Here is a 72,089-nt window from a genome sequence, read left to right on the forward strand (position 1 = left end):
CTGCTCGCTATGCCCCTACTTATACATCCCAAAATGCCATTGGCCTTCTTGGCAACAAGGGCACACTGCTGACTCATATCCAGCTTCTCGTCCACTGTCACCCCTAGGTCCTTTTCCGCAGAACTGCTGCCTAGCCATTCGGTCCCTAGTCTGTAGCTGTGCCTTGGGTTCTTCCGTCCTAAGTGCAGGACCCTGCACTTATCCTTATTGAACCTCATCAGATTTCTTTTGGCCCAATCCTCCAATTTGTCTAGGTCCTTCTGTATCCTATCCCTCCCCTCCAGCGTATCTACCACTCCTCCCAGTTTAGTATCATCCGCAAATTTGCTGAGAGTGCAAACCACACCATCCTCCAGATCATTTATGAAGATATTGAACAAAACCGGCCCCAGGACCGACCCTTGGGGCACTCCACTTGATACCGGCTGCCAACTAGACATGGAGCCATTGATCACTACCCGTTGAGCCCGACAATCTAGCCAGCTTTCTACCCACCTTGTAGTGCATTCATCCAGCCCATACTTCCTTAACTTCCTGACAAGAATACTGTGGGAGACCGTGTCAAAAGCTTTGCTAAAGTCAAGAAACAATACATCCACTGCTTTCCCTTCATCCACAGAACCAGTAATCTCATCATAGAAGGCGATTAGATTAGTCAGACATGACCTTCCCTTGGTGAATCCATGCTGACTGTTCCTGATCACTTTCCTCTCATGCAAGTGCTTCAGGATTGATTCTTTGAGGACCTGCTCCATGATTTTTCCAGGGACTGAAGTGAGGCTGACTGGCCTGTAGTTCCCTGGATCCTCCTTCTTCCCTTTTTTAAAGATTGGCACTACATTAGCCTTTTTCCAGTCATCCGGGACTTCCCCGGTTCGCCACGAGTTTTCAAAGATAATGGCCAATGGCTCTGCAATCACAGCCGCCAGTTCCTTCAGCACTCTCGGATGCAACTCGTCCGGCCCCATGGACTTGTGCACGTCCAGCTTTTCTAAATAGTCCCTAACCACCTCTATCTCCACAGAGGGCTGTGTGATCCTGATCCTGCAACCCCTCATGCAGTTGCTTAACTTTTCTTCGGTGAGTAGCTCCATTGAAATTAATGAGACTACTTGTGGTAGTAAAATAAAACAAGTATGTAAAGTATTGTTCATGCTGATTGTACCCACAGGCCACATGTAACTCTTAGAATTACTGTTCTTCTGCACATTTCCACTTCTGGAAAACTAGAAATCAATTTTTCCAAGTATCTCCAATATTTATTTAAAATTCACTGAGTCGGTGAACATTCCTGCTTGTAACATTGTTTCTTAAAATGTGCATGGAAAAGGAACACACAAGGATTGCAAACAGAGTACAGGAAATTTTTGTTTAAACTTCCCTGGAAATTGTCTGCAGAATTGTCCCTCCTGGATTCATCTCTTGCAGCTATGTTGAATACTGCAGTTTCAAGGCACATCTTAAATGAGATACATAAAGGCTTAGAAAGGAATAAAAAAAGAAAACACTTACAAACGATGCCTATTGAAAGGTGAAAAGCTGATACAAAGATCTTCCCCTCTTGTCTGAGAAGTCAGAGAAGTGATGGGAAATATTATTAGTGGAGGTGGTTGAAAATTTCCCAGTGGAAAGCTTTTACCCTCAGAAATCACCATTTTGTTGAAGTTGAAACGTGCTGCTGGAATGTGCCTATTTTCACAAACTTTCATTTAGAAGAAAAATTAAATGAAGCATTTCAATCAGGGTGAAACGGAATGTTTCACTTTTTCTTTCAAATGTGGCTTTTCAGTTAGAAATGGGTGTTATTATACAGTATATTTAAACTGGTGAAGGCAAATTTATTCCTCAGGTTCCGACAGGAAAAAGAAGACACTCCTAACACGAGATACACTCGGGTGGTGTGAATTAAGGCTCCGACTTGAAGCCTTTTAAAGTCAATAGGAGATTTGCCATTTATTTCAATGTAGTTTTGGATTAGGCCTCTAGTGAGAAACTAAGATGGCTGCAGGAAAAGTGGACGGCAGCAACTTCCATGCCAGTCATGTTCAGCTCTAGAACTATGCAGCCTTTTTCCCCCTTTAACAGTGCAGCTGGATGAGACAACTTAATTTAGCATCACAGTGGTCTAGTTACTAGTTTAAATTTGACAGGAAATGAGTTATTACAGCATTTTCAAAGGGAGAACGTGTTTTTTGGAAAGATTGCACAGACCTGAGCAATTCAAATATAATGACATGGATAGAAGGTATTGTCCGGAGCATGGCTTTAAACTAGGTTCACCGGGGGAAGGAGACCAAAGCCCTGAGGTAAGTGGGAAAGCGGGATACCGGGAGGAAGCACAGGCAGGAACATCTGTGAGGGGAGGGCTCCTGCCTGACACTGAGAATGAGGGGCGATCAGCAGGTTATCTCAAGTGCTTATATACGAATGCACAAAGCCTTGGAAACAAGCAGGGAGAACTGGAGGTCCTGGTGATGTCAAGGAATTATGAGGTGATTGGAACAACAGAGACTTGATGGGATAACTCACATGACTGGAGTACTGTCATGGATGGATATAAACTGTTCAGGAAGGACAGGCAGGGCAGAAAAGGTGGGGGAGTAGCACTGTATGTAATGGAGCAGTATGACTGCTCAGAGCTCCGGTACAAAACTGCAGAAAAACCTGAGTGTCTCTGGATTAAGTTTAGAAGTGTGAGCAACAAGAGTGATGTAGTGGTGGGAGTCTGCTATAGACCACCGGACCAGGGGGATGAGGTGGGTGAGGCTTTCTTCCGGCAATTCGCAGAAGCTACTAGATCGCATGCCCTGATTCTCATGGGTGATTTTAATTTTCCTGATATCTGCTGGGAGAGCAATACAGCGGTGCATAGACAATCCAGGAAGTTTTTGGAAAGCGTAGGGGACAATTTCCTGGTGCAAGTGCTAGAGGAGCCAACTAGGGGGGGAGCTTTTCTGGAGCTGCTGCTCACAAACCGGGAAGAATTAGTAGGGGAAGCAAAAGTGGACGGGAATCTGGGAGGCAGTGACCATGAGTTGGTTGAGTTCAGGATCCTGACACAGGGAAGAAAGGTAAGCAGCAGGATACGGACCCTGGACTTCAGAAAAGCAGACTTTGACTCCCTCAGGGAACGGATGGATAGGATCCCCTGGGGGACTAACTTGAAGGGGAAAGGAGTCCAGGAGAGCTGGCTGTATTTTAAAGAATCCTTATTGAGGTTACAGGGACAAACCATCCCAATGAGTCGAAAGAATAGTAAATATGGCAGGCGACCAGCTTGGCTTAACGGTGAAATCCTAGCGAATCTTAAACATAAAAAAGAAGCTCACAAGAAGTGGAAGGTTGGACAAATGACCAGGGAAGAGTATAAAAATATTGCTCGGGCATGTAGGAATGATATCAGGAGGGCCAAATCGCACCTGGAGCTGCAGCTAGCGAGAGATGTCAAGAGTAAGAAGGTTTCTTCAGGTATGTTGGCAAAAAGAAGAAAGCCAAGGAAAGTGTGGGCCCCTTAATGAATGAGGGAGACAACCTAGTGACAGAGGATGTGGAAAAAGCTAATGTGCTCAATACTTTTTTTGCCTCTGTCTTCACTAACAAGGTCAGCTCCCAGACTGCTGCTCTGGGCAACACAGCATGGGGAAGAGATGGCCAGCCCTCTGTGGAGATAGAGGTGGTTAGGGACTATTTAGAAAAGCTGGACGTGCACAAGTCCATGGAGCCGGACACGTTACATCAGAGCAACGAGAGTGCTAAAGGAGCTGGCAGCTGTGATTGCAGAGCCATTGGCCATTATCTTTGAAAACTCGTGGCGAACGGGGGAAGTCCCAGATGACTGGAAAAAGGCTAATGTAGTGCCAATCTTTAAAAAAGGGAAGAAGGAGGATCCAGGGAACTACAGGCCAGTCAGCCTCACCTCAGTCCCTGGAAAAATCATGGAGCAGGTCCTCAAGGAATCAATCCTGAAGCACTTGCATGAGAGGAAAGTGATCAGGAACAGTCAACATGGATTCACCAAGGGAAGGTCATGCCTGACTAATCTAATCACCTTTTATGATGAGATTACTGGTTCTGTGGATGAAGGGAAAGCAGTGGATGTATTGTTTCTTGACTTTAGCAAAGCTTTTGACACGGTCTCCCACAGTATTCTTGTCAGCAAGTTAAGGAAGTATGGGCTGGATGAATGCACTATAAGGTGGGTAGAAAGTTGGCTAGATTGTCGGGCTCAATGGGTAGTGATCAATGGCTCCATGTCTAGTTCGCAGCCGGTATCAAGTGAAGTGCCCCAAGGGTCGGTCCTGGGGCCGGTTTTGTTCAATGTCTTCATAAATGATCTGGAGGATGGTGTGGATTGCACCCTCAGAAAGTTTGCAGATGACACTAAACTGGGAGGAGAGGTAGATACGCTGGAGGGCAGGGATAGGATACAGCGGGACCTAGACAAATTAGGGGATTGGGCCAAAAGAAATCTGATGAGGTTCAATAAGGATAAGTGCAGGGCCCTGCACTTAGGACAGAAGAACCCAATGCACAGCTACAGACTAGGGACCGAATGGCTAGGCAGCAGTTCGGCGGAAAAGGACCTAGGGGTGACAGTGGACGAGAAGCTGGATATGAGTCAGCAGTGTGCCCTTGTTGCCAAGAAGGCCAATGGCATTTTGGGATGCATAAGTAGATGCATAGCCAGCAGATCGAGGGACGTGATCGTTCCCCTCTATTCGACATTGGTGAGGTCTCATCTGGAGTACTTTGTCCAGTTTTGGGCCCCACACTTCAAGAAGGATGTGGATAAATTGGAGAGAGTCCAGCGAAGGGCAACAAAAATGATTAGGGGACTGGAACTCATGACTTATGAGGAGATGCTGAGGGAACTGGGATTGTTTAGTCTGCAGAAGAGAAGAAAGAGGAGGGATTTGATAGCTGCTTTCAACTACCTGAGAGGTGGTTCCAGAGAGGATGGTTCTAGACTATTCTCAGTGGTAGAAGAGGACAGGACAAGGAGTAATGGTCTCAATTTGCAGTGGGGGAGGTTTAGGTTGGATATTAGGAAAAACTTTTTCACTAGGAGGGTGGTGAAACACTGGAATGCGTTACCTAGGGAGGTGGTAGAATCTCCTTCCTTAGAAGTTTTTAAGATCAGGCTTGACAAAGCCCTGGCTGGGATGATTTAATTGGGTATTGGTCCTGCTTTGAGCAGGGGGTTGGACTAGATGACCTCCTGAGGTCCTTTCCAACCCTGATATTCTATGATTCTATGATTCTATATTACAGTCATCATCCTGAAGTTTGCAATGAACAAGACTGTTAGGAGACGGATGTGAGCAGACAGTTTCATAGAGTTGTCAGTTCAGGGACAGACTCATCTTTAACTAGACTGAATAACTGTCTGTTTTCTGAGATTTACTGAGAGCAGGCACCTGCGGTGGCAGATTTTTAGGTTTTCCAGCACATCCAGTTGCCATATCTATAGTGTCAGCTAAATGAGCTCCAAAGAACTTCTCTTCATCCTTCTCCAGGTTCTGCTTAATTGCACTCCAAAACAAAACCTTGTTTGGGTCCTGCATACATGACAAAATAGCCAGTTTGCATCCATTGGTCTCCATCCTGACACTTGAGCCACTGGCTGTAGCTCTAAGAAAGTCTAACCAATGCACAAGGGTTAATTGTAAGCTCTTTGGGGCACAGATTCTATTTTTGTGTAATCTGTAGTACTTAACACAGTGTCAGAGGTAACGCATCTGATAGCACATATCACAACACTCAGAATAAAAACTATGGGCTTGTTTCAGCATTGCACCAGTGCTGCTCCTTTGATATAAGTGAAAAGCAGTTAAAACTTAGGTGGTGGGTCAGACCCCTAATTTAGAGGACTATAGTTGGACTTGGGCTTCATTTAATCAACAAATATTGGTATTAGTATCACAGGCAGATGATGTGCTTTATATAATCAACATCTTGAGAAATTGCTTCGGGAAATTATCGGTATTATACATGAATTTCCTTCTTTGAGGCTATGAAATACATTGGATAAAACCATAGAATCATACAATCATAGAATATCAGGGTTGGAAGGGACCTCAGGAAGTCATCTAGTCCAACCCCCTGCTCAAAGGAGGACCGATCCCCAATTAAATCTCCTTCCCTTTTTTAAAGATGGGCACTACATTAGCCTTTTTCCAGTCATCCGGGACTTCCCCCAATCGCCATGAGTTTTCAAAAATAATGGCCAATGGCTCTGCAATCACAGCCGCCAACTCCTTTAGCACTCTCGGATGTAACACATCCGGCCCCATGGACTTGTGCACGTCCAGCTTTTCTAAATAGTCCCGAACCACTTCTTCCTTCACAGAGGGCTGGCCATCTCTTCCCCATTTTGTGATGCCCAGCGCAGCAGTCTGGGAGCTGACCTTGTTCGTGAACACAGAAGCAAAGAAAGCATTGAGTACATTAGCTTTTTCCACGTCCTCTGTCATGCGGTTGCCTCCCTCATTCAGTAAGGGGCCCACACTTTCCTTGACTTTCTTCTTGTTGCCAACATACCTGAAGAAACCTTTCTTGTTACTCTTAACATCTCTTGCTAGCTGCAACTCCAGGTGTGATTTGGCCTTCCTGATTTCACTCCTGCATGCCCGAGCAATATTTTTATACTCATCCCTGGTCATTTGTCCAATCTTCCACTTCTTGTAAGCCTCTTTTTTGTGCTTAAGATCAGCAAGGATTTCACTCTTAAGCCAAGCTGGCCACCTGCCATATTTACTATTCTTTCTACACATCAGGATGGTTTGTCCCTGTAACCTCAATAAGGATTCTTTAAAATGCAGCCAGCTCTCCTGGACTCCTTTCCCCTTCATGTTATTCTACCAGGGGATCTTGCCCATCCGTTCCCTGAGGGAATCAAAGTCTGCTTTTCTGAAGTCCAGGGTCTGTATTCTGCTGCTCTCCTTTCTTCCTTGTGTCAGGATCCTGAACTCGACCATCTCATGGTCACTGCCTCCCAGGTTCCCATCCACTTTTGCTTCCCCTACTAATTCTTCCCGGTTTGTGAGCAGCAGGTCAAGAAGAGCTCTGCCCCTAGTTGGTTCCTCCAGCACTTGCACCAGGAAATTGTCCCCTACATTTTCCAAAAACGTCCTGGATTGTCTGTGCACCGCTGTATTGCTCTCCCAGCAGATATCAGGGTGATTAAAGTCTCCCATGAGAACCAGGGCCTGCGATCTAGTAGCTTCTGCAAGTTGCCGGAAGAAAGCCTCATTTATTCCAGTGTGAACTGCCACAAAGATGAGAGAGCCTAACTTTATCCCACTCAATAGACCACAAGTCAAGTATATTGACATAAATGAACCTCAGAAATTAAGGACATGACGTTTCCTCATGTTAGGTCAAGTAAATAGCAGAATAGTAGCAATCTGGAGAGAAAAGTGGAATAGCATTTCTAAACCTCAAAACATGCCAATCACCATGCAGTGTGAAGTATGCCAAAAACCTGGGATATTCCCTGAAGAAGTGCCCTTTCAGCTAAGTTTAAGACACTGAGAGGCCCATCAACAGTTTAGACAACAGTAAAAAGGACCCAAATAGCTATGTAATGAGACACTTGGTAAGGTTCTGTCAGGAGATGCTCATGAAAAGAAAGATCCCAATGAAGCAGAGGTCAGCCTTGCTTTTATTTGATAACCTTCACATCACTAGAGGTGATCAAATTCTGAGATGTTCTGAGAATTCATGATTAAAGGGCATGGAACTGATGTGCTTTGCAAGCTGTGCTTGCCTGGAGAACTCAGACCTATAAACACACTTTCTAATAAACCTTTTTCTTAGGTATTTAGAAATCAGTTTGCAGCTCCTAACACCGCCTCAAGCCTGTCATTTAGGGCCCATTTGAGGAATCATTACCACACACTGGAGAGCATTTACTCAACTGAGAAGACCCAACAAGGTCTTTTAAATTCTTAAGAGAATCCTATACAAACAGGTATCCAGCCCTATGAATTTAAATTCAGGTTGAATCATAGAATCATAGAATCATAGAATATCAGGGTTGGAAGGGACCCCAGAAGGTCATCTAGTCCAACCCCCTGCTCGAAGCAGGACCAATTCCCAGTTAAATCATCCCAGCCAGGGCTTTGTCAAGCTGTGCCTTAAAAACCTCTAAGGAAGGAGATTCTACCACCTCCCTAGGTAACGCATTCCAGTGTTTCACCACCCTCTTAGTGAAAAAGTTTTTCCTAATATCCAATCTAAACCTCCCCCACTGCAACTTGAGACCATTACTCCTCGTTCTGTCATCTGCTACCATTGAGAACAGTCTAGATCCATCCTCTTTGGAACCCCCTTTCAGGTAGTTGAAAGCAGCTATCAAATCCCCCCTCATTCTTCTCTTCTGCAGGCTAAACAATCCCAGCTCCCTCAGCCTCTCCTCATAAGTCATGTGTTCTAGACCCCTAATCATTTTTGTTGCCCTTCGCTGGACTCTATCCAATTTATCCACATCCTTCTTGTAGTGTGGGGCCCAAAACTGGACGCAGTACTCCAGATGAGGCCTCACCAATGTCGAATAGAGGGGAATGATCACGTCCCTCTATCTGCTCGCTATGCCCCTACTTATACATCCCAAAATGCCATTGGCCTTCTTGGCAACAAGGGCACACTGCTGACTCATATCAATACATCCACTGCTTTCCCTTCATCCACAGAACCAGTAATCTCATCATAAAAGGCAATTATATTAGTCAGGCATGACCTTCCCTTGGTGAATCCATGCTGGCTGTTCCTGATCACTTTCCTCTCATGCAAGTGCTTCAGGATTGATTCTTTGAGGACCTGCTCCATGATTTTTCCAGGGACTGAGGTGAGGCTGACTGGCCTGTAGTTCCCAGGATCCTCCTTCTTCCCTTTTTTAAAGATTGGCACTACATTAGCCTTTTTCCAGTCATCCGGGACTTCCCCCGTTCGCCACGAGTTTTCAAAGATAATGGCCAATGGCTCTGCAATCACAGCCGCCAATTCCTTCAGCACTCTCGGATGCAACTCGTCCGGCCCCATGGACTTGTGCATGTCCAGCTTTTCTAAATAGTCCCTAACCACCTCTATCTACACAGAGGGATGGCCATCTCTTCCCCATTTTGTGATGCCCAGCACAGCAGTCTGGGAGCTGACCTTGTTAGTGAAGACAGAGGCAAAAAAAGCATTGAGTACATTAGCTTTTTCCACATCCTCTGTCACTAGGTTGCCTCCCTCATTCAGTAAGGGGCCCACACTTTCCTTGGCTTTCTTCTTGTTGCCAACATACCTGAAGAAACCCTTCTTGTTACTCTTGACATCTCTGGCTAGCTGCAGCTCTAGGTGCGATTTGGCCCTCCTGATATCATTCCTACATGCCTGAGCAATATTTTTATACTCTTCCCTGGTCATATGTCCAACCTTCCACTTCTTGTAAGCTTCTTTTTTATGTTTAAGATCCGCTAGGATTTCACCATTAAGCCAAGCTGGTCGCCTGCCATATTTACTATTCTTTCGACTCATCGGGATGGTTTGTCCCTGTAACCTCAACAGGGATTCCTTGAAATACAGCCAGCTCTCCTGGACTCCTTTCCCCTTCATGTTAGTCCCCCAGGGGATCCTACCCATCCGTTCCCTGAGGGAGTCGAAGTCTGCTTTCCTGAAGTCCAGGGTCCGTATCGTGCTGCTTACCTTTCTTCCCTGTGTCAGGATCCTGAACTCAACCAACTCATGGTCACTGCCCCCCAGATTCCCATCCACTTTTGCTTCCCCCACTAATTCTACCCGGTTTGTGAGCAGCAGGTCAAGAAAAGCGCCCCCCCTAGTTGGCTCCTCGAGCACTTGCGCCAGGAAATTGTCCCCTACGCTTTCCAAAAACTTCCTGGATTGTCTATGCACCGCTGTATTGCTCTCCCAGCAGATATCAGGAAAATTAAAGTCACCCATGAGAATCAGGGCATGCGAACCAGTAGCTTCCGTGAGCTGCCGGAAGAAAGCCTCATCTACCTCATCCCCCTGGTCCGGTGGTCTATAGCAGACTCCCACCACTACATCACTCTTGTTGCACACACTTCTAAACTTAATCCAGAGACACTCAGGTTTTTCTGCAGTTTCGTACCGGAGCTCTGAGCAGTCATACTGCTCCCTTACATACAGTGCTACTCCCCCACCTTTTCTGCCCTGCCTGTCCTTCCTGAACAGTTTATAACCATCCATGACAGTACTCCAGTCATGTGAGTTATCCCACCAAGTCTCTGTTATTCCAATCACGTCATAATTCCTTGACATCACCAGGACCTTCAGTTCTCCCTGCTTGGTTTAGACTTGGTCAAACTATTGATTATTATTAATAATAATCCTTACAAAGTACCCTAATTTTCTAGGAATGTCTGTTATTTGTAAGTATTTGTCAAATAGTATACATAATGTGTACTATCTTTGGGTTGTTTATGAATTACTCTCATTGACTATAAATTATTAATTCATAGAATCATAGAAGATGAGGGTTGGAAGGGACCCCAGAAGGTCATCTAGTCCAACCCCCTGCTCAAAGCAGGACCAATTCCCAGTTAAATCATCCCAGCCAGGGCTTTGTCAAGCTGTGCCTTAAAAACCTCTAAGGAAGGAGATTCTACCACCTCCCTAGGTAACGCATTCCAGTGTTTCACCACCCTCTTAGTGAAAAAGTTTTTCCTAATATCCAACCTAAACCTCCCCCACTGCAACTTGAGACCATTACTCCTCGTTCTGTCATCTGCTACCATTGAGAACAGTCTAGAACCATCCTCTTTGGAACCCCCTTTTAGGTAGTTGAAAGCAGCTATCAAATCCCCCCTCATTCTTCTCTTCCGCAGACTAAACAATCCCAGCTCCCTCAGCCTCTCCTCATAACTCATGTGCCCCAGACCCCTAATAATTGTCATTGCCCTCCGCTGGACTCTCTCCAATTTGTCCACATCCTTTCTGTAGTGGGGGGACAAAACTGGACACAATACTCCAGGTGTGGCCTCACCAATGTCGAATAGAGGAGAATAAACACTTCCCTCGATCTGCTGGCAATGTTCCTACTAATGCAGCCCAGTATGCCGTTGGCCTTCTTGGCAACAAGGGCACACTGCTGACTCATATCCAGCTTCTCATCCTTTGTAGTCCCCAGGTCCTTTTCTGCAGAACTGCTGCTTAGCCACTCAGTCCCCACCCTGCAGCGGTGCCTGGGATTCTTCCCTCCTAAATGCAGGACTCTGCACTTGTCCTTGTTGAACCTCATCAGATTTCTTTTGTCCCAATCCTCCAATGTGTCTAGGTCACTCTGGACCCTATCCCTACCCTCTAGTATACCTACCTCTCCCGTACTACTACTTACCCTAAGCTTCGTTTCATCCTTGAACTTGCTGAGGGTGCAATCCATCCCATCCTCCAGATCATTAATAAAGATGTTGAACAAAACTGGCCACAGGACTGACCCCTGGGGCACTCCGATTGATACCGGCTGCCAACTAGACATCAATTTGTTGATCACTTCCTGTTGAGCCCGACGATCTAGCCAGATTTCTATCCACCTTATAGTCCATTCATCCAGCCCATACTTCTTTAACTTGCTGGCAAGAATACTGTGGGAGACCGTGTCAAAAGCTTTGCTAAAGTCAAGATATATCACATCCGCCACTTTCCCCATATCCACGGAGCCAGTTATCTCATCATAGAAGCCAATCAGGTTGGTCAGGCATGACTTGTCCTTGGTAAATCTATGTTGATGGTTCCTGATCACCTTCCTCTCCTCCAAGTGCTTCAAATGGATTCCTTGAGGACCTGCTCCATGATTTTTCTAGGGACTGAGGTGAGGCTCACCAGTGTGTAATGCTCCAGAGTCTCCTTCTTCCCTTTTTTTAAAGATGGGCACTATATTTGCCTTTTTCCAATAATCTGGGACCTCCCCTGATCGCCATGAGTCCTCAAAGATAATGGCCAGTGGCTCTGCAATCACATCAGCCAACTCCTTCAGCACCCTTGGATGCAACACGTCCGGCCCCATGGACTTGTGCATGTCCAGCTTTTCTAATAGTGTTGTGTGATTGGCTACATAAGAAACATGGCATTATTTCTATTCACTGATTGACTAAGAATTTTAAAAGCTACAGATTGACTAACAAGAAACATATCTTTGGTACAAATTTTCAGATAAATAATTACATGATAAAATTCTTAAAACTGGAAGCTGCCCAAATATTTGTGAATAATCATAGTGAATTTAATTTTTGGAACTTTAATTGACATAATTATTTGAAAATCAGTTATTTTCTAACTATTCAGCCAGCTCTAGCTGTAATGACAATAAAGATATGTCCCCAGTTACTACATTTTGAGAGCTTACACAATATTGGCGAAAATCTGTTTTCACTGATTAGTTTTACCAGACCTGAAAACTGTGTGGCAGAGATATACCAGGATCCACACTAAAGTAAATTTGCTTGAACTGTTTTGCCATATTAAAGTACCATCTATATCAGAAGACTACAGAACTTTCACTTAATACACTGCCTCTGATCTCTGCATGAATAAAATCTCTAGCCCCAGAGCTTGTCAGAAATGTAGGTCCCATGTGCTGGCCTGTGTTCCCAAAATTAGGAATCTCCATACATCCAGTTAACGGGGATAAAGGTCTCTACAGTGCCCCGTGCCCACATCAGTCCATGTCTGATGGTCATATGGGATTATACATATAAATGACCGTCTGCTTGAGCAATTTGCTTTGCTGTCAGAATTATTAATAGCCCGACAATTCATTCCTTACAATGGGCTGGCACCTGTTGCTCCACTGCGGACAGAGGTGCTGCAAAATGTGGAACGGTTAAAAAAAAAGGGCTTCGCGTGTTCTGCACAAAATAACTATTTATGGTACTATGGTGTGATATTGGATTGGTTTCTCCTGCAAAAGGGATTGGAGACTCCTCAGGTTTCACTCCTGAAACTTTGTTCCTGTCCGGTTGTTGGAGAGCGGGGTTTGCCAGCACTCCACCACCCCAGAATATGTAGGTGGTTTCCCCCCAAAAACCAGCAGACGCTGAGAAAAGAAGGCTGAAAAGGGACTGATAACAGCCCTTCACATGTGAAGACTATTATAAAGAGGACAGTGATAAATTGTTCTCCAAGTCCACTGAAAATAGGACAAGAAGTAATGGGTTTAATCTGCAGCAAGGGAGATTTAGGTTAGATATTAGGAAAAACTTTCTAACTCTAAGGGTAGTTACACTCTGGGATAGGCTTCTGAGGGAGTCTGAGAGTCCCCATCATTGAAGGTTTTTATGAACAGGCTGGACAAACACCTGGCAGGGAGGGTCTAGGGTTACTTGGTCCTGTTTCAGTGCAGGAGGCTCGACTTGATGACCTCTCAATGTCCCTTCCAGCCCAGCAGTTCTGTTGTTCTATGAACATGGAAAAGTAAAGTTCTGACTGTAATAAAATGACTCCAACTTTTCCTGGCTCTTTACTTGTTTCCAAGATGACAAATAGGTTTAATTCCAAAGCTCTCTAGGAAACGTCTTCAATATTTAAACAAATCTCCTAGGGGAACTTTGCAAATGTAAATCTTCTTCCCCCCCCCGCCCCCCGCATCAGCAGTGAACAACCCATTGAATTAAAATAAATGATGATTCAAATGTCAGAAAATGTTTGGTTATTAAAAACTCATCAAATGCAGGTTGTTGGAATGAATGTTACTGAATCTGACACCATTTCAAAGGCTTTGAAACCAGCAAGCAGCCCATATTTTAACAACCACGGAACTCTTGGTTAGTTGGGTTACAGAAAAGGCTTGTGTATCAGGGCTGGAGTATTGTGTGCTGACGTCACCCCCGCTCCTGTGCGTGAGCAAACCGGGTCATATCAGCCGCTGGTGTAAGTCAGCGTTGCCCCCTTTCAATCATCTGCATCTTATTTCTTCCAGTAAATTAAGATTAAGACCAGGAAAGTGAGAACCTCTGATAGGCTACTATATGAAACAAACCTAAGTGAGTCCATCGGCAACATAGGCTAAACCATGTAACACTGCCACTTGGACATTTTCAGAACTGCCCGTTGTACCCGTAAGAACATAAGAACAGCCACACCTCAACCTGGATAGTTCCTCAGATTTGTCCCCTAAAAAGAATGGCTCAGGTTTGGGAATCTCCCTCAGATCCTCAGCTGTGAAGACTGATACAGAGAATTCATTGAGTTTCTCCACAATGACCGTATCGTCCTTGAGTGCTCCTTTAGCACTCCATCGTCCAGTGGCTGCATTGGTTGTTTAGCAGGGTCCCTGCTTCTGATGTACTTAAAAAATGTTTTGCTCTTACTTTGCGTCTTTGGCTAGCTGTTCTTCAAGTTCTTTTTTGGCCTTCTTAATTATATTTTTACACTTCATTTGCCAGAGTTTATGCTCCTTTCTATTTTCCTCACTAGGATTTAACTTCCACTTTTTAAACGATGCCTTTTTGCCTCTCACTGTTTCTTTTACTTTATTGTTTAGCCATGGTGGTGCTTTTTGGGTTCTTTTATTATGTTTTTTTTTTTTTTTTATTTGGGGTATACATTTAAGGTGAACCTCTATTATGGTGTCTTTAAAAAGTTTCCATGCAGCTTGCAGGGATTTCACTTTTGGTGCTGGGCCTTTTAATTTCTGTTTAACTACCCTCCTCATTTTTGTGTAGTTCCCCTTTCTGAAATTAAATGCTACAGTGCTGGGCTGCTGAGGTGTTTCCCCTGTCACATGGATGTTAAATTTAATTATATTATGGTCACTATTACCAAGCAGTCCAGCCATATTCACCTCTTGGACCAGATCCTGTGCTCCACTTAGGACTAAATCAAGAACTGCCTCTCCTCTTGTGGGTTCCAGGACTAGCTGCTCCAAGAAGCAGGCATTTAAGGTGTCAAGAAACTTTATCTCTGCATCCTGTCCTGAGGAGACCTGTACCCCGTCAATATGGGGAGAGTTGAAATCCCCCATTTATTATTGAGTTTTTTATTTTAATTGCCTCTCTAATCTCCCTGAGCATTTCCCAGTCACTATCACCATCCTGGTCAGGTGGTCAGTAACATATCCCTACTGCTATATTCTTATTACTCGAGCATGGAATTACTATCCCTAGAGATTCTATGGCACAGTTTGGTTCATTTAAGATTTTTACTTCATTTGATTCTACACTTTCTTTCACATATAGTGCCACTCCCCCCACAGCATGACCTGTTCTGTCCTTCTGATATATTTTGTACCCTGGTATTACTGTGTCCCATTGATTATCCGCATTCCACCAAATTTCTGTGATGCCTGTTACATCAATATCCTCATGTAATACTAGGCACTGTAGTTCATCCATCTTATTATTTAGACTCCTAGCATTAGTATATAAGCACTTTAAAAACTTGTCACTTATTAGTTGTCTGCCATTACATGATGTAATTGAATGGGACTTTTTTCATTATCCCTAGCCTGTTTCTTGCTTGCATATTTATACCTGCCTCTGGAAATTTCCGCTACATGCCTCCGACGAAGTGGGTATTCACCAACGAAAGCTCCTGCTCCAGTACGTCTGTTAGTCTATAAGGTACCACGGGATTCTTTGCTGCTTTCATTAGACTGTTTCTTATCAGATCCTACCTGTATTTTATCATCTTCCATCCTCTTCTCCTTACTAGGACATAGAGAATCTCCATTAATAGATCCTCCCCTAAGGGATGTCTCTGTCTGAACCACGTGCTCCTCCACACCTGTCGGCTTTCCCCCAGCCCTTAGTTTAAAAACTGTTTATGACCTTTTTAATGTTAAGTGCCAGCAATCTGGTTCCATTCTGATTTAGGTGGAGCCCATCCTTCCCGTATAGAGTCTCCCTTTCCCAAAGCTTTCCCCAGTTCCTAATAAATCTAAACCCCTCCTCCCTACAGTACCGTCTCATCACGCATTGAGACCCTGCAGTTCTGCCTGTCTAACCGGCCGTGCACGTGGAACTGGAAGCATGTCAGAGAATGCTACCATGGAGGTCCTGGACTTCAGTCTCTTCCCTAGCAGCCTAAATTTAGCTTCCAGGACCTCTCTCCTCTCCTTCCCTGTGTCATTGGTACCTACATGTACGATGACCACCGGCTCCTCCCCAGCACTACACATAAGTCTGTGTAGATGTCTCAAGAAATCTGCAACCTTCACACCAGGCAGGCAAGTCACCATGCAGTTCTCCTGGTCATTGCAAACCCAGCTCTCCATTTCTAATGATCAAATTTCCTATTACTAACAACTGTCTCTTCCCAATAACTGGAGTTCCCTCCCCTGGAGAGGTATCCTCAGTTCAAGAGGATACCACCATATCAGCTGGAAGGAGGGTCCCGACTATGGGATCGTTTCCCTCTGCTCCAGTTGAATGTTCTCCTTGCCTGAGACTTTCATCCTCCTCAACAGCACAGAGGCTGTCAGATGGGGGATGGGACCATTCTGCTGTGTCCTGGAAAGTCTCATCTATGTATCTCTCTGTCTCCCTTAGTTCCTCCAGCTCAGCCAGCCTGGTTCCAAAGCCCGTACATGGTCCCTGAGGGCCAGGAGCTCCTGGCACCGAATGCACACACATGCCACCCGCCCATAGTGCAGATGAGAATGACATTTTCACATCACTGTCTCCTTCTACTCATTGTTATTCCAACCTTCTTCTGCAGTCATCCCTGCAGACTGAAGCCAGAATTCCTTCGGAAAGGCTCAGGCCCCAGATTGGGACTAGATTTTCAGAGGATCTTAACACACTGAGTGCACAGTGGGTGTGGGGCTCCATTGAAAACCTGCCAGTTGGTGTCACAGGGGAAACTGGTGGGTGTTTAGCACTTACAGAAATCTCACCCTTCTTCAGGAGCTTAACTTGGAGCAGAGTTCTTTGAGAAACCCAGCCCCACTTCTGGACTCTGTGCACAAGTGAACCTGGCCCTGAAATTCCTTTTGTGGCGACAAGTCACACCAGATTTTCAGGGAGCTGTCACTGAGCCAAGAACTGAACCTGGGTCTCTGGAGCCCTGTCCACTGTCTTATCCCCTCCACCATCCTTCTCACCGACAAGGCCCCTGAAGTGTGCTTCAGTTGTATTTATCATTCTCACGGCCTATGTTTCCTCCTGAGGCCTTTCCGTTCTGCCCAGGAATGTATTTGTATATCAGTTCCTCTTAAACACCCACTCTAATGTCATCAATTATTGATCTCACTTTATTCTATAAAAGCCAGTTCCAGTGTAACCAAGTAGGATCACACTTCAGTTAGAGCTGCTAAACAATATTTTCCTCTGTTATTTGTACCTGGTGTTAGGTATTCTGTGAGGAGAGACTGCACCTGTATTTAATTTAGGTGGACATGAAGTATTATAGAATCATAGAATACCAGGGTTGGAAGGGATCTCAGGAGGTCATCTAGTCCAACCCCCTGCTCAAAGCAGGACCAATCCCCAATTAAATCATCCCAGCCAGGGCTTTGTCAAGCCTGAACTTAAAAACTTCTAAGGAAGGAGATTCCACCACCTCCTTAGGGAACCCATTCCAGTGCTTCACCACCCTCCTAGTGAAAAAGTTTTTCCTAATATCCAACCTAAACCTCCCCCACTGCAACTTGGGACCATTACTCCTCGTTCTGTCATCTGCTACCACTGAGAACAGTCTAGATCCATCCTCTTTGGAACCCCCTTTCAGGTAGTTGAAAGCAGCTGTCAAAACCCCCCTCATTCTTCTCTTCCGCAGACTGAACAATCCCAGTTCCCTCAGCCTCTCCTCATAAGTCATGTGTTCCAGCCCCCTAACCATTTTTGTTGCCCTCTGCTGGACATTTTCCAATTTTTCCACATCCTTCTTGTAGTGTGGGGCCCAAAACTGGACACAGTACTCCAGATGAGGCCTCACCAATGTTGAATAGAGGAGAACGATCATGTCCCTCGATCTGCTGGCAATCATAGAATTGCTGGGCTGGAAGGGACCTCGAGAGATCATCTTGTCCATCCCATGCTCTGAGGCAGGACCAAGGAAATCTAAATCATCCCTGACATGTGTTTGTCCAACCTCATCTTAAAAACCTCCAGTTACCAGCATTCCACAACCTCCATGGAAAGCCTTTTCCAGAGCTTAACTATCCTTATAGTTAGAAAGTTTTCTCCTAATATCTCACCTAAATCTCCTGCTGTAGATCGAGCTGATTACTTTTTGTTGTACCTTGTGTGGACACGGAGAACAGTTGATCACCATCCTTTTTATATCTGCCCTTAACACAGTTGGAGACTATTATCAGGTCCTCCCACAGTTTTCTTAAGACTGGACGTGGTGATTTTTTAACCTTTCTTCATAGGTCTGTTTTTCTAAACCTATCATTTTTTGTTGCTCTCCTCTGGACTTTCTCCAATTTGTCCATATCCTTCCTAATGTGTGGTGCCCAGAAGTGGACACAGCACTCCAGCCAATGCCAATTAAATTCTGTGTCGTGCATACAACACTCCTGCTAATATACCTCAGAATATTAGCTTTTTCACAGATACAACACATTGTTGGTTCATACTCATTTGGTGATTCACTATAACCCCTGGATCTTTCTACTAAAGATCTAGCCAGTTAATCTCCATTTTGTAGTTGTGCCTTTGATTTTTTTTCCTTCCTAAGTGTACTAATTTACACTTGTCTTTATTGAATTTCATCTTGTTGATTTCAGCCCAATTCTATAATTTGCCCTGGACATTTTGAATTCTAATCTTCTTCTCCAAAATTCTATCAACCCCTCAGAGATTGGTGTCAGACTCAAATTTTATAAGCATATTATCCACTCCATTATCCAAGTCATTAACGAAAATATCAAGTAGGACCACACCCAGGACTGACCACTGTGGGAGCCCATTGGATACATCCTCCCAGTTTGACAACAAACCATTGTTATCTACTCTTTGAGTACAGTTTTACCACCGGTTACTTACCCACTCTAGACCACATTTCCCTGGTTTGCTTATGAAAATACTATGTGAGATTGTGCCAAAAGCCGTCCCAAAATCAAGATATATCTGCTTTCTCCATCCACTAGGTCAGTAACCCTATCAAAGGAGGAAATTAGATTAATTTATGATTTGTTTATTGACAAACCCATGCCAGCTATTACTTATTACCCTATTATGTTCTAGGTGTTTACGAATTGGTTGTTTAATAATTAGTTGCAGGATCTTTTCAGGTATCTAAGTTAGGCTGACTGATCTATAACTCTCTGTGTTCTCTTTGTTCCCCCTTCTAAAGACTGATACAATGTTTGCCTCTCTCCAGTCCTCTGGGAACTCACCATCCTCCATGAGTTCTCCAAGATAATCACTATCGGTTCTGCAAAAAGAACAGGAGGACTTGTGGCACCTTAGAGATGAACACATTTATTTGAGCATAAGCTTTCGTGGGCTACGGCCCTCTTCATCGGATGTGTAGAATGGAACATATAGAAAGAAGAGATATACATACAGAGAACATGTCGCTTCAGTTAATTCGCTAATACTGGAGTCCCGCCATACAGACCTGAATACATCTAAAAGACCTACATATATTTTAACCTGTTCTTTCTCTATTCTGGTTTGAGTTCCTTCCTCCTTGTTGTTATTAATATTGTTTTACGGCTCTGATCCCAGTTAACTTTTTTAGGGAAGACTGAAGCAAAATAGGCATTAAACACCTCAGCCTTCTTGTTCTCTTCCATGATTAGCTCTCCTTCCCCACTACACATTCTTTCACCTTTCTCTTCCTCCTAATATATTTCTAGAACCTTTTCTTATTGCCTTTTATGTCCCTTGTTCGGTGAAACTCATTCCGTGCCTTAACTTTTCTGATTTTTCCGTACATCTTTGCATTTTTTTTTGTTTGTTTGTTTAATATATTCAACCTCAGAAATCTGTCCATGTTTCATATTTTTAGGATTACTTTCTGATATTCAGGTCATTAAAGAGCTCCTGATGGAGCCATATTGGTCTCTTACTATTCTTATCTTTCCTCTGCTCTGGAATAGTTTTGTTGCTGTTGATTTTGTTGTGCTTCAGTGTTGTTTCTATGAGACACTGCCAACTCTCCTCAACTCTTTTTACCCTTAGATTTTCTTCCTATGGAATCTTACCTACCAGGTCCCTACATTTATTAAAGTTTGTTTTTAGAAGTCCAGTGTTTTTTATTCTACTGTTCTCACTCCTGCCTTTCCTTAGAATCATGAAATCTATCTTTTCACAATCACTTTCACCCAAATTGACTTCAATCTTCAGATTTGCAAACAATTACTCCCTTTTAGAGTCGAGTCTAAAATGATTGTCTCTCTGGTTACTTCTTCCATCATCTGAAACAAGAAGTTGTCCCCAATATGTTCCAAGAACTTACTGGAGATTTTTCTAACAGCTTGCGGGTAGTTAAAGTCCCCCATTCCTACCAGGTCTTGTGTTCTGGATTATTTCTCTTATTTGTTTAAAAATGTCTCATCCACCCCTGCTTATTTGGTCGTCTATGGTAGACCTCTACCTTGATGTCACTCCTGTTTTTTTCTCCCTTTTATCCTTACTCAGAGACCTTCAGGAGCCATGCCTCTCACCTCTTTCTGGACTTCAGAACAAGTGTATATATTCTTGATGTATAATGTAATACCTCCTCCCTTTCCCCCTTCACTTTCTGAACAAGCTATACTCTTCTATACCAATTTTTCATTGATGAGATTTGTCTCACTAAGTCTCAGTGGTTCCAATTTAGCTTGTGTACTTAGACTTCCAATTATTTCTGTTTATTCTCCATATTCCTTGCATTGTGTTGGAGATGAGTTGTGAAGGGAAAGTCTGTATTGTTTAACAGCACACTCCCTGTCTATAGAGCAGTCATACTGCTTGTATAAACCCCAGTAATCTATATGACACACAGCACCGTATATCCCCTGAATGGAGTGCGTTAGTGTTATAATTACCTATCCAATATGTCTCAAAACCAGCATATCAGGCTGATTGATGCACACAACATTTATAAAAATGTAAGGATTTTTTTAAAAATTATTTTAATTTTAAAATTGTTCTGGGACTTTTTTCCCCTCATAATTTGAAGCTTTCTTGCCTGGTCTCTCTTGCCCCCTTTCCCACAGAAGGAGCAGTGCCCTCTTCAAAGAGCTTTGTTTGGTGGCAGGAAAGGGCCTCCACCAGGGGCTAAGGAATGAGCCCTCAGTGTCAGGGTACCTGCAGAGCTGAACAGTAGCACTTGTATAAAACAGAAAGAACAACCCTGGCTGCACCTTCTTCCCCCATTGCCCGCATTGCCAGCTGCTGGCTGAGTGGTTCCACTTACTATCATAATCCAAATACAGGGGTGTCCATGAAAAGACTCCCTCTGAGTTCAGTCGGATCTGGGTCTGGCGCTAACTGAATAGGTTAGAAATTAAGTAATTGCTATGCTTTGCCCTCATTGCTTTGAGGAGGGGACTTATCAAACACTGTTGTAACCACCTCACTCTTTGATGAAGCACTGTAAGATGTTGAAGGTGTTGCTAGGAAAGGTCACATCTGGTGGTAACACAGAGGAAGCACAAATATTATAAGAGAGTTTACTCTGTAGACAAGAGTCTGTTTTTTCTACCCTACCTGCTGCTGCCAGAGCTGTTCTGCTCTGTTGCCACAATAAGGGCCCTATCAGAGACCAAATTAATGGGGGGAAATGTGAAATATTACTCCCATCAGGTGGCTGCTTCTGATTATTTATTACAATGAGATATCAGAGGGGCTCCTTGGGCCCTGGCATACTCAGGCGCTCACATACCAGTATTAATTACAAACCTTATTAAGACACATTTAAAACCCATATTAAATACAATCAAGTCTGATTTAGAGAGACTGGGAAGGTAAACATAATTAAAATGAATGAAGTACCGAGAATATAAATTCCCTCCCACCCAGCACTTGCAAGTTATATTCTGAGAGGATCAGCAACACTTCCCAGTAATCCTTGTGTCGCATGGTGAGAAAAGAAAACCTTAGGTTACTTGTGAAACTTCTGTGGCTTCTTCCAAAGGGGAATTTTGAACCCCTGTGTGATTTTGTCTTCCCCCCAGGAGTCAAGAATACAGGGGGGTATTTAAAAAGAGAGGTCTGGTCTGAACAGTGGTGGCTGACTAGGGAGTATCAAAAGAAAGGGATGGGAAGATTTAACATTGAGGAAATCTACTGCCATGGTTTAGCTGACACAGAGTTTGTATCAAGAAAAGGAGGACTTGAGGCACCTTAGAGACGAACCAATTTATTTGAGCATGAGCTTTCGTGAGCTACAGCTCACTTCAGCGGATCCACTGAAGTGAGCTGTAGCTCATGAAAGCTCATGCTCAAATAAATTGGTTCGTCTCTAAGGTGCCACAAGTACTCCTTTTCTTTTTGTGAATACAGACTAACACAGCTGTTACTCTTAAACTTGTCATTATGCAAGAGTTTGGATTGACAGCATCTACTGAGGCCTAGCAAACCCTACAGGAGCTGGGCAAGGGCTGCAAATGTCTTTCCAGGAATTTGTGGAATAGTTTAGAGACAGGCATGCCGAGTGCCCTGCCTGTGAGAGAGTGAGTGCATTTCCCAGGGTCCATTTGGACCAGGAGTTTGCAGGGAGGGTTGCTCCCAGACACAGCACATTTTCAGGGCTAGATAGTTTCTTTAGGTCCTGCCCTCAGCATGGGATGATGGAGCAGCCCTGAGAGAAATGGGGATTCAGACACACCCTCTGACCCACACTTCCCTCTTGGCTCCCCATTGATCAGGGGGTGCAGATGGCTGGAGCAATTTGTAGCTGCCTATATCAGCAAATGTAATCACCTGCGCCGGCTTAGCTGCCCTTCCCCTTCCCTGCTGGTGGGGAGTGCTCACTTGCTCCTGCACATACAGAGTTAAGGTCTGGGTGATCTGTGCATGTGCATAAAGTGGGGTGGGGGAGGGAGGGTTCCCCTGGCTTCATTATGAAGGCACCAGTATTTGCACAGGAAGCTTACGTGCACCCAATCAAGGGCCAAAAGGAGAGCATTCAACCTCTCTAGACAATTGAAGTAACCAACCTGGCTCAGATATGGAACAGCAGATGCTGACTAGGACCAACTTGCAAGTCATCTCTAGACCAAGCATTATTCACCCAGATGATTGTAATAATTTCAAATACACCTGAGCAAAATAAGAAACATAATTTGCTTCTGGCCAATTTGGGAACAGAAATAGAAAAGACTCACCCAGTACATTATTCCTTATGATTCCCCGCTCCCCATCAGCTGTAGTCTTTGTTGGACACTAGATTATTTAAAAATAACAAAGCAGAAATTACCCAGCAAAACTGCTTAACATCGGAGATGTTGAGAAGCTCACAAAGTCATTTCATGGTAGAGTACACGGAGTCCTTTGTCCTGCCTTTAAATTCAATATCCAAATCCTACTATCTGAAAAATTAACTAGGTCAGTATTCACGTTAGTGATGGGTGACTCTTTACCCGAGTGTTTGATCTTGTGGTCGCTCTTGGAAAGCTGAAGAGAGAACTCGATATACTTGCAGAGTGGAGGGTTACAAAGCCCAGTGAAGAGTAATAAGAGCTGAAAGGTCTTTGACCAGCCTGCCATTTCATGTGCGCACCTGCATAATAAGTTTTGCAATCAAGTTGCTGCTTGGTAATACTTTTGTGTTATTGTTTTATTTTCCTGGTTATAGAAGAGGCAACAGTTGCCAGATGGCAGTGAAGGCAAAAAAATCTACTTCCACTGAAAACAAGTTAATTTCTTCACTCTTTTTTTTAAATGTTATTTTCTTGAAAGCAGTTAAATACAAAATGCTAATCTCTCCTTAATCCATCATAATCCCATTGTATAAAGTCCTATTTTCAGTGCTAATTGTATTCTTGAAACTAAACGCTGACACCGTCAGTCAGCATCATTTTCAAGGGACCACAACAAATCCAGGGTTAATCTCTCAAAGCTGGTTTAATGTCCCCTACTACTGCTACCATTTTATTACTATTAGCATTTCCCCTTTCTTTCGTGTACTAAATGTGCTTACATATCAGGTGAAGTGAAGAAAGGACACCCCATAGATCGTACTATTTGGGGCTATTTCAGCCTATTCTTTGGGCAAAACTACAAATGACATGTACCATATCAAATAGAGTGTGGGGAGTTTTCTCAGGATTTCTCTGTGTACCCTGTGATTCCAAAGCAAGAATTCTTCAATTTGCTACTTAAAACTAAATGCAAAGTAGATTTGAGTTGTGAAGATTATATTTAGAGAAGATATAATTCCCTCCTAATTCATATGTATGCACAAAACAAGAGGTGGATGTAGCTAATTTTAGGTTCAATAAAGTGAGAAACTTCAATGATCCACATTTGTAAAATATCAATAAAAAGTTTTTAAACAATATGAAATTTGTCTAAAATGAAAGCTTAAACCATGAAGGTTTTATTGGTTTCTGTTGGTGAAAGAGGCAAGCTTTCTAGCTACAGAAAGCTTTTCTTCAGCTCTGTGTATCTTGAAAACTTGCCGATTTCACCACCAGGAGTTGGTCCAATAAAATATATTACATCACACACCTTTTCTCTAATATTCTGGGACCAACAGAGCTACATTACTACAAAGTTTAAACCATGACATTTAGTTTAGATAATGTCTGAGACAAAGGTGGCAAAGGCAACATTATATATAACTATTACACTCCCCATCTTCCTGCATGAAATCTTAACTCTTTCCTAAGGCATAGGCCAGAGTTCTGTCTTTTCAAACTTTTTAGAAAGCATTACACAGAATTAAATCTCAGGATTATTGTATGTAAAATCCTGAGAAGAAAGCGTTAATGCTTCCCAGCCAACTTCAAAGACAGAGTACCACACAGATTCTTAGTACATAAAACATAAGAACAGCCAGACTGAATCAGATTAATGGTCCTTCTAGCCCAATATCCTCTCGTCCAACAGTGGCCAGTGCCAGATGCTTCAGAGGGAATGAACCAAACAGGGTAATTTATCAACTGATCCATCCCCTGTCGTCCGGTCCCAGTTTCTGGCAGTCAGAGGCTTAGGGACATCCAGAGCATGAGTTTGCATCCCTGACCATCTTGGCTAATAGTGATTGCTGGACCTATCCTCCATGAATTTATCTAATTCTTTTTGAACCCTGTAAAAGTTTTGGCCTTCACAACATCCCCTGGTAATGAGGTCCACTGTTTTACTCTGTGTCACGTTAAGTACTTCCCTATGTGTGTTTTAACCCTGCTACCTACTAATTTCATTGGGTGACCCCTGGTCAGGGGTTCTGTGAAGGAGTAAATAACACTTTTGTTTTCTCATATGAACAGTCCCAGTCTTTTTAATCTCTCCTTAGATGGAAGATGTTCCATATCCCAATATTTTTTGTTGCCCCTTCGCTGTACTTTTTTCTAATTCTAAGATATCTTTTTTTGTAGTGAGGTGATCAGAACTGTATGCAGTATTCACAGTGTCGGAATACCCTGGATTTATGTCATGGCATTATAACATTTTATATCTTATTATTTATCCCTTTTCTAATGTTTCCTAACATTCTGTTCGCTTTTTTAACAGCTGCTGCACATGGAGTGGATGTTTTCAGAGAACAATCCACAATGACTCCAAGGTCTCTTTCTTGAGTGGTAACAGCCAATTTAGACACCATCATTTTGTATGTAAAGTTGTGATTATGTTTTCCAATGTGCATTACTTTGCATTTATCCGCATTGAATTTCATCTGCATTTTGTTGCCCAGTCACCCAGTTTTGTGAGTTCCCTTTGTAACTCTTCATAGTCAGCTTTGTATTTTACTATCTTGAGTAATTTTTTTTATTATCTGCAAACTTTGCTACCGCACTGCTTTCCTCTTTTTCCAGATCATTTATGAATTTGGTGAACACCACTGGTCCCAGTACAGATCCTTGAGAGACTCTGCTATTAACCTCTCTCTGCTGTGCAAACTGACCGTCTGTTCCTGCCTTTGTTTTCTACCTTTTAACCAGCTACTGATCCATGAGAGCACCTTCCCTCTTACCCTATGACTACCTACTTTGCTTAAGAGCTTTTGGTGAGGGACCTCATCAAAGGCTTTCTGAAAGTCGAAGTTCACTATATCCACTGGATCCCCCTTTTCCCACATGTTTGTTGAAACCCTCAAAGAATTCTAATAGATTGGTGAGGCATGATTTTCCTTCACAAAAGCCACGTTGACTGTTCCCCAACATATTATGTTCATCTGGGTGTCTCATAATTCTGTTCTTTACTATAATTTCAATCCAATTATCTGGTACTGAAGTTAGTCTAACTGGCCTGTAATTGCCTCTGATACCTTTTTAAAAAAATAGCATTATATTAGCTATCCTCCACTCACCTGTTATAGAGTCTGATTTAAGTGACAAGTTACCTTCCACCATTAGTAGTTCTGCAATTTCATGTTTGATTTTCTTCAATTCTTGGGGGAATATCTTCTGGTCCTGGTATCTTATTGCTGTTTAATTTATTAAATTGGTTCCATAATCTCCTCTAGTAAACAGACATTTAATGCTCACAGAAAACATTGTAAATAGTATCTGGAATACTATGAAAACCTTTTAAACAAAATATACTAAACAGTAAATCTACGTGTTCTTCATACAAACTTTTGTTGTTGTTACAGAGCAAATGTAAGCTTTCAACACAGTATTTTGTGCTTCGTGTTTTCTATACTTTAGCACACCCATCTAACAACACATTCCCTTCTGATCTTCTCTCAGATATAATTTCTTAATTTTTATAGCATGATAACAATGTGTGGTGTGTGTCACCTGAGCTCTTCAAAGCTAGGGAAAAGGCAGCAGATACTCTGGAATTTCCACAGCTATCAGCATTCCCGCCCTTGGGTTAAGAGGTGACTGGTCCTCTCAGCTATTGGTGAAAGAGAAGTCTGTAGCGTATGGGATACATTAAAGATTTTAATTTAGCTTAAGTACGGAGATAAGATATAGCAGACAGCAGTAATGCAAGGAATCTGCAGCCCCAAGCCTGTAGGTTATTAGCTTAAGTAGTTAGCATAAGGATGTCAGGCCCATAGCCATTGGGGTTATTGCTGGTCAACTTACTTATGCTACGTCACAAGATGACAGAAGATATTATTTTGCTTATTTTGAAATATTTTTTTGCATACAACGTTGACAGGTAACAACAACAAGACAGTTGATGCTAGTTTGGGTATTTGGGGATAAGAACATCAGCAGATGCATAATGGCAAGATTGCCATAGTAACCAAGTGATCTATATGCTAATGCATTTGGGATACTTAATATACCGATCGATAGGAAAATGAAACCCCAACGTTTGGGGGTGAGGAAGTTTTGGGCAAAGGAGGCCAAACACTCTTATAAATAAGGCTACATTTTAGTCACAGGTATTTTTAGGAAGAGTAATGGACAGGTCACGGGCAGTAAACAAAAATTCACGACCCATGTCCTGTCCATGACTTGTACTATATACCCTTGACTAAAACTTGGATGCTCTGGGGTGGGGTGAGGGCACCGTCAGTGCTCTGAGGGGGTGGCCCGAGGCTGCCGCTGCTGCTGGGGGGGTGCGGGGGGCGGTGCGTGACCTGGTGCTGAAAGGGGGGGGGGACTGTCAGGCTTCCTACCCGGCTCCCTGAAGTGGCCAGCATGTCCCTGTGGCCCCTAGGCAGAGGCACAGCCAGGGGAGCTCTGCGTGCTGCTCCTGCCTGGATCGCCTGCTCTGCAGCTCCAATTCACTGGGGACTGTGGCCAATGGGAGCTGGGGGGGGGGGGTGCTGCCTGTGGATGGAGGCAGCATGCAGAGCCACCTGGCTGCTCCTCCGCCTACGAGCCAGACATGACAGCCACTTCTGGGGAGCCCCTCCACCCCTGAGGTAAGTGCTGCCCAGAGCCCTCACCCCCTCCCACACCCCAAACCCTTGCCTCAGCCCTGAGCCCCCTCCCACACCCAAACTCCTGCTACTGCTGGGTGGGAGGGGCGTGATGGCCTGAGACTGCCCCAGCAGCAGCTGGTGCGGCTGGACCAGGGGCCACCCGAGCTGCTCAGATGGTCCCCAGGCCAGCCGCACCAGCCACTGCAGCAATCGCAGAGGTCCCAGAAAGTCACAGAATCTGTGACTTGTGTGACAGACTCGCAGCCTTACTTATGAATATTCATGGTAGCTATCAGATCCTATTAAAGGGCCAACCACAGTCTAGTTCAACCACACCTTGATCACTGGACTCACCTGGCAGGCCAGAGACAGGGTAGGACCCCCGTGGACCACTACCTGCCTTCACACCTCTAGGTCGCCACAAGAATTGTGTGAGTATGCGTATGATATGACACTGGTCATCAAATCAATATTGCATTATTGTAACATTTTTGTTTGGATCAGAACCTTTGTTTGTTTATTTTTTACTAGCAATGTAAATGAAACTATTGCAAATTCAAAAGCTTTTTCCTAACTGTGAGCGCTGCAACTGTGCACATCGGGGTTCCCAATCAAACAACAATTCTAACACTACTGTGTCTGATTTTGAGACTAGAATTTATCAAACCTCAGATGTTTAATTTGTTAGTTGGGGATTCTTAAGTAATCAATATAATCAAGTGATCAGATAACATGCCTGTATCCAAAGTGATGCAGGGATTGGGATGAGTGTACAGAACATCCATTCCCTGGATCTCTATACGGCTCACACAAAAGGACACTTTCTTCTGCCCATAAGCCCATCTAATTCAGGCAAGAATTTACAGACTCTCCCCTCACTTAGTGCTGCCCCGTTCACACTCTTTACCTGAGACGCCGTCCCAGTAGAGAGCAGGGAGCAGATTGCTCAATGTAAGTTCCACGGGCTCTAGGGGTAACAAACGTCCCAGCCCCCAGCTTTCCCGCTAGATCTACAAAACACACCATGGTGGAGAAAGCCTTCTTCTGACGGAGCGCTTCCCTGGCATGTAAAGCTGGAGCAGCACTCGCCTGTTTCCAACATGGCCCAGGGACCCAGCCCTGACAGCAGACCTGCGTAGATGAGCCACTAAGTGCACAGATCTGTCTTTAATGCCTATATTTATTAACCTCCCCTGACCCCCCATACTCTGATTGGCTGAGCGCTCAGAGGGTGACTGGGTGGGACCTGCCAGGCAGATTGCTCACAATGAAAACTTTCTATACAGCCTCAGAAACAGCTACTGAGTAATGGTCACACCCTATTTCCGGATGTTTCTTGGCCATTGTAGATGAGTTACTGTGACCTGTACTCAGCACATGTGCAGAGTCAAAGAGTATCCAACTAAACCCCATGTCTCCTCCTCACTGCTTCTCTCCCCTTCTTTGGGCCAAACAAATTCAAATGCCTCAGTACAAAACTTGTGGGTTCACACGTAGAAATGCATCAGAGACAAACTAATAACGTCAGTGAGGGTGTTGTGGATATACCTATTGCCAGTTCTGTGCATTTGATTCAAAGAAAAAAAATAAATAATTTCAAAGTTTTCCATCAGTAAATGACACATGTTGAAGTCACCCCCTATTTGTTTTCAAATTTTTCATGAAACATGCATTTTGATCAGCTTGTATTGCTTCTCCTGGCTCAGAGAATAAGCTGCCAGACTTACCAAATGGGACAGTTAGTGTAAGCCTGCTTTTGAGACCCGACAGTCCTCTGCACGCATCAACCAGCTGGGTGCATGTGTGACAGCCAGCACATTGGCCAATGCAGCGATTAAAAACCCACATTTACAGAGCTGAGTGCATGAGCCCTCTGCAAGGTCAGCTCAAGAGCCAGGCTTTGTGACTGGGGGCTGTCACAGAGTCACATTGCGGTACCAGCTTTGGTGGTCGGGCACAGAGCGGGACATACTGACCAGTGGGTAACATGGACGTGGAGCATTCTGGCACCTCAAGGCCAATCTGCAAATGCAGTTACCCAGTTTACATGTCAAAAACAGGCGTGCTCCTTATTTCTGCTGGCAAACACATTAAGGCAAATCTTGCCCTTGGCTCTGGGATCAAACGTGGTCCTAGGAACAGAACCAGTGCAAATCTGTGTGCTGTGCAGGTCATGGGGAGCGGTGCACTTTGCCCTACTGGGGGTGCCACAGAGGTAAAGGGGGGAGGCTCCAGATACACTCTTCTGTCTGGGGAGGGAATTCATCCCCTCTGCCCAGATCTTTGCTCTGGGTACTGGCACAAGGATTTTGCATTAATAATATACCTCTCCCCTACCCATGAGTCCCTGGTTTTCAATAGCACAGAAGTGTTTCTCCATTATCGAAACTGTGGTCAAGAAAAACATTGTTTTCCCAAAGAGTTAACCTGGCACCAATATCCCCCAGGCAGCCTCTTGAGCAAAAACAAATGGTCATTTCCTGATGATGTATAACAGCAAACTGAGAAAGATTTAGATCACAGAGAGATTTGCCACATGGTTCCGCACGATTTTGATGTAGCTGCAAGGTCACTGTGACAGAAGAGCTGAAGTTGTTTTGCTGTGGTTACGCAATTCATTAGACTAGAAGTATAACAACATAAGTCGCACACAGAGAAACGACGGCTGGGGAGGTGTGGCAGAAGCTGCAGCCATCGCGCTTTTGGTACCATTATGAGGCAAGTCTGTGTCCTAGTGGAACACGCAACTGAGTGAGTGATCGCCACATTATCTAAATAGCAATACCAGTATTTCAGTAGCATGTGCCCTGCAGCGGGGGCTTGAAGACTGATCGCCACTCAGAGTATCAAAAGAACACCATCTTTTTCATGTGCTAGGTATCAAGCAATTCAGGTTTTCTCAGTATAGTTCCTCTCTGCTTCTTTTCTTCTGAAAATCCAAGTGTAAGCGAAGCCATCAGCACAAGGAAAAGGAACCAGTGAAACAGCAAGAAGACAGCGGGAAATGCCAGCTACTCTAATACCCCACTTTATTCTCCTGCCTATTTTAAAATTAAGCCATTTATTCCAGGCGTCTGTTGTACTTCAGGGTAGCTCAGTAGCTTGTGACTATGAAAGGATCCAGGTGTTTGTGTCTCAAATCATCGGTTGCCAGGACTCATCATAAGCCTGTTTCAATATATATATATGTTTATAAAGGCTGAACACAACCTGACATCGATGTAGTGTCATCCAATCACCAGACGTCCCTGCATCACACCGACATCTGTGCAGAACAAACCACAGCAAATCATGGACAGGTGTCCCAGTCCAACCAGAGTTCATCACCACACAGTCTCTGAAGCAGTTCTGGTTCATGTGTGAGCACAAGACAGGCTCAGAGTGGGATTCTTTTCCATTACATGCATCACTGCAACCCTGCCCTTAAAAACTTGTCATTTGCCTTAGTTCATGCCTTAGCTGAATAAATAACTTTGCTTTACTACTTTCAATATTCTAGGTATTCTCCATAAAAAGCAGAGAAGAGTTTAATATTGGAAATAACAAGGCAATCTTAATTATTTATTTGTAGAAAGGAAACATGGTGATTTTTAAGGCTGATTCCTGTATTTCCTGTTAATTTTTATTTTAAAAGTACTGGTTTTCTTTAAGAATATAAGGAAACACTTGGTGAAAGAGAGGCTTGTGAACCCTTTTATTAGCTAGTGTCCAAAACATGGCCGGCTCAGCCTAGCTTCACTGATTTACACTAATTTACACCAGCTCAGAATCTGCTCTGCAGACGGAAAACTTTGGCTCTGTAGTACATTTTCTTGGTCACATTTTTGAACATTTCCTTGTTTGGTGGCTTTGCAGAGATGTCCTGGACTCTCTCCAAAAATAGATCCATTAAATTCTACTTTAAATCTTGCTTCTCCTGCTAGTTCCTTCTATTTAAACGTTGTGGTTCTCTCATTATCATTAGATCCACACTGTTCCCTGTAACTCCCTGAAGATTTCGGTCACATCTTCCTGCTAAGTGTTTTACATGCGTTGACTTGTCTAGCCCTTGCATTATTATTTTATTTTGCTGTTACTTTGCCTTTTTCTGCTGCACCCCCCTTATTCACCTGCAGTGACTTCCCAGACCTATCGATGGCCCGGGGAGTTTTGCCATTGGTGTCAGTGGGGCCAGGATTTCAGTAACTTTCTCTGTGCGTAGCTCCATTGAATTCTCACACAAGAAGAGGCGACTGGAGGTGACTAATGGTGAGGCATCTAGTGAGAGGCCTGACATGGCGACAGCGCAGCGGCAGCCCCCCATGGGGATGGAGGGAGGTAAGGAGGGCAGGAATATGTGTCATCTCTTTAAGGGGGCAGCACACTTGGCCGGCGTGGGGGGAGCGCATTCTCCTCTCTTCATTCCAGTCTGGGGCTCCCAGGAAGGTGGAGTCTGGCAGCTTCTGAGCTACCTCGAGAGCAGGGACACGACTGCCCTGGAAGATTAGGGAAGGCTGTTCCCCATCCACAGGGATCCATCCTGCTCCAGCTGCGTTATCAGCTTCTCGGGGGAACATGGACTGCACTGTCTGTGCCTTGTCTCATCCATCCTGGTATCTGGCCTTCCACTTTTGAGTTCAGCAGCCCCTTGTGCTGATCTGTTCTTGTCCGGCCCAGGGTGCCCCCACTCTGTCCGGCAGGATCCGCTCATCCCAGGCCTGCCTCTCTCTCTCTCCTCTTTTGAGTTCCAGCCTGATGGTTACAAAGGGTGTAACTTCTGAGCCGTCCCTCCATCCACACTTTTGTCCCCCCTCTCGTGGATCCATTTCCTCTTCCTCATTTGCTGGCCTGCTTAGTTTTGTGCCATCTGCAGAGGCAATGCTCTCCATTGCCAGTGAAAAGCATCCATCCTACGGCTGATGTCTGTGATACCCCACTGATTGTTTCTCTCCTCTCTGAATGCTAAGATGTTACAGCTACAAATGCCTTTGTCCTTTCTGCTGCACCTTTGGCTTCTCAAAAAAAGCATCTTGAATCCCAGACAGTCTGACTCCTTACGCGAATGCACCTCGCTGCATCTGACATTTGCTGCAAGAGCCAAGCCTGCTGCCAGCATTGCTTTCTTTCAAATTTCAAGCATATTTTATCTGTCACAATCCCCTCTTCAAGAAGACAGGACAGTTTTTCTGTAGCTTTTTATGATCACACAGTTCCTCACTATAAGAGACTCTCTCCCAAAAGAAAAGATTTGACCTGGATTCTGGATCTCTACTAGTATCTTAGGCAGCACCTGTCCTGTGGAGCTGTCTCCTCTCCTGTCTTTGGTGTCTCCGTCTAATTATATTCTAATGCAACTCTGTATTTTGGCACATTTGTGGAGATTGGCATTTTAAAAATATGAGAGAAAGACAGACTCCTGCCTGGATTCTTTCTTGTAGTTAAAGCTGCAGCACCCAGGTGTTAAAATCAATGTTTATCATTCATTCTTGGGAAAACAGAGCTCACAAATACAGCATGCAATTAACAGTACATCATCTGAGATAGCATAATGGTCACTTTTACTTATTGTACGTATTTGCCTGAGCTGCAGATGAACAGGCCGATAGCACCTCTGGGCTTCCTGCTACAGCATACGTTCACATATTTTACACTATCCACATATTTTCTGTTGGAAAATGAAATTAATGTTAATTGCACATAAATTTTGTTTCAGAAATAATGAAAAGCACAAACATTTTTAGAAAGAAAAGATTTGATTGTTTTTTAATTTTGAAATCACTTTTTGTTTAAAATTTTAAATATATATTATATTATATTACATTATGTTACATTTATTTATATATTTATTTATTAAAGTTGAAATTGAAACAAAACTTTTGAAATGGTCCAAAATGTTTTTTTTCCCTTCTAGAATTTTCCTTCATGAAAAAAAAATAATTTTTGAGATTTTCTTCCCATTTGCAACAAAGTCAAACGCTGAAATCTCAAAATCCTTCACAAATCAGAATGTCTGTCCACTGCCCAGATCTATAAAAGCCAGTCTGAGCTGTATACAGTACTCTCGCTCTCTATGTTGGGTGTATAAACATAAGCCCACATTTTCCACTTGAGTCAGTAGCCATGTGCTACGAAGTCAACAAGGAATGCGGTTTTCATGGTCATGCCAAGCCGAGCGTTTCCCTCTCTCTTGCTATTTTCACAGAACATGTGACAAGAAAAAAATACTACTTTATCCTTCACTTTTACAGACCCGTTTCGAAGTATAGCTGCCTTCCCCTCCATATTTCCCTCTTATACTGGGACACCTCTTTCTTCAGATGAATTCCTGGATTTCCTTTTTGTCTGCTTTTATTTGTTTTTCATGACTGAATACTCTGGGTCTGATCATGGCAAATTCTGCTTCAAAATTGATTGCACAATATGGCTTTTGCTGCTCTTCTGTTCAGTCCAATTCCACCTCTTCTGTCGGATTTTGCCTGGCATGCCTGGTTTTCTCAATTCTTTTCTTCACTCTCAGCTGTGAAGAAATACACTCTCCTTTTTCCATTACCACAGACCAGGGAATATTCATTTTATTTTCCCAGTTGTTCCTGCACATGTCACTGTAACATTAACATTACCATCCTCACAGTGCTCATTTCGCTCTACGTCCAATGGGATTCTCTGGAGGACACTGCTCACCGTAAAGCAAGCTGGAGCTGGGGGTGTCTCCATTGTAATTATTATAGGGCCAGATTCTGATCTCACTTCAACCTGAGTAAATGCAAAATCAGAGGAGGTGCTTTGGCTTTACTCCAGCATAACTGAGATCAAAGTCTGGTGCCTGACATTTTGTTTGGGTTTAAACTTTCTGCTTTGTTGCTTTTCATTTTTAAATCTATTTCATTCATTTAGGATGGTGATTGCTTGGAAAGCTTTGCAGTACGCATGAACCACCTTCTTTCCACGGGGTCCTACAGTAGCACTTGCAGCAATTAAACTTGGATTGAACCTGGCTCCTTCCTTTTGCCCATGGCTAGCTGCACCGCAAGTGCCAAGCAGGATTTTGCAATAATGAATGATTTTCTTGTGAGAGGGAAAATAAGACCTTTCTTGCTTGTTGCTATGTGAGCGTATGTTTTGAGAAAGAAATGGTTTAGTTTGCCTAATTATGCCAGGATAATACAGCATGGAGCGGTACATGCCAATTAGCTTTATTTAATGCCAGTTATCAATGAGCAGGGCAAGGGCTGCTACCGCAGATATGCTGATACACGGTGGGAGGCCAGTCACTGGCTGCTATCTGCTGCCACACTGCAGGGGAGCATGCCCGTGGCTTCCATTTGCTGACAGTGTCGCTATTGTGAAATATCAGTGCTGACTAGCTACTATTTCATGGCTGAACGCAATTCCAGTGGCTGCTGGCTGTGTACACCCCTCTGCTTGACTGCACTGTCAGAGACCAGCAGCTGCAATCTCAGATGCTGTATTGGAAGCGGTGAAGAAATTATTGTTACTTTCAGACAGAATTTGCATTTCCTTTGAGAAATTAAAAAATGCATTTTTAGGTGATCACGGAGAGAACATATTGTGGCACTGATTCTGAACCCGAGAATCCCATTAGCAGGCTAATTCGCTGCTGTGCACAATCCAAAAAAATGAATTATGTGATTACAATCATGCTTATCTGATTGCACAATGAGAAAGCCGTTTGGAAATAGAATTACATTTTAATGACTTAAGTACATAAACACATGAAGAGAAATTTTCAAGTAACAGGTTTGCATCTTCCCTTTTATGTGCAACCTGCTTGCAGACTGTATACTAGGCAGGAGAGGGACACCTCACGAGTGCGTTACTGGGCTTCTCCCTTCAAAGGGGAAGATAAAGGTCATAGCATTAGTCAGCAGTAATTACTCATGCATGTGCACGTATGTACCTTGTTTTCATAGACACAGACACACACACACTGCATGTAACACATGGTGCTGAGGGATAACAATTGTCTCATCATGAGTTGGAGACACATTACTCATGAGTAAGGTTAAGATTTTGTCATGGCTATTTTTAGTAAAAGTCTTGGACAGGTCACGGGCAATAAATAAAAATTCACAGAAGCCCATGACCTGCCTGTGACTTGTACTAAAAATAAGGATGGGGGCTGACTGCTGGGGGGAGGACTAATGGCTCCATCCCTCAAAGCCTGGGAAGACTGCTGAGAGCTGTGCGGTATGTCACCTGCAGCAGCTGGGAGCTCCGGAGGCAGATGACAGCTCCAGGGCCCCAGTTGGGAGCTCCAGGGCCCCCATCACCCCTGGTGACTGAGAGCTTCACTCCTGCCACCCCAAGGCACGGGGCTGAAGCAGAAAACGTCACAGCGGTCTCTGAAAGTCACAGAATCCATGACTTCCGTGACCTCCATGACAAATTCATATCCTTTCTCATGAGTGCCAAAATCAAAATAATGTCCACCTAAACAAGTGTCAAAAAAGCTTTATTCATAGAATCATAGAATATCAGGTTGGAAGGGACCTCAGGAGGTCATCTTGTCCAACCCCCTGCTCAAAACAGGTCCAATGCCCAACTAAATCATCCCAGCCAGGGCTTTGTCAAGCCTAACCTTGAAAACCTCAAAGGAAGGAGATTCCACTACCACCCTAGGTAACAAATTCCAGTGCTTCACCACCCTCCTAGTGAAAAAGTTTTTCCTAATATCCAACCTAAACCTCCCCCACTGCAACTTGAGACCATTACTCCTTGTTCTGTCATCTGCTACCACTGAGAACAGTCTAGATCCATCCTCTTTGGAACCCCCTTTCAGGTCGTTGAAAGCAGCTATCAAATCCCCCCCTCATTCTTCTCTTCCGCAGACTAAACAATCCCAGTTCCTTCAGCCTCTCCTCATAAGTCATGTGCCCAAGCCCCCTGATCATTTTTGTTGCCCTCCGCTAGACTCTTTCCAATTTTTTCACATCCTTCGCGTAGTGTGGGGCCCAAAACTGGACACAGTACTCCAGATGAGGCCTCACCAATGTTGAATAGAAGGAAACAATCACATCCCTCGATCTGCTGGCAAGGCCACTAGTTATACATCCCAAACTGCCATTAGCCTTCTTGGCAACAAGAGCACACTGTTGACTAATATCCAGCTTCTCGTCCACTGTAACCCCTAGGTCCTTTTCCACAGAACTGCTGCCAAGCCATTTGGTCCCTAGTCTGTAGCTGTGCATTGGGTTCTTCCGTCCTAAGTGCAGGACTCTGCACTTGTCCTTGTTGAACCTCATCAGATTTCTTATGGCCCAATCCTCTAATTTGTCTAGGGCCCTCTGTATCCTATCCCTACCCTCCAGTGTATCTACCACTCCTCCCAGTTTAGGGTCATCTGCAAACTTGCTGAGGGTGCAATCCACACCATCCTCCAGATCATTAAGGAAGATATTGAACAAAACCAGCCCCAGGACCGACCCTTGGGGCACTCCACTTGATACTGGCTGCCAACTAGACATGGAGCCATTGATCACTACCTATTGAGCCCGATGATTTAGCCAGCTTTTTCTATCCACCTTATAGTCCATTCATCCAGCCCATATTTCTTTAACTTACTGGCAAAAATACTGTGGGAGACCGTGTCAAAAGCTTTGCTAAAGTCAAGGAATAACACGTCCACTACTTCCCCCTCGTCCACAGAGCCAGTTATCTCTTCATAGAAGGCAATTAGATTAGTCAGGCATGACTTGCCCTTGGTGAATCCATGCTGACTGTTCCTGGTCACTTTCCTCTCTTCTAAGTGCTTCAGAATTGATGCCTTGAGGACCTGCTCCATGATTTTTCCAGGAACTGAGGCGAGGCTGACTGGCCTGTAGTTCCCAGGATCCTCCTTCTTCCCTTTTTTAAAGATGGGCACTACATTAGCCTTTTTCCAGTCGTCCAGGACTTCCCCCGATCGCCACGAGTTTTCAAAGATAATGGCCAATGGCTCTGCAATCACATCCGCCAACTCCTTTAGCACTCTCGGATGCAGCGCATCCGGCCCCCTGAACTTGTGCTCGTCCAGCTTTTCTAAATAGTCCTGAACCACTTCTTTCTCCACAGAGGGCTGGCCACCTCCTCCCCATGCTTTGCTGCCCAGTTCAACTGCATAGCATATTTTCCCATTTTTCACGTAAATTACAGTGAGTTGTTGTTTTTCCCCAAATTTTCACCTGTGACTATATTTTGTAATTCTCCATCTATAAAATTGTGTCTTAGCCAACATGAAACCAACTGTCCAGATCTTGGAGGACATCTGAAAAAAATAACCTGAAATACACATAAAAGTGCTCCACAAGTAAGCTGCAGTACTGCAGGATTTCCCAGGGCTGAGTCAATGTTGTCACATGCTGAGGGGCAATTAATGATTTACAAATCCCAATTGAGGGTCACAGGATATGAGACCTCAAACTTGTCACTGCTTGAAGACTGGATATTACCTATGCTGGGATTCTGGCCAGCATCATTTGGGGAAGAAAGTAACATTTCCAAGGCAGGATTTTATTTTATTTATTTATTTGAGATCATGAAACTTGCAATCTTGTTTGTCAATTTCTCTCAGTTTTCCCATGTTCTCCTCACAGCATACTTTGCTGACAGTGGTGTGACCTCGCCAAGGTCTTTGTAAGGTGCTCACCTATAACAGAAAAGCCTCTGTTTTCCCAGAGCTGCGACGTTTTCATCCAAGTGAGCAACATTAGTTCCTCTACCCCAACATTTTATTTTAATGGTAGGGCTTTTCTCAGGCATGCCTGGCCAGTAGGGAGACCCAAAGCATTTCCCAGGTACCATGGGGCAATCCCCTGCTTGGTAAAGGGTTGGGCACTGGAGCATCCAGAAAAAATCTGAGGAGTGGAGAAAGAAAGTGGGAAGGCTGTATCTGCTGCTGCGGGGCACAAGGAGAGATGGTGGGGCCCTGCTCTCATTGCTAGCTGTACCTCAGGGGGAGCGAGAGGCCTCAGGAACTCTGAACCTTTTGCTTTAATAGATTCATAGAGTTTCATAGAGTTTAAGGCCAGAAGGGACCATTAGATCACCCAGTGCGACCTCCTGTATAACACATTACATTTCACCCAGTTACCCCTGTACTGATCCCAACAAGTTGTGTTTGACTAAAGCATGGCTTACGGAAAGACATCAAAACTTGATCTGAAGACACCCAGAGCTGGAGAATCCACCACTGGATGATTTAATTGGGGATTGGTCCTGCTTTGAGCAGGGGGTTGGACTAGATGACCTCCTGAGGTCCCTTCCAACCCTGATATTCTATGATTCTATGATTCTGCCCTTGGTAGTTTGTTCCAATGGTTAATCACCTTCATAAAAAAAAAGTCTTATATCTACTTTGAACTTTTCTGGTTTCAGCTTTCAGCCATTGCTTCTAACTGTGCCTTTCTCCATGCCATTTCAGAGCCCTTTAGTACCTGGTATTTTCTCCCCATGAAGGTACTTGTAAACTGGAATCAAGTCACCTCTCAGTCTTCTTTTGTGATCAATTAAGAGATTGAAATCTTTATGTCTCTCACTGTGAGGTATTTTTCTCCAAACCTTGAATTATTTCTGAGGTTCTTTTCTGCACCCTCTCCAATATTTCAGTATCCTTTTTCAGACGTGGCCCCCCAGAACTGGACTCAGTATTCCAGAATCAATCTCACCAATGCTGGATGGAGAAGAATAATCACTGCCTGTTACCCACTCACTACTACCCTGTTTATACATCCAAAGTTCGCATTGACCCTTCCTGCAGAGCATTGCCCTGCCAGTTCATCTTGGGGTGCCTTTCACTTCAAATATCAATTTTCTACACCTTATACCTGTAACTTATAAGTGACATTGATTGATATCTAATTTCCACTTTTCCACATGTTATATATTACTTTTTCATTTATAATTGCTGCCCCAACCAACATCACCACTGAACCAGGTTGGCCTTTCAGTTAAAGATGTCCTCTTTCTTGACTATGGACTCATGGATTTTTGGCCATCTCAAAAATTCTTCTTAAAGAACTCCCAACTCTCATCCATGGGTCTCTGAGTAATTTTTTTCTTCCAATCAGTTTCTTTCATAATTTCCCCCAGCTTTGGGAAATTATCCCTTTTGATGCACCCAGTGTATAAATTACTGGTTGGGACTGTCCTCTGCTTGTCCGTATTAGATATAATCAGGTCATGATCACTGGTTCACAGGCAACCCCATCCCATGATTAATTCATCTTTATCCATCATAGCGAGGTTCCAGATAGTTACTTCATGTTGAGTGCAGCCTTTGTGTTTGTCATAAATATAAAGGGAAGGGTAAACCCCTTTAAAATCCCTCCTGGCCAGAGGAAAAATCCTCTCACCTGTAAAGGGTTAAGAAGCTAAAGGTAACCTCGCCGGCACCTGACCAAAATGACCAATGAGGAGACAAGATACTTTCAAAAGCTGGGAGGAGGGAGAAAAACAAAGGGTCTGTGTCTGTCTGTATGCTGTTTTTGCCGGGGATAGACCAGGAATGGAGTCTTAGAACTTTAGTAAGTAATCTAGCTAGGTATGCATTAGATTACGATTTCTTTAAATGGCTGAGAAGAGAACTGTGCTGAATAGAATGACTATTCCTGTCTGTGTGTCTTTTTGTAACTTAAGGTTTGCCTAGAGGGATTCTCTATGTTTTGAATCTAATTACCCTGTAAGGTATCTACCATCCTGATTTTACAGAGGGGATTCTTTTCTTTTTACTTCTATTAAAAGTCTTATAAGAAAACTGAATGCGTTTTCATTGTTCTCAGATCCAAGGGTTTGGTTCTGTGGTCACCTATGCAAATTGGTGAGGATTTTTACCAAACCTTCCCCAGGAAGTGGGGTGCAAGGGTTGGGAGGATTTTGGGGGGAAAGACGTGTCCAAACTACGTTTCCCAGTAAACCCAGTTAGAGTTTGGTGGTGGCAGTGGAGATCCAGGGACAAAGGATAAAATTAATTTGTACCTTGGGGAAGTTTTAACCTAAGCTGGTAAAAGTAAGCTTAGGAGGTTTTCATGCAGGTCCCCACATCTGTACCCTAGAGTTCAGAGTGGGGGAGGAACCTTGACAGTGTTAGAAAATCGTCATCCGTAATATTTAGAAATTCAAATGATGTTTTACTACTGGCTGCATGCAGTCTCTATCATATGTCTCCCAGATCAAAGTCCCCCCCCCCAAAAAAAATAAAAAATTCCTTTCCACACTTTATAGAGAGGTGCTTAAAGAGTAATACATCCCATTCTCTAGTTTGATTTGATGGTCTTTAGCATAGAATCATAGAATCATAGAATATAAGGGTTGGAAGGGACCCCAGAAGGTCATCTAGTCCAACCCCCTGCTCGAAGCAGGACCAATTCCCAGTTAAATCATCCCAGCCAGGGCTTTGTCAAGCCTGACCTTAAAAACCTCTAAGGAAGGAGATTCTACCACCTCCCTAGGTAACGCATTCCAGTGTTTCACCACCCTCTTAGTGAAAAAGTTTTTCCTAATATCCAATCTAAACCTCCCCCACTGCAACTTGAGACCATTACTCCTCGTTCTGTCATCTGCTACCATTGAGAACAGTCTAGAGCCATCCTCTTTGGAACCCCCTTTCAGGTAGTTGAAAGCAGCTATCAAATCCCCCCTCATTCTTCTCTTCTGCAGGCTAAACAATCCCAGCTCCCTCAGCCTCTCCTCATAAGTCATGTGTTCCAGACCCCTAATCATTTTTGTTGCCCTTCGCTGGACTCTCTCCAATTTATCCACATCCTTCTTGAAGTGTGGGGCCCAAAACTGGACACAGTACTCCAGATGAGGCCTCACCAATGTCGAATAGAGGGGAACGATCACGTCCCTCGATCTGCTGGCAATGCCCCTACTTATACATCCCAAAATGCCATTGGCCTTCTTGGCAACAAAGGCACACTGCTGACTCATATCCAGCTTCTCGTCCACTGTCACCCCTAGGTCCTTTTCCGCAGAACTGCTGCCTAGCCATTCGGTCCCTAGTCTGTAGCTGTGCATTGGGTTCTTCCGTCCTAAGCACATCCCTTACAGTACACCCTCCTGGACATTGTTAGTTAGAACATTGATCCATATGCATTCAAGATCCGGTGGGTTCTCAGTTACCAGTAACTATAAAACTGGCAATGGTGCCTTTAATATAGAGTGCCACCCCCCTTTTACCCACTCTATCCTTCATGGACAGTTTATAAGTGGCAATTATAACAGTCCAAGCATGTGAATCATCCCACCAGGTTTCTGTAATGCCAATTATATCAGATTTCTTCTCCTCGGTGAGAATTTCCAATTCCTCTCGCTTGTTTCCCAGACTCTCAGCACTAGTATAGAAGAAATTCAGAAGGTTCTTCACTTTACATCCTTTGTTACGTCAGATCAATTTGTTTATGACATGCTGAGTTGGAGTTTGTACCACATTGGCCTTTTTATCGTCTGTTCCTGGCATTGTTAGTTTAACGCTTTCCTGGCTGTTCCAGCTCGTCTTCAATCAATGAGATTAGTTCTTCTACCTGAGAGGTGGAGCCCGTCCCATTCATGCAGCCCTCTTTCCCACTGCAGTGTGGCTCACTGCACCGCCAAACCAAAACCATCAGTTTCACACCAGCTTTGCAGCCATTGGGCATCAGTATTCTTTCCCTTCTCCCTTCCCTCAGCTGTGGGACTCAAAGGATCTCCCAGAATGCCACCTGGACTCTCTGCTTCTTCAGCTCCCTTCCAAGGTTCCTGACGTCTCTGTCATTGTGTGTGATGTAAAACCATTGGTTCCATTGTATTTCATCACCAAAGAGATTTGCCAGACTTCATAATTCCATCCAGTCCTGGGTTTACATCTTGCTTTTTTTACTCCAGGGAAACAGCACATTGTCCTGTTGTCCTTGTGTCGCTTGTGAATGTTCTATCCACTCTCCTTAATACTCAGTCAGCAATGGTGATTGCTTGCCTTTTTAGGATGGTTGAAGAACCTCTCTTGGCAGCTGATTACTTCATATCACAAGGACACCCATCAGGTATGTCGCCTATAGCGTTGTGTTGTGCTCCTCCAAAGACAGGCTCCTCCGTAGTTGACTTGCTGAATGTCTGATAATGATTTGATGTCTTTAGCTGGGTTGAATGGCTCCTGGTTCTCTTTCACAGTCACAGAACACAGGTCTGCTTCTTTGGTGTAGACTCTCCCCTTCCCTTGTTGGTGATCGTTCACCTTGTGGCATGTGTGGCAACAATTTCTGAAGGTGATTATCCAAGAAGTCTTTGTTTTCTTGCATACCGCACCATGTTTGAACTTGTGTTTCCACATCACGTTTTTTCTCCACCACTGTGGCCATCAGCTTACTTTTCAGACAGCAGAATTCTCTTCTTCTTCCTTGAAAAAGGAGAACATTGCACGTCTTTTCATCTTCCCAAACTCACAAGCCCTGATCCTGCAACTAGTCCATGATAGGCAGATGCCTGATGCCAGGCCAAGGCATACAGAGCCAGCTCCAGGATTGGGACTGCAGTTATCTTGCTAGATCCCCCTTGTTCAGTAAGCAGATGCTCATATATAGATGATACTCAGGGCATAAACAATATAAAACAATGAAGCTGTGAAATAAGTTATGAAAACAAACATAAATGGAAATTACTTGGAATAAATATATCTCATTATATTTGGAAACAGAATCAGAGACATTTGGGACAGCTAGTCCTTGCATGTATTTTTTTTAACAATTTATTTGAGATTTGTTTTTTTAGCTTTACAGGCATTTCTATTAAATGTGGGCATTGCGCCTGTGTAGCACTCACCAGAGAGAATGTCTCTCTTAGTCTCAATGCATTGTTTTGGGGGGTGCAAAGATTCTGTTTTAAACAGAACTGGATGGAATGCCAAGGCTAGGTTTTCCAGTGCCCAAAAAGGACATGGATCTGGTGGACAAGGTGTGGTTGCAGCAGCGGAGTGCCATAGAGTCATAGACGTTAAGGTCAGAAGGGACCATTATGATCGTCTAGTCTGACCTCCTGCACAGCGCAGGCCACAGAATCTCACCCACCCTCTCCTGTAGCAAACCTCTAACCTATGTCTGAGCTATTGAAGTCCTCAACTCATGGTTTAAAGACTTCAAGGTGCAGAGAATCCTCCAGCAAGTGACCCATGCCCCACGCTGTAGAGGACGGCAAGAAACCTCCAGGGCCTCTGCCAATCTGCCCTGGAGGAAAATTCCTTCCCGACCCCAAATATGGTGATCAGCTAAACCCTGAGCATGTGAGCAAGACTCACCAGCCAGACACCTAGGACAGAACTCTCTGTAGTAACTCAGATCCTACCCCATCTAACATCCCATCAAGCTCCTGGAAAGCACTGCCAGGTGGGGCTGGGGCAAGTTGGGTGAACTGTTTTTTTTGTTTATTTGTTTCTGTCAGAAAACGTAATCAAATGCTCCTGGTTGAAGCTGCACCCAGATCTGTGAGTGGAACTCTGAATGCATCTGATGAAGTGGGTTTTAGCTCACGAAAGCTTATGCTCAAATAAATTTGTTAGTCTCTAAGGTGCCACAAGTACTCCTTTCTTCATCCCCTAGAATGAGAAAGGGAGAGAATTATGTGATAGGTTCCGATAAATACATGAATAACCCTTTCAAATGTTAGTGGTTTCAGATATTTCTTATGTGGACACTGGAAGAGAAAGGCGGCGGGGGGGAGGGGGGGGGCGCTGTCTGAACAGTGCAACAGGGAAACCTGAGATAAGTGACAGTCCAAAATCAAATCAGTGTTCATGCCAACCACAAACTTCTTTCTTTCTTTCTTTCTTTCTTTCTTTCTTTCTTTCTTTCTTTCTTTCTTTCTTTCTCCTTAATACCTCAGAGAGAAATAACTCGGATGTCAGTATGATGCATTGGGGAGAAATAAACTCCATTGGCAGTGCACAACGTGCCAAAATATCGAATGTTAATTATACCCATGTGGCTAAATCTTTGTGCACCACACTTAATATTTACCCACATACTCTTCTGTCTCATTAACTTTGCTTAGCCTGCTGACTTCAGTGTACTGCAAATGATGTATGAAATTAAATACTCCTGCCCACCCTAGGGACTTCCCCATCACTGCTCACGGTGGTAATATTTAGCTCAGGACAGACGTAGCTCGACAGGAATTCCTCAGGCATAGACGTGTCAATTGAAGGGACTGCTGTAGCAGTGCAGCGAATGGTAATAATCCATTCTTACTCTCTGACTCCCTACAGCGTGCACGGCCCTGTACAAGAACTACAGAAGATGTAGCCCATGGCTCAGATATATTCCAGTGGCTGATTACTCTCTGCTGCACCTGCTGCATTTTTCACAAGCACCAACAACTTGAACGTTAAAAATAGAGTGAAACAGCAGTGCCGAAATGAATCCATTTTCAAAAATACTGAGCTAGGCTCTCCGCCGGTGTCAGCTTTGTGGAGGTCAAGGAAGAGGCTGATTCACACTGCTGAGTGTTAGGGCCACTATTTTAAAATGTCCGTCTGTATTCTTCTTCTCTTACCCTAGTTTGCTCCTTTCCTTCCAGAGAACAATAGCAGCTTTGGGCTGAAAATACCTCAACTCACAAACAATCCTCACCACCATCCCCCTCAAAAATATATATCTATTGTTTTAACAGAACCCCAGGAACAGACTTGTCTTTAGAAATTATTTTTATCCCATTTGTATAAGCCTTTATGAGCGGTTAGGTGGCTGGTGTGCAAAGCTTACTGCCTATCATGCTGGCCAATATCATTTCCTTGTGTTCCCCTCCGTCTGTCTGTCTGTGTCCATCTGTTGTCTCTTGTCTTATTCTTAGATAGAGAGCTCGTTGGGGCAGACACTGTGTTTTTGTTCTGTCTCTGTGCAACTTCTACCCCTGTGGGGTCCTGGTCCACGATTTGGGCTCCTAGGTGCTATGGTGATACCAATAATAATGTTGAAAATCCTGGGACTTTTCTATCCATTATGTCAGAGGCAACCTGCAATGGTAATCTGTGAAGCTCTCTTACAGGGGGTTTAGGACCTCAGCCAATGGGAAGCCTTGGCAGGTTTCATGCAGAATATTTGTTTTAATATTTGTTCTTCCCAAGCTAGTTTGGGAAAGAGTTTTTCTGTTAAACATTCTAGCCTGGTGATGATAATGGGTAGGTGGTGTGTTCATTATGAACCCATAATGAACCCATTAGGGAGTTCAATGCTATTAATTTTTTTTGACCATTTTATTTCACATCCTCACGGGTCTGCATCCAGTTATGAGCAAACCTTAATGACAACATGCTAGAGTGTGATACAATTACTCACACTCAGAAGTATTCTGCTCCATCAAGAACTTTATGGACTTCAATGGACGGCTCAAGGTATAACATGCTATTCAACAGGGATAAAAATATCACAATCTGGCCCTTACGAATCAGGTGAAGTCGAGCAGGTGTACTTGCACAAGAGAGATCCCTGTACCATGGTGTGTCCCATTAACAACAGGTAATGAGATATGATCAGCTATACCATCTGTGACTATTTGGTGGATCTGTCCATGTACCATTTATGTGTTCTGGTTGATTTTATTAAATTGCTGTACCATTGAATGTCTCAGTGTATAAGTCATTCATCTGCTATCTGGACTGGCATCACATTCCTTCCATACCAAGGACAATGGATAGTCATTAACATGAAGAGTTGCCATGCAATAGGGAATGAACACCTTAGGACAATGGGTAGCTGAAACCCCGGGAAAACCATTGGACCAAAGTTGTCTGCAGGGGGTGGCTTGGAGCAATGGAATTGCCCCAGCAAAACAGATGTTAGTGCTAGCATTGAAAATATTCAGAAGGACTCTCCAAGGTCCGGGGGAAAGGAGCAAAGAGACCAGCTTGTGGAGGAAGAAGGAACTTGTGACTTCAAGGCCAACCAAGGCTCAAGGAAGCTGACTGAAAAGGTCCAAGAATAACACCATGATTCCACTGAAAAGCTTGACTTGGAGGACTGGAGTCCTGGAGGAGCACTTGCAGCTTGAAAGGACAATGACCCTAACTCACAAAATGCTCAAGAGTGGTGAGAACCCGAGGCAGGGAGCCACATGCAGGTGTTTCTTGTTTTTCTAGAGCCGTATCTCTCTTCTGCTGTCTCAAGCAAAGAGTGACTTTGTTAAATACCCCATGCAAAGTGTGTGTCAATTTGCTTTAACTATGATGTGTCCCTGAAGAGGTAAAATGTTATCCAGAGTGCCCACATGATGGAGCCCTGGGGAGAGAGTGCTTAAGCAACTGGGGAGTTGCGGGAGCCAGCTCTAGTCTAGGGGGCTAGGCAATGGGGCTGCCAAGTCCCATCTCTTAGAAGAGGTTGCTAGATGAAGTATCTGCACCCCAGGAGTGGGCCTAGCGATCCACAACAGAGGGAGTACCTGGACTCTTCCCAGACTCAGAAAGCCAAGAGTACCCAGGTCCAGTGCTGGAATCCAAACACAGCAGCCTGGTGGTGTGTGACGGGGGAGACCAATGAGGGCTGTGACAGCATCCGTCGTTGTTTCATTGTTACTGCCATTTGTAAAGAGAAATGAAGGTCAGGCTGAAATGCCACGTTAGCAGCCTTACTGCTAGGAGTACTTATTGGTTAGTCTCTAAGGTGCCACAAGTCCTCCTTCTCTTTTTGCGAATACAGACTAACACGGCTGCTACTCTGAAACCTTACTGCTAGGGAGTCTGAAGAGGACTGGAAACAAACAGGGAGGCTTGTCTGAAGACTACAGCGTGAAATGCTGCAATATATTTACATGGGCATGGCCCCTGAGGCTTTGATGAACTCCGTGTGTTTGCAGAGAAGGCCGGGAAGAGGTGGGGGGGGAGACAGGGAATCCATTCATTCGTTTTCCGAAATGCCTTCTCATAAACATAGCTCAGGACAAGAGCAGCACCGATGGGCAAACAGCCGCTTTGTACCTGAACTACTGGAAGAGTTTGGATTTTGTCCCTGACCAGTGTGCCCACATATATGTGAAAGGTGCAAAAATGGGGACAAACAAGCCCTGTGCTTTAGTGCTGCATTGAGCTGTTTCTCTTGTGAAGTGTATCCTCCTCCAATCCTACAGCAAAACAAGGGACACAGGTATCCTCAGGTCAGCACAAATCTCCAGAGCATTCTGACAGTTCCTGCACAAGGGTTATTTATCTCTCCAGGCTGCAAAGTTGTCGGAGGCACTTATTGATCTCATTGTCTCTTCTTTAAGGAGTGCCTGCTTTTTTAACCTGGTTAGAAACCAGGAGTGGAGAAGAGCAGATGGGATTTGACATATTTAGGGTAATTCACTATAGGAAAAAATATGTATATCAGCACGGAAACAAAACATATATGCGGAGGTGATTGCTTTGCTCAGGGAGATGTTAAATATCATGAAAAGGGAGCCCAGTCGCATTGGTTCCTGGAATGCAGCTTTGACTATGCTAGGTTTTGTGCAGACACCCAGTCCCTGCCTCTCAAAGCTTGCAGTCTAAAAAGGCAAAACTCAAGTGAAGGGTGGAGGGTGAGAATGGCAGGACATTCTGTGCCTTTCCTTAACTGTGGATCTGGTTATTTCTATAGCAGGGGCTAGCTTGAGTGTGGAGGAGGGGTGGTTTTTATTTGGGGTTGAAGCAGGGAGAGAAGAAGGCTTATTGGAGAACATAAGGATGGCCATACTTAGGGTTACCAACCCTCCAGAATTGGGCTGGAGTCTCCAGGAATTAAAAATTCATCTTTAATTAAAGATGATGTCATGTGATGAAATCTCTAGAAAAACATCCAACCAAAATTGGCAACCCTAAGCATACTGAGTCAAATCAAAGGTCCATCTATCCCTGTGTCTTGTCTTCCGATAGTGTCCAATGCCAGGTGCCCCAGAAGGAAGGCACAGAACAGGTAATCATCAAGTGATACATCCCTAATCTTCAATTCCCAGCTTTTGACAAACAGAGGCTAGGGACACCATCTCTGCCCATCCTGGCTAATATCCATTGATGGGCCTATCTTTCCTGAACTTATCTAAGGGGAGGGAGGTTGTTTGTTTGTTTTTCTTTTTTGGACCCTGTTAGTCCTGGCCTTGACAACATCCTCTGGCAAAGAGTTTCACAGGTTGACTGTGTGCTGTGTTAAAAAAAATATACTTCCTTTTGTTTGTTTTAAACCTGCTGCCTATTAATTTCATTTGGTGACCCCTAGTTTGTGTGTTATTCGAAGGAGTAAACAACATTTCCTTATTTACATTCTCTACACCAGTCATGATTTTATAGACCTCTATCCTATCCCCCCTTAGTCGTCTCTTTTCCAAGCTAAAAAGTCCCAGTCTTATTACTCACTCCACATATGGAAGCTGATAGAGACAGCGTGGGTAAAGGGAGAGGGACATGGGATAGAGACAGAAGAGGGAAGGATGGAGAGGTGGGTGTGGGGCATGATGAGCAGGGAGTGGAGGGCTGGGCAGATGGAGACCTCCTGTGTTAAAAGAGGGGGGTGCCATGATGGGGGGCCAGTGACCAATGGCAATGCAGCATGTGAAAAGGCGACTCCAGCTGCTCCCCAGATCTGGGAGCATGCGATGGATGTCCTACCATCTGCCATGTGTGTTTGGCTGCAGCTGGGGCTGGCTGCACTGTGGAACCCTGGGTATCTGGAAGGTCCCACATAGGGCTGGTCATAAATATAAAGAGAAGGGTAACAACCTTTATGTATGCAGTTGTCAAAGTTCTTTCCCCACTCTGAACTCTAGGGTACAGATGTGGGGACCTGCTTGAAAGGCCCCCCTAAGCTTATTTTTACCAGGTTAGGTTAAAAACTTCCTCAAGGTACAAACTTTGCCTTGTCCTTGAACCCTATGCTGTCACCACCAAGCGTGGGATCAGGAAAAGATCAGGGAAAGAGCCCACTTGGAGACGTCTTCCCTCCAAAATATCCCCCCAAGCCCTACTCCCCTTTTCTTGGGGAAGGCTTGATAAAAATCCTCACCGATTTGCACAGGTGAACACAGACCCAAACCCTTGGATCTTAAGAACAATGAAAAGCAATCAGGTTCTTAAAAGAAGAATTTTAATTAAAGAAAAAGTAAAAGAATCACCTCTGTAAAATCAGGATGGTAAATACCTTACAGGGTAATCAGATTCAAAACATAGAGAATCCCTCTAGACAAAACCTTAAGTTAAAAAAAGACACAAAAACAGGAATATACATTCCATCCAGCACAGCTTATTTGCCAGCCATTTAAACAAAAGGAAATCTAACGCATTTCTAGCTAGGTTACTTACTAACAAGTTCTAATAACTCCATCCCTGTTCTGTTCCTGGCAAAAGCATAACAGAGACAGACAGACCCTTTGTTTCCCCCCCCCTCCCCTGCCCAGCTTTGAAAGTATCTTGTCTCCTCATTAGTCATTTTGGTCAGGTGCCAGCGAGGTTATCTTAGCTTCTTAACCCTTTACAGGTCAAAGGGTTTTGCCTCTGGCTAGGAGGGATTTTATAGTTCTGTATACAGAAAGGTGGTTACCCTTCCCTTTAGGTTTATGGCAGCAATAATATCAAAACCCTCTTGGCCAGAGGTACAGAATCATTTACCTGTAATGGGTAAATCAGTTCCATTAACCTAGTTGGCACCTGACCAGAAGGACCAATGGGAAAAAGAAGATACTTTCAAATCGGGGGACGGGACAGGATGTTTTTGTTTGTGCTCTCTATGTGTTCCCTCTCAAGACAAAGAGAGAGAGACCAACCAAGTAATCCAGCTTCTACTGAAATGATACATCTAAAATTGCAGAAATTGTAAGTAATAGCAAGGAAATGTGTTAGGTTATCTTTTTTTGTTTAGCTTGTGAATTTTCCCTATGCTAAGAGGGAGGTTTATTCCTGTTTTTTGTAACTTTGAAATTTTGCCTAGAGGGAGTCCCGTGTGTTCTAAATCTTATTACCCTGTAAAATTACCTTCCATCCTGATTTTACAGAGGTGCTTCTTTTACTTTTCTTCTTTATAATAAAGTTCTACTTCAAAGAACCTGATTGGTTTTTAGTGTCCTAAAAACCCAAGGGTCTGGTCTGTGTTCACCTTGTTTACCTATTTGGTTGGTAGATTATTCTCAAGCCTCCCCAGGAAAGGAAGTGAAGGAGTTTGGGGGGATATTTTGGGGAAACAGGAACTCCACATGGTCCTTTTCCTGAATCTTTGTCTAACTCACTTAGTGGTGGCGGCAGAACCATCCAAGGACAAGGAAGGATTTGTGCCTTGGGGAAGTTTTTAACCTAAGCTGGTAGAAATAAGCTTAGGAGGGTCTTTCATGCGGGTCCCCACATCTGTACCCCAGAGTTCAGAGTGGGGAGGGAACCCGGAAAGGGCTGGTCAAAATGTTTCCACCAAAGCAGGTTTTCGATGGAAAATGTTTTTTTTACTAAATGAAATTTTCTGCCAAATGTGGCTGCATCCTATGGAAAATTCCATGGATTTTTTTCAAAATTTGAAACTTGACATATTTCAGTTTTCAGGCAATTGTTTAAATGTTTTTGCCTGAAATATTTCACAGAAAAGTAAAAATGTTCCGTGGACGACTCCCCCCTCACTCACACACTCTCACATATTTTCTGAGCAGCTCTCGTTCCATACCCTGCTGGAGCTTCCCAGGTCCGGCTCTGCCACGCATTAGCGGATCCCTACAGACTCACTCCTGGCATTGCACTGGGACTCAGTTGAATAGAGGGAGCTGCTCTTTGGGGATTCCCTCTTTGTCTTTGTACAGCACCCTGCACAACAGGTTGCCAGTCTCAGGTGGGGCATCTCGGTGCTGTCATAATAAATTACCTTTGCCGCCTATCTCCTGAGGAACTGTGCTGGTGCACAATGGCCACAGCTGAGGCCCTGAGCTCTGCTTGCTTGAGCTAAGTATATGCAAATTCTGCAGGGGCTTTTCACTCTTTGTCCATGTCCGATCAAAACAATAGCAAGGATTATGTGTACAGAGACCACACTGAGCCTGTGCTGCTCTTTTCTCTGTCCACCTGGAGGTCTCTCACCTTTTCACTGCTTGCCAGCTGAGACTACTCCTCTGGGCCCAATTTACAACAGGAGCTAGACACATGGCTGGTGTAGGGCATTTCGTTCAAGTCAAGGTTGTGGAGAGGAATTTGGCTGCAGAAGTTTAAACATTTAACAGGGTGTTTTCAATAGTCAGAACAGACACTATTGACTCCAGTGTTCCCTGACTTTATTAACCTTTCATGTCTCTGTAAACGGATTACCACCTGCAATTCTAGTTCAACACTGCAATCATGTTTTCTCTCCGATTAGAATGTTTTAGCTTGTATTTTATGCTCACAGCTCCATCCATCATGAGCTAACTTATTCCACTTGAGGCAAAAGCTTCTTCAGCAGGGCTCCTGCCATCATGAAGCTCAAACTGGAATGTCACCAGGCTTGGACAATCAGTGTTGGTCATGACACAGCTCGCCAAATGTGTCTTCTTCTAGAAGGACTGTGATGTAGTGTCTTCAAGTTTTCAATGTGAAATCAAGTTTAACTTCTGAGTCAGCAAGACAGCTTACGCTGAAGCGTGTGTGTCCATCTAGAGGGATCTTGGCCTAAGAATTGTGTCTAGCCGACCTTTAATAATTTATTGCCAAATTTGGCTCTTGAAGCTGGTGAGAATTGTATGCACCTATCCAATAGGACCTATGTTTGTGCAACTCAGAAATAATTTAGCCCAGAGAGTATCATATTTGCTGCTAGAATAACAGAGCTAACAACACTGCACAGCATTGTTAGCAATTCATTCCACATTTTGGGATGAGTTTATCTCCACTTTAAGTTGCATCATGCTGGGAATTGATGCCAAATGCTTGTTTTCTGCTTCTGAAGGAATGTTTTCACTCAGTTATGTAGCACCTATTGATCTCCTAGAATCCCACAGGGAAAAGCAAAGGGACATGTACTAAATGGACCTACTGAGGTCCCTCCTACACAATGCTAATTGTAATGTGTATGTGCGTCTCCATTGTATTTCTTTTTGCTACACTTCAGTAAAAACGTAATCATGATCCCAATCCAAATGCTTTGGTTTTGATAGAGGATGGTACAGCAAACCCTTCTTTAGCTGTGAATCTTTGTACCATAGCAGCTCAGCAAATAAAGAGGAAGTTGACCTACCTCTTTCCCGCACAACTTGGCGATGGTGCACTGAGGATGGAAGATCTTGCACAGACAAAAGCCATTGCATTTATAGCTGCATCTCTGCAGAGGGCAGGACTCTCGTGTCTCCTTTCCGAATGCTCCTCTGCAGGCGGTTTCAGTTTCAAAGTTTCTTTTGTTACTGACCTGGGGTTTTGGAAATTTCAGCTTGAATTCCTGGGCATCGCTTTGTTTTCTCGTCACTGTAAGTCTTAGTCATAAAGAGGCTGTGTCCATGTATTGTCATATCCAGGCCATCAGCTTGTTCACCAACTTCTTACCCTCTGTGACAAAAAACTATTTCAGACATCCCCCCCCAATCCCCAAACAAAGGCTGTTCTCAGTGGTAGTAGATGACAGAATGAGGAGTGATGGTCTCAAGTTGCAGTGGGGGAGGTCCAGGTTGGATATTAGGAAAAACTATTTCACTAGGAGGGTGGTGAAACACTGGAATGCATTACCTAGGGAGATGGTGGCATCTCCTTCCTTTGAGGTTTTTAAGGTCAGGCTTGAAAAAGCCCTGGCTGGGATGATTTAGTTGGGGATTGGGCCTGCTTTGAGCAGGGGGCTGGACTAGATGACCTCCTGAGGTCTCTTCCAACCCTAATCTTCCATGATTCTATTCTATGAGAGGTTTCTCCAGGCCCCTAATTATTCTCATCATTCTTATTTGAACTCTCTCTAGTTCTGCAGTGTTCGTGAAAAGGGGTGAGCAAGAGTGCACTGTTGGTCAGGGGAGAGAATCCGGGGCTGGGGCGGGTGTGTATGTGTGGGGTGGAGGGTAGGAGACGGACCCTGGCAGGAGCAGAAAGTGTATGTGTGGGGGGGAGAGAGGGCACCAAGATGGGGGGCAGGTTCTGGGGTAAAGGAGGGCCATCTCGTGGCACAGAAGATATTATGTATGTACATCTTCAAAGCACTGAATGAGATTTTAGCTTTAATCCTCCCATTTAAGTAAATGGGAGTCATGCTGTTAGATCCCTGCCTCTCTGAGGATTCACTTTCTTAGTGTTGTTAATGCATAAAACAGAGGAGCTTAAAACCATCCTGCACTGTAAATAGACAACACAGTGAGCCGCGCTGCTCTAACGTGCATGTTAAAGTTAGAGAGAGTCTCCAGAGCTTCAAGTAATTGACATCATGCATATTCTTGACAAGTCTCTATTAATTCCCAGGTGAAAGCTCCATTTTAATTAAATCTGTAGCCCCTCTTAGTCCAGTAGTCAGGGGGTTCAACCAGTGATCACTCACGATATCAGTTATTATGCATTAAAGGCCATACAAAGAAAAAATGATTGGGAAATACCCTTTGGATTTCAATTAAATTAAGAGTAAAGAAGGTGTTAGTGAAGTATAATAAATAACCCATTGCAGCAAGTGTAGTGCAGGGCTGGAGAGCAAGATGACGAGGGTGATTTATCTATTTTATTACAGTCGTGTCTAGAGATGATATTGTGGCCCAGCGCTGAGTGATAAAGATAGTTTTCCTGACCCTGTGTTTATCTTTTCCCCTTGGAGCAACAGATTGGTACATAAGCTGTGCTGTACTAACATATAGTAAGAGACAGTCCCTGCCCCAGAGAGCTTGCCGTCTAAATAGACCAGATGTGGGAGAGGAAACAGAAGTGAAATAACTTGCCACAAGTCAGTAGTAGGTATGAGATAGAACCAAGGTCACCTGAATTCCAAGACAATACACTATCCATTGGCCCCCAGTGCCTATTTCATAGTCAAATTGAATTTTCCATGCAGCACTGGTATGATGCCAGTGACTTCACTGAATTAGCCCTGATTTGCACCAGTGTAATCAGGTCCCTTGTCTTCAATACAGTTTTTCTCTGATTATTTTATAAGTTGCCTTTGCTTTAGTCCTGTGGGTTTGTCTGCAATGTTCCTAAATCTAGTGACATGCCAGAAAAACAGACAGGCCAAAAGGTGTCATGTTGGGGCAGTTCTTATTTGGAAACTGCTCTTCACTGGTGCTGCAGAGTCTAAGATTGCTCTGGAGAAAAAAAAAAAAAAAACACGCTTCACAATGTGAGCTAAGTGTGAAGAGATGCACTAATGCCTGCCTGGATGTCCAGAGAGCCTGAAATTGTGGTTCTGAGGATGCGCGCCTTCCTTTATCTCAGGGGTGAGGGGGTACTCTGAAACCTAGTAACTGCAATGGCCACGGGAAGGAAGCAGGAACATGTCATGACTGAGAGCTGCTCAGTCTGTGGGGAATAGTGTCTCCTTTGGTGGAACTCATGCTGTGGCCAGGGTCTGGGAAAATACCACCACTTACATACAAAATCAGATCCCCTGGGGGAAACAGGTATCCATTCAAATTCACACCATACTGGTAACAGCAAATAAGCTCCATAGTGAATCTCACGGAGTGCAGATTTCATATTAATGATCATCGCCACAAAGGATCTCTGGGGGTGCCAGCAGCGCTATGAAACGTCTCCCGAGTGCCTACTTAATAGCAGCGCCTTAATGGAGCAATTCTTCAGCTTGTTAGGACTTGTGCGTCGTGAAGTAATGTCTGTCCTCTGGCAGGAACAGAGTCCAGTCAGCATTTTCTGAGTGATAACTTTCCTGACACTGACTTTGTTTAACTTTTCCCCTTGGAGCAACAGACAGATACATGAACTTTTTACTGGTTTGAAAAGGGAGTGATGCCTGGCTTGGAGTCTGAGCTCTGCCGCAGAAGTGTCTGTGATTACAGCACCAAAAAAGAGACCTGCCCCAGTTTCCCTGAGAATCTTCCCTGTTGCTATTTGTCAGTCAGAGAGAAGCAGTGTAAAAAGAAAGAGAGTCAAAAATACACTGCTGTTCCTCCCTCCCTCCAACAAACCCCAAATCAAAGTAGATTATAGATAGCCTGCCAGAATTTCTATTGTTATAAATGATTGCAGCGAGAAATCAATGGCCAGGGTGCATAAACGTACATTTAAGAAGCTAGGCTATGGTTACAGTTTGGGGTGGAATCCTCCTGTCAGTTCTCTCGTGTGGAGCTGCAGGGTTAGCTCAACGTGAAGACTCAGATGTGCAAGTGAAAAGCATCCTGGGTTTTCCCTAGTGGTTAACACAAATGTTTGAAGCAGTTTGATTTATAATACAACCTTGTATGTGACAGGCCCCAGCTTTAGAATGAGTTCAGCAGCTAAACACTCATAGGAGACTGACTGAGAGAGACAGTTCTTAGTTCACCATTCCAAAGGTCGGTCATTTTGGGGGGGTTACATGTTACCAGCAGACTGTTCAGCTAATACAACACATTTCCTGAGCTTCGGCTATTAAACACCATCAGTCACCTACACAGATCTGTTCTCATAAGTTCGGCTGGAGAAACAAGAGTAAAGTTTCTAAAAATAAAATAAAATTACATTCTTGCTTCCAAAGCTGGAAGCAGTGTAATATGTTATATGATATAACGAGGCTCAGAAGGATTAGACTTTTAAGGATAAATGTCATTAAACGTCAATTTCACTGCATACACACAAACTGACGAAGCAAATTTCAATCGATAAAAATCAAAATGTACTGCGAGGCAAAGTAAGAGAAATGCTGCTTGAGAACTTATGAGAGTTTGCCTAGACCCTAGTGGTTCCCAAACTTGGGGCGCCACTTGTGCAGGAAAAGCCCCTGGCGGGCCGGGCCGGTTTGTTTACCTGCCGATTGCGGCTCCCACTGGCCACGGTTCGCCCTTGCAGGGCAATGGGGGCTGCGGGAAGCGGCATGGACCGAGGGACGTACCGGCTTCAGCTTCCCGCAGCTGGCCTGGAGCAGGGAACCGTGGCAAGTGGGAGCCGCGATCGGCCAAACCCACGGACGCGGCAGGTAAACAAACCGGCCCAGCCCGCCAGGGGCTTTCCCTGCACAAGTGGCCTCCCAAGTTTGGGAAACACTGGCGTAAAGGATATTTACTCTGTATATTTTGACATGTGATGCTTTGTGTTTAAAGCTTTACCTCTTTGAATCTCAACATCTACTGTCATTAAACAATTGTCTGACTCCCCCATTGTTTGACCCCCAAAATTTCCCACAATCAGTAATTTTAAAAAATTGCTAAAAAGCAAACATCAATATTTCCATATAAATTATATTGAATTAAATTAAAATTGAATTCTGGTGAGTGTGACTATAACTCTCCGTGCAATGGAGTCAGACAGGGATAGTGCTAGCTAGAGTTTATATTCCCTTTCTCAAACCGTTTTTCTTTCTTGGCTATATGCATAACCCTTTCAGAGCAGAGACAATGTAGCATGATACGTATGTACGGGGCCAAGCTAAATGGGGCCCCAATATAAGTTTGGGACCTCTAGTACAAGACAAATAATAATAAAAATTATTAATAAAGGAGCCATGTAATCATAGTGTTACCAGGGAAATGAGAGGAAATTTGGTTTCACTAGAAATAAAGCAAAACCACATCTTCAGGCCAACAGTTTCATGGGATCAAAAGCAATAAACTGCTTGTTTCCTATAAAATGCCCCATCCCATCCTGAAGAAAGGTTATTTTTGTTTTCTAAGCTGAAACAAAGGTCCAATTAAATATTAATTGTTCAAAGGGAAGCTGAGAGGATGTTTCATAATAGCAAAGCTAAGAACCAAAGAAGACAACTACGTAGCCAATGATGGGGCCTCTGATTCTAAAAGCATAGACAGCAGGGCAACTGACAATGGGATGCTATTCAACAACGTGCTTGCATTTGGTCTGTTTTAGCATTAAATACTGAAGGCTTGATTTAAAAAACAGCAACAAAAAACAAACAAACAAAAAACCCTTGAAGGGATTGGGAAACGAAATAGAATCAAATAGGCTGGCTCCCAGCTGGTTTGCAAGTGCAAGCACAGCATCTCCACAGACACAAATTAATCTCAGCTGAGTTGAAATGTAGTCCGATATCCTGCCAGGGAGTCATGACCACTTGAACCCCCGACATTTATATCTTCTGTAATGGAGAAGGAAGGACAGAGGCTAAGTCAGTGGGTGCGGAAAAGAAAGTGAACATTTTAATGATACTCTGTTTGTGTTTGGCACAGAGCTGGAGCAGTTTGGATGGAAATGCTGTAAATGAAGGATGTATTTTAATTGCACAGCAATGTATGAATAATGAAGGACACAAATGCATTAAGGTTTTGCTACACTGAGTATCCAAAGCAAACCAACCAAAAGAAAGATATTCTCTCTCCATACCACACCCTGCTGTGTGGCTCGATCACAACCCAGCCAGGCAGATGTGTGCCTCTGGCAATGTCTAAGTACGCTAGGGCATTTGGAAGGGAGTTTCACTCATACCAATACTGCAGCCCTTTCCTCTGCGGTGTATGACCAATTGCCCTGTTTCCTCAATTCAAAGGGTTCAAATTGACAGCATTAAGCCGTGCCCATACACAGCATTACCAAAGCAGTGAGGACATGTGTGCTTAAAGTCCATGGTCATTCCCATTCAGGAACAGTGGCAGAGAAATGGCTTCAGAGAAGTGTGTCTTTAATGAGGATCACATTGGCCAAGAATCACGATCCCCCAACACCTCCCTAGTGCACAGGGAGGAAACTGGCTGCTGGTTACTCCTGGTGGCAGGCAGTGCTCCACTCCTGCTCCCAACCCACTGCAGAGAGAGAAAAGCCCAGTATGCTGCCCTGCGAACGAGGGATGAGTTATTCCCTCCAAAGGTGAAGGAGGAGAAGCCATGTACCCCAAGGCTGGGAGGATAGTGGCCACCACTCCCAAGAGGAAACAAAGAGTGGTGATGGTCAGTGACTCCTTTCTAGGAGAGAGTGGGGGATGATACCTTTAAGGGCTGAGCTTCCCAGACATAAAGCCTGGGCTGGGATCTGTGACTGGCTTATTGTGCACAGCTACTGAATGAGGCAGAGCTGTCTGAGTGATTACTGAACACCACACAGTGGGAACAAGCACAGTGCATGTCCCTGGGGACACCGCAGACAGCTCTGCCTAGAGTTCCAGGCTAACTGCTGTGTCTCCTTCCTGCATCTCCCTGCCCTCTTCGTGGCAAATCCATAGCCCTGGGGTTGTACACAGCCCCTGTGCTCTCGTGAGGGCAGGAGACGGGATTGTCCCAGGCATGCGCTTTTGCCCTCGCTGCGCTCCAGGGCTAAGGACAGTCTGGCTCCAGGGGCAGTTACTCGTACCCTCCAGTGCAGTCAGGGCATGGCAGGGTGAGTGGGCCCCTGTGATTACCTCAGGCCCCTCTGATTGTCGCAGATGTCTGCTTCATCACTAGCTCCCTCCGTTCTCCAATATCATCACGCTCTGGGGGGTGAGTACTTCCGATACACGGGGCCGCCCTTTGCCTGTGCGACGTGTGCTGAGCCCTTTCCCTGTGGGACACAGAACACCCAGCCCTGCAGGTGCTCCCCTTGTGAGAATCACCCCTCCGAGGTGCATAGACCCACCCCAACTGCAGGGATTCCTGGGGGAAGTTCTCTGGCCTGTGCTAGGCCGGAGGTTAGAGGGGGTGATCACAGTGCTCCCTTCTGGCCTTAAAGCTCTGTGGATCTATGAACAAGTTTCCTTTGTGTCCACACAGTCACTTAGGAGTCTGCCCAGCTCACCACTGCCCCTGTGCATGTGTGCACACATGGGCACTGATATTCCCCCATTAATTTATTATGCATGATCCAATTTAATATTTTATTGGTCCTCTGTGGCAGCCTTTTCTCTTGCTGTTTAAGGACCCGGCCCTGCTCCCAGTGACCAAAAGTTTTGCCTTTGGTTTCACTGGGAGCGGGATTGGGCTCTGGATCAGCTCCGATGAGGTTCTGCATGGTGACAGATCCGGAATAAAGTGGCTCCCCTTCAACATACACAAGAGGTCCCTCCTTATCAGTTTTCTCACAACACCTGCACAGCTGCCCCATGCAAACATGGCCTCAATTATCATTAGCATTATCATTGGTTTTCAGTTCTGTTATTAATGATCAGTACCGACTCCAGTCATGCTCATTAGCTGAATGAGCAGTGATGCACATTAGGCCTCTATCTGTTCATAATATTCTCCAATGGATTAAATATGTGTCATTTGACACTGATAAATTAGCCAATATTATGAGCTGGATGTCTTAAATGCTACACAGACAGGGAGTGTATTAACTTATGGAAATGTTATTAAGTGTTTAAGGAGGGTAATTATGAGCAGCCTTCTCACTTGACACCTGTGTGGCGTCTTTATTTGTGAGATAAAGTTAAGGGAGAAAGAACAGGAAAATGGCTTTCAAACTGACCATTTTTATTTCCCCTCCTTCTCTTTTGATTTCCTTCCAGATTCATTTATTTCAAACACAGAATTCATGAGTCTGAAGCAATGCTACCTGAAAACAATCTCTGACATGCAGGATTGAAGAATCCTAATTTTAATATTATCAGTCCCTAGCAATGCCCATTTCCTTGAGCAAGACCTTAATCTCAAGTTTGTGTGACATGTTGGTGAACACTTACCCATGTAACTCCTTTGGAGTCAATGGGACCACTCCTGTGAACGAGGACTCTCCAGTGGGGGGAGGGGGAGGCTATCTTGTCCTTAATTATAGATTCATAGATTAGAAGATTAGAAGTGATCCCTGAGATCATGTAGTCTGTTCTTCTCTATGACACAGGCCATTGGACTTCCCTGAATTAATTCTTGCTTCAACTAGAGCATCATTTATGAGTGACTCTTAGTTCAAACTCTCCCTTCGAAATGTGAAATCCAGTTCTTATCACTTTGTGCATAGGTTTGCCATCTATTCTTTTGATTAATTTTGGATTAGAAATTTTCTATCCTTCATCCTGCAAAAAAATGTCACATGAATGGGACTGGTTGTCCAGCTATGCGTCATAGTTGGTAGTTATCATTGTTAGAAATGAAAATGCTGCCTTTCTATTATCGGCTTGTTGTGATTGATTTGCCCTGGGTATGACCATCAGTACGGAAACTGTGGAGTGAGCGTGTGCAGAAGACGTCTGTATGCTGTTATCAGCATCTACAGGCCACACTTGAGATCCGAACCACATAGCGCTAGGTGCTTCACATGGACACCGCAAGAAACAGTCCTTTCTCTGAGGAGTTTACAGTTTAAATAGACAAGACAGACCAACGGTGGGAGAAAGGAAGATCAATTGCTCTGGGTCACACAGAATGTCTGGTAGAGGCAGGAACTGAACCCAGCTCTCCAGAGTCCCAAGACTGTCCTTCCTCCCCATTACATTCTCCAGCGCCACGTGGCACTGTGTGGTCAGTAACCTAATATGCAACAGGGAGAACCTACGGAGTCACTCGTGGGCTGCATTGTGGAATTGGTACACATTGTACCACACTGCATGGTGCATAGATAATTAAGAGCATGGGAGGAGGAGGGGAGGCTGACAGAGTAATGAGAACATATGTACATCTGCAGCAGCTTTTGAATATTTTGAGGTTTTATTTTAAAATGCCTTTTTTCACATTAATTGCAGCTCCCCGGCTAGCATGGTAGGACGCTACTGTCTGGTGAGGTAGATCCATATCAAGCAAGGGATTTACACCACCATAACACTGGAGTAATGCACTGGTCACTCAGGCATCATGCACCATTTTCATATAGGCCTCAATTCAGGACAGCACTTAAGTGCAGGCTTAACTTAAAGAACATGCTTATGTCCTGTGGACTTTAATTGGACTTAAGCATGTGCTTTAAGTTAAGCAAATGTCTAAACTCCTCTTCCTGAATGGAGATGCTTTTCGGAATCTGGGGCAAAATCAGGAAATGCTTTGTGGAAGCTATTTATAAGTCCTCTGCCAAACACCTCAACATGCCTGAATTTCTTATTAATGCAATATTCCATTTGATCTTTGGACCCACTGTTCCTCATGTAGTAATGCCCTGTTACAATGGTCTGAATTAGACAGATTTGTGGAGGAGTCTGGGGACAAAAGCAGGTTTAATCAACGTTGAAATGCAAAGTGAAATGATGCAGTCAGCATCCCTGCAACCCTTGGAATCCAAGCACACACGTCAGAAGCATTCTGTCCCATTACCTGTATTTTTTCTTCAGAATTATCTATTCCCTGGGCAGCTTGTGATCATCTTAAATGGAACCGTTTGCAGTTGAGTTGTTTGGAAGAGATATAGTAATAGAATCAAACACATGTGACCCCAATCTAGTGTTGAATTTACACCTAATTATGAGAAACAGGCACCAGGTGGCCCCAGCTCTGTAAGGTTGGCAGCATGATACCAGCCAAGCTTTAGCTTTGCTTCACATAGAGCTTCAAGAGCCATATTTAAATGCAGTCAAATCTCCAAACAAGAGACCCCCTGACCGGTTGCGCAGACTGCTACACTGAGCTCTTGTATTTGTGCTGTTTTATTTATTAATATTATTAATTAATTAATTATTTGTTTTTTAGCTATCACCAGGATGACTGGGGCCAACTTTTACTCTTTGCAGAATTTGCTTATAACAATTCTGATCACAAATCTACCCACTGGAGCCCTTTCTTCTCCAGCTTTCACTCCCTGGTTCCACCCATCCCTATGACCAACTTCCCACATCCCTGAACCTCAAGAATTGAACTCAAGTCTATCTGTATATTGATCTTTTAACCAACGCTCTCTCTCTTTTCTTTTTTAATAAAATTTAGTTTGTTAGGGGGCTTATTCCTTCACCCACTTACTTCTCTGGTCTTTCTCGCATGAACAGAGAGCAACGATACCCAAAATCCAAAGGTGCAAACAATTCCATGTTTATTGGGGTGAACTTCCAGCAAGCATGATTCCAGTTTCCTTCCTTAGTGTCCCCCTTCCCAGCTCTGACACCACAGAGCCTTACACCTGTGTCCCTGTTCCCATCCCCCCTTAGCCAAACATAATTCCAATTTCCCCACCCCCATTCCCTGATCCCTTTCCCCCACCCAGCCACCCACTCACTTCCTGATTGACTGCAGGCTATATAGTAAAACTTGAGTTCTGCTTAGCTCTACCTTAACCAATCATTTTCCTGAAATTTAACTGACCAATCCTAACATATTGTAACATGATTATATAACCAATTATATCCCACCACCTTAATTAGTTTACACCCAGCAAAATTAATTATACAGCAGACAGAAACAATCACAGAACCAGACAGAGGCCATGCAAATAAACAACAGCAAAGTGGGAACTATAATGACAAAACAGTACAGAAGTGAGGATTTCACATCCCAGCTATTGATAAGTGAGTTCTAGCCAGACAGGATGCTATCAAACTAAGTTTCCTTTTACATTTTCTAGGCACTTCCCTTTCTCTGGAGGTGATAGGCATTATCAGGACAGGATTGTATCCTAACAGCCGAATAGCACCTTATTTCAGTGTGACTAGTTTGGGATGTGAGGAGGTGACCGGTTGCTTCCCAGCTTATGGCTGCCTCTGCTGCTTAGCCAAAGGCCTGAGCCTAAGCACAGGGCCTCAGACTGTCACAGTGAGAGAAGGCCCTTATACCAGCAGACAGTGATTTTGATTCTTCTTTTATACCTCTATAATTAGCCAAGTGATAAGAATACACCTAAATTCTTAGAGTTTGGCCTTTACAGACAGGCCTGAATATCTATATCCTAACATAGTTTAGTTAATAAGAATTGGCTATAAGCATGTATTTGGGATAAGATCTGAGTTATTATTTGACCGGGGTCTGGGGCTTGGTCCCTTGGGGTCAGGAGAACCTTTTCTTTTCTATGATGAAATAAGATTTTCAGAATTTATCATCATATGTTTGACATGTGTGTCTGGATGGAGGCCTGCGGCTGGGCACTTTAAGGGAACTGCATTATTTGGACGTCTGAGTACCCAGGGAGGTACTAGAGAAGCTGTTTTGGGCTGGCTGGGTAAATCTAAGCAGTGGAATAGCCACCAGCTTTTGGGGTTTGTTTGCCCCGGTCTGTTTGCAGCTCACCCTGACAGAGTGACCTCAGCGGGCTCCTACAGGTATCACCGTCACACGGGAACAGTCTTCAGATCTGTTAAGGGCCGTTGTAAAGAAGAGTCTGATCAATTGTTCTCCATGTCCTCTGATGTTCAGACAAGAAGCAAAGGGGTTTATCTGTAGTAAGGGAGATTTGCATTAGATATCAGGAAGAGCTCTCTAACTCTCAGGGGAGTTAAGCTCTGGAACAGGCTTCCAAGGGAGGTTGTGGAATTCCTGTCATTCGGAGTTTTTAAGACCAGGCTGGACAAACACCTGTCCCAGATGGTCTTGGGTTACTTGGTCCTGCCTCAGAGCAAGGGGCTGGACCCCTGGGTGACTCCTCGAGGGTCCTTCCAGCCCAGCATTGCCATGACTCTATATAGGCACTGAGCAGGGACCGCAGTGACTTCTCCACACTGCCCAAGGGCAGCTGCGCTGGTGTTCCAGATCCTGTGGAGACGGAGGAGGCTCCATCCAGTTTACACCAAGATACCACACGTGGAGCCTGTTTCTAGGCCTTTATCTAGGGTACCGGATTTGACCCAAGGTATTTACAACTTAAAATATGAAAGGTATTTACACATCAGACTCCGAAGAGACACTTCCTCTTCATTTAGGCTCTGATTCAGAATAGCGCTAACACATGCTTAAATTCATGTCTGTTCAGAACAGCACTTATGCATGTGTTTAACTTTATGTGAGTGCTGAAATCCCATTGACCTCATAGGGAATTTAACCATGTGCTTAAAAGCTGCACTCACTAGCCATTGCTTCTTGACTGGGCCTTGGTGCTCAGCTCAAACTTTTCCAGCATGGAGAAACTCCTTCGCAACAGGTGAGCAGTTCACTTCAAGGTACTTCCTGGTGGTTTCAGTTGAAAGGTTGGCCACTTTTGTCTGTCGGAAATGAGTGTTCATGCTCTAGGTTTATGTTAAATAGAATAAATAAACTCACTGTTAGTCCTTAGCACCTTGAAGTAATGGTGAAAATGATTGTCAAAAGCAACAAGTCCTTACTGTTGCTGTCTGGTTTATGGTGGAATCCAGAGACGTTCCCAAATTTCAGTGGTGAGGTCTGGCTCTAAACTTAACTGAAGTTTGCTGGAGCTCAGACCCAGTATGTGCTAGTCTGGGCCCATCTCTGGGGGATTCCAAGGGTCTTTCCAGCTCCTGAGGTGACCTGCATTGAGAGATGGCAACTGGACTATAGAAGGCCATCTGCACAGTAGTGGAAAGGATAAAAGAGGAACATAAACATAGGTCATTATAAGTTAGTTTAGGCAAATGGAGACTCACTTGACATTTATCTTCACTTCTGAAAGGGGCAGAGACAGTCTCTGTTCAGACCAGGCCATGCAAGTAGAAAGCTAAACACTGGCTATGCTGGAAAGTGACCACACTAATCAAACATAACTAAATCCTCGCAGTTTGGGCACTGCAGGCAAAGCAATCAGACACAGTCACAAAACCACCAAGGGAAGCCGTACTGTTCAGTGAAACCTGAGGGCAAGCACCCTTACAGCATACACAAGGACACTGAGATAAAGGCAACAGCACCAAAATAAATGGCAGACTCAATCACTCTACTTTATTAGATGCTGACAAGGGAACATAAATCCCTATGTGCAAAAATCTGCTCTGTGCGTTCGGACAACTGAATAGGGAGGGCTGAAATACCGTTCTGTTTTCCTGCAAGGCACAGAACCAAGAAGACTCTTTGTTACATCATAAAATGCACCATTGTGAAGTTAATACGTCTCTGACAAAAGCTTTCTGTAGCCACAGACACCCTCCAATTCTGAGGCTGCATCGTCACCCCGGCAGTTCCACGAGCTGACTTTGTAGGCACTTCTGTATTCTGGGTCCATGAGAGATAAAAGACACAGGCCAGCCCAGGTTCTGACATGTGTCCTAGCATGCTCAGCACTATTCAGGTGAGGTGAGGGTTGCAAAGGTGACTTTAAACTATGTTTTTGACCAATCCCCTGCCAGCACGCTCCTGTTCCCAGAGGGCAAGGCTACACCGTGTAAGCGGGGGATCCGCTGAAGTGGTTGTGTGTGACTGTAAGATTTGCCTGGGCAGGGAAATAATTGGCACTCTGCACCACTGGAGGGTGCTTACAGATCTGGCAGGGAGAGGAGGACGGAGTCTAAGAGACAGTTCCTGTTCCTTTTTGTTTTCCACCCCTCGCTTTGCTGATGCATTTCTGGGTCTTTGGCGGCTGCACTTTTTGTTGTAAGGGCTCATGACAGCTGAATAACCATGAAAATCAACTGCACGTTTGCGATTTTGGTCCCTGTCCTATCTTCATTTCCCAGTGTTAGCTCTGTGACTCACCTTCACTTGAATACCAGACCAAAGGCTTTCCGTGGAGTCTAAATTAAACAGGAGAATCTGGTAAAAGTTCTCTCTCCAATCTTACTCCAATGAGACCCAGTACTGGAGAACATCAGAGCTGGGTGAATGACTCATAGCCAATGATTTGTTCAACAAATCTGACCTAATTTTCTGTTTGATTAATAACTGTGAGCAGAACTTCAGTTCCTCCAACACAAAAAATCTGGGACTATTTAACTTTGTGGATTGATTGTGAATATTCAGAATCTGAGAAGGGTTGGTTGGGAAGATAAGTTACATGGCATTGTTTCTGCTCTATAGTGGAATGAGCACACAAGCCTGCCAGAATTTATCAGTGAGCGTCTTGCGCCAAAAGCTGATTCACATGAATGCCCATGGAAAGTGACCATAAAATGGCGTGAACATGGCACAGCCAATTAATTTGGAAATTCAAACAAATAGCCCTGAAGAGGTTTTTTGCCTTATTTTCTCAGCTGTAGGAAAAGCTCTCTATATGCAATGGGATCACAGAAGATTAGGATTGGGAGAGACCTCAGGAGGTCATCTAGTCCAACCCCCTACTCAAAGCAGGACCAAACACCAGCTAAATCATCCAAGCCAGGCCTTTGTCAAGCTGAGCCTTAAAAACCTCTAAGGATGGAGATTCCACCACCTCCCTAGGTAACCCATTCCAGTGCTTCACCACTCTCCTAGTGAAATGGTGTTTCCTAATATCCAACCTAGACCTCCCCCACTGCAACTTGAGACCATTGCTCCTCGTTCTGTCATCTGCTACCACTGAGAACAGCCGAGCTGCATCCTCTTTGGAACCCCCCTTCAGGTAGTTGAAGGCTGCTATCAAATCCCCCCTCACTCTTCTCTTCTGCAGAATAAATAAGCCCAATTCCCTCAGCCTCTCCTTGTAAATCATGTGCCCCAGCCCCTTAACCATTTTTGTTGCCCTCCGCTGGACTCTCTCCAATTTGTCCACATCCTTCTTGTAGTGGGGGGCCCAAAACTGGACGCAATACTCCAGATGTGGCCTCACCAGTGCCAAATAGAGGGGAATAATCACTTCGCTCTATCTGCTGGCAATGCTCCTACTAATGCAGCCCAAAATGCCGTTAGCCTTCTTGGCAACGAGGGCACACTGCTGGCTCATATCCAGACTTGTGCTTGGTGAATCCATGTTGACTTGATCACCTTCCTCTCCTCCAAGTGCTTCAAAATGGATTCCTTCAGGACCTGCTCCATGACTTTTCCAGTGACTGAGGTGAGGCTGACCGGTCTGTAGTTCCCCAGATTTTTCTTCTTCCCTTTTTTAAAGATGGGAACTACATTAGCCTTTTTTGTAATTGTCTGGGTCCTGCCCCAATCACCAAGAGTTTTCAAAGATAATGGCCAATGGCTCTGCAATCGCATCCGCCATCTCCCTCCGCACCCTTGGATGCAGCGCATCCGGCCCCGTGGACTTGTGCACGTCCAGCTTTTTTAAATAGTCCTTAACCTGTTCTTTCACCATTGAGGGCTGGTCACCTCCTCCCCCTACTGTGCTGCCCAATGCAGCAGTCTGGGAGCTGACCTTGTCTGTTCAGACCGAGGCAAAAAAAACATTGAGTACTTCAGCTTTTTCCACATCATCTGTCACTAGGTTCCCTCCCCATTCAGTAAGGGTCCCACGCTTTGCCTGAACTACTTCTTGGTGCTAACATACCTGTAGAAACCCTTCTTGTTCCCCTTCACATCCCTTGCTAGCTGCAACTCCAATTGTGCTTTGGCCTTCCTGATTTCACTTCTGCATCCCCGAGCAATATCTTTATACTCCTCCCTAGTCATCTGTCCAAGTTTCCACTTCTTGTAAGCTTTCTTTTTGTGTTTAATCTCAGTGAAGATTTCTCTGTCAAGCCAAGCTGGTCTCCTGCCATATTTACTATTCTTTCTGCACATTGGGATGGTTTGTTCCTGTGCCTTCAGTGAGGCTTTTCTCTCCTTTCCCTCCCCATATTCGCCTCCCAGGGGATGATATGGGGAAGTAAGGACAACTATAGCCCAGCCCACAACAAAGAAGTTACTCTCATTCTTTGATTTGAGCAGGCAAGTTACCCAAGACGTGTAATATATGCTCTGCTGGTGGTCCGATCTATCTGCCTCCTGTCTCTCTCATTCCCTCCAATCATAATTCCTCTTTTTTTTCTCAGTACACACACATCGGACCAAGTGAACATAAAAAGCATGGATTGGCCCGACAATCTATCGTCAATTATTCATACTGAAGTACTGCACAAACCTCATATATACCAAGCACCATGCAGTTATGAGCACAGGAAAAACTGAGCCGACATTACTAGATCTAAGCATTCAATTTGGACACAACGGTTTGCATAATTCCTTAATTGAAATTTTGCTAAACTTCACTCCTCAGTTTTCATTGATTCTTGTAAGCATGAAGCATAGCTAGTACTTCCAAAACCTCCAAATTGCGATCTCATTAGCAGCTCAGCATGTTCTATCTTATGCATAATAAATGAGGCACCACTGTGCCTGCATCACATCCACACATTAAAAGCACAGTTATTTTTGTGAATTTTTTCCCCATTGTTTTTCTCACCTTTCTTCCTGCAGCTACCTTGTGATTATAGGATGCACTCTCCCTGTGTACTGATTCCCAACTGTGTCAGATCTTCAAGCAAAATGGGTGAGTTTATAGAAACTTCGGAAGATGGTGTAGCATATTCATACAAACAACAAAAATAATGACGTTTCTTCGCTTAAAATATGAATCTCAGGATCAGACCCCGCCCTGACACAATAGTCAAATGCTTGGGGTCAGATTTGAAAAAGGGCCTAACCCACTTAGTTAGGCCCTTGCTTTAATTTAAGTGGGAGTCGAAATTTAGATGTAAATGTGGAAGCCCTGCCTGCTAAGGCACTTTTGTAAATCCTACTAGTGTCCTCTGCTTCTTTAGGCGCCTAAACACCTTTGGAAAATCTGGCCCTGAGGACCTCGTCCTGCAAACAGCCCCCCCGCCGGGGATGGCCACACTGGGTAAATGACGCAAGAACCCCACTGCTCCCCTATTCTCCACCTGTAGCAATTTTCAGGACACAGCTGCCGAGCTGAGGGTCCATTTTATTCCCTCCCATTTCCACCATGAGCCAGCAGTGATAGGATAATAGACATGAGATGGGATTTGAACCAGCTGCCTCTGCCCGGTTCTGTTTAACGGATTCAGACCCAATGCACTCCATTGCTTTGGATTCTGGACTGGAACCGGTACATGGCAGAGGCTGGCATTTTCCTGTTCCAGTTTATTCCAGCCAACATTTCAAGAGATCGAAGGATTTTCAGAAATTCCTGTTCTGTTTATTATTTAACAATTATATTGCTGTAGTCCCTCAAGGCCTCAGTCAGCTTGGAGCCTATTGTGCTAGGTGCTGTACGAGCATCCAGTGAAGACAGTCCTCACCCCAGTGAGTTCACGTTCTAACAGACAAGACAAAGCAGGTGGATGAGACAGGAGCCGACTCTGAGCATGCCGGGGAGGGCGGGGGGGCTCCGACTCGCTCAGCCACTGTCCCACAAGCCCGGGCAGGAGGCAGCCCGCTGCTGCCGCAGCCAGACACTCTCCCAGGCAGCTGCTGCGCTGCCCCAGGCAGCATCCGGGGGTGGCTCCGGGGCCTGGCTGCCAGGAAGAGCAGCCGAACATGCCGGGGGAGCCGGCGCAGCAGAGGACAGAGCCCCCCCGCCAGGTAACGTGGGATGGGAGGGGACGGGGAGAGCACGGGGGCCCAGTGCTGGGGGCGGGACGGGGAGGAGTCACATAGGGAGGTCACGTGTCCTCCCCTTTAGCTGGTGCCCCCCAGTATGGGGAGGCACCAGTCGTCTTTGGGTGCCTGTTGTCATGGCCACAAGGTGTGCAGCGCCTAACACTGCGTCCCTGGCTGAGAGGCACAGACTATCCTGCTTGTGGCCTGTTCTTTTGGTCTCCCGGTGTTCTCTCCAGGCTGCCAGCTTTCGCTGACCCTCACGCAGCCCCCCTTTTCTCCACGGTCCTCTGAGGTTCCCCCGGGTCGCTCTCATCTCAGCCCTGGCCAAACAATCGCGCCTCCGGGTCGAGGTGGACCAGCCTTTCCTTCGGGCTAGGAGCTGGGCTGGGTATCTGGGCGTTTGCTGTGGCTCTGTTTCGAGGCCATCGTTCTGCCCTCCTACCCGGCTCCTCACAACCTCTCGTGGTCTAACTCCAGACTAAGTAACCCAGCCTAAGCACCATACTCCTAACAAATAATACGGACATTCCCCAGCATGGCACATTTGTGCTTAACTTTACTCACGTGAGTAGCTGCACTGGAGTCCAGGCGACTTCTAGGCAACACCAAGAGGGTAAGTATTGCAGTGGCCTAATGAAGAACAGAACCCACAGCTCCTCACACCCAGTCCAGAGCCATGAGCCACGACACTGCCCAGCCGGCACCAGCCGTGAGCCAGTCTCTTTACTGAAATAAACCATATTCTGTTACTGATAGGATCTGCCAGTGACACAGGGCTGGATTCTCCTTGTGCCCAGAGTCCCTCTCCCAACATGGAGAGCAAGGACATCATGCATGGAGGGCTCCCTCCCCATCCCCTTTCTGCCCTGGGCCAAGTCAGGCTAGCCTGGGGCCAATACCTATGGTGCTTAGGGGTTGCTCACTCCTTACTGCTGTGCACAGCAGGGCAAGGATTTGGCTGCAGGGATACAAAGATCTTTGACACTAAACGTTAGTTGATTATGTACAGGCCGCATTGTTTTCCTGTCCTGTAGGGATAATTTTACAAAAAAGCCAGACTTGGGGGAACAAGGTAGGTTGTGCCATGTGCCCAGGACGTGCAGGTGGGTTGGAGGGAAGGCTCTGTGTGTGCACGGGTAACTTAGACACCGGAGATAAAATTACAGAATTGCCTAACTTTTTAGTGCCTGTGCTTTCCGACCATGATGGGTTTTTTGACCACTGACCCCAACCTGACTGTGGCGGGTATATGCTCTGGGGTAACAATAATCTATTTGCCAAGCACGTGTATAGCAATAATAATGGACGTTACTGAAGCTGTAACAGCTAGTAGAAGAACCAAAATAATAGGTATTAAAAATAGGCTTTGCCATATGTCTTAAGCATTAAGTGTTAAGGGCTTAGAGAGAAGCCCATTAGAAGTTGGCAGCTGGCATAAGCTAGCATGAATATTATGTGCTTGACCTAGTGTTATAAAATTTAGCAGAACAATGACATGGGACAACTGGGTAGGAAGCCTGGCGCAGCACCTTCCTTTTGGGGTGGTCTCCCCTTTTCCTTCTGTCTTTGCTTCTAATGGTCTCCATAAGGTGGTAGGTACGCACAATGTAAGATTGTAAGTATGAACAATGCAGGAAATCACTTTACTGTACCTAGCTTATTCTTATACTTCTCTATATTGATTTTTTCTATGATTTCAATTAACTTTGTCTTTATTAACTGAAGATCATAAAGTGTCTGTGTGTGCTTCACCAAATTCATCTTCTTAATTGACCCTGAGTAGCTGCCTGAGAAAGAATGTGTTATTTGTGACAGGTGCACTTAAATTAATCCAAGACTACATAACACAGTGCTTTGCATGCAATATTCTTTGTACCATAGTGAAGCCGAGAGGACCAATATCAGATCAGGGACCCTCTGTGCCATACTGAAGGTAATTAAAGATAACTGCTCATTCTTACTTTTTATAACATATGGTAATCACCATCTGTTACATTTTAGGCAGCTACTCCTGTAGTGGGTGTGTC

This window comes from Caretta caretta, chromosome 6 (genome assembly GCF_965140235.1).
Source record: "Caretta caretta isolate rCarCar2 chromosome 6, rCarCar1.hap1, whole genome shotgun sequence".
Classification (NCBI taxonomy): domain Eukaryota; kingdom Metazoa; phylum Chordata; order Testudines; family Cheloniidae; genus Caretta; species Caretta caretta.